At 43.4% G+C, this 72,089-nt stretch overlaps 3 protein-coding genes and 1 long non-coding RNA gene across 5 annotated transcripts; 1 reads left to right on the top strand and 3 right to left on the bottom strand.

Annotated features, from left to right (window-relative positions):
• Window positions 1-9,817: 9,817 nt before the first annotated feature.
• Window positions 9,818-13,305, bottom strand: LOC133728623 (uncharacterized). 2 transcript variants are annotated; one of them, XR_009855927.1, is made up of 7 exons: window positions 13,273-13,305; window positions 12,433-12,535; window positions 12,173-12,335; window positions 11,968-12,075; window positions 11,757-11,881; window positions 10,214-10,324; window positions 9,818-9,978 (listed from the first exon to the last, which is right to left on the bottom strand). It is a non-coding gene; the product is annotated as an uncharacterized LOC133728623 (long non-coding RNA). The 2 variants fall into 2 exon arrangements; XR_009855926.1 differs by lacking the exons at window positions 9,818-9,978; window positions 10,214-10,324 and adding an exon at window positions 10,399-10,857.
• A 12,533-nt stretch (window positions 13,306-25,838) lies between these two features.
• Window positions 25,839-26,807, top strand: LOC133730290 (uncharacterized). Its single transcript, XM_062157912.1, has one exon. It carries the CDS (start codon window positions 25,839-25,841, stop codon window positions 26,805-26,807), a length of 969 nt encoding a protein of 322 aa, XP_062013896.1.
• A 31,516-nt stretch (window positions 26,808-58,323) lies between these two features.
• LOC133731621 (CBL-interacting serine/threonine-protein kinase 11) lies at window positions 58,324-60,171 on the bottom strand. The gene has a single exon (XM_062158997.1). It carries the CDS (start codon window positions 59,940-59,942, stop codon window positions 58,593-58,595), a length of 1,350 nt encoding a protein of 449 aa, XP_062014981.1. The 5' UTR covers window positions 59,943-60,171; the 3' UTR covers window positions 58,324-58,592.
• A 6,176-nt stretch (window positions 60,172-66,347) lies between these two features.
• LOC133730288 (uncharacterized) lies at window positions 66,348-67,537 on the bottom strand. Its single transcript, XM_062157911.1, has 2 exons — window positions 67,100-67,537; window positions 66,348-66,992 (listed from the first exon to the last, which is right to left on the bottom strand). The coding sequence occupies exons 1-2, from the start codon at window positions 67,535-67,537 to the stop codon at window positions 66,348-66,350; spliced, it is 1,083 nt and encodes a 360-aa protein (XP_062013895.1).
• Between the last annotated feature and the right edge of the window lie 4,552 nt (window positions 67,538-72,089).

Here is a 72,089-nt window from a genome sequence, read left to right as displayed (position 1 = left end):
GTGTGTTTGCTAGCTGGAATAATGACATAATGGACTTCACAAGGCTAGGTTGCGTATTTCTTACTTTATTTGTTTTCTTTCTTTGTTGTTTATGGTTCTATGATACTTTTGTATCACTTGAGTGTTTACCTCCTTGTGAGGATACTTTTATTTGCTACCAATTTTCTTTGTTTTTGCACTTCTGATGTAAGAGTCTATTTGATTGCATTTATAATACCTAAATAACAACCAGAGAGTTTGGAACACTAAGTATGGCTCAAGGAAGTACAATTGCATGGCCTATCAAGTACATCAAGTTGGTTTAGCTAGTATTGAAACTTTGAGGTAATTTATTCTCTGATCTCTTTTTCTTCCATATCTGTGTGCAGATATAAGGTGACTTTTGTTCTTTTTGGTTTTCTGGTTCTTACTTCTTAGTTTCATTGCAAATTATCTGAGTTTTCATTTAGCATCAGATTTTTATTGCATTGTTGGATAGTCTGAAAGAGCTGCATTTTTTTGCTAGATTTTGGGCTTATCTACAGGTTCTGTTTTACAGAGTTCATATATCTTCTCCTAAGTTGAGAGCTTGGGTTTTACTTTTGGTGTGATTGGAGGAATGGAAAAGCGCTATGGCCGGATACTTGCACTCTCTTTTAGTGTTTGTTGGTTTATTTTGTGTTTTTATGTCATTGATTGTTTTCAGAAAAGTTGTACTGAAATATTAGGTAATTGAACTTGTTACTGTTAGTGAAAAATTGACATCTTCATTATATGTTTAACTCAGATGGTCATTTGCTATTAGATGGTTTGCTGAGTACTTGCTTCTGTTTATTATTAACTGTGTTTTACATTCATAACAGGGACTTCCAGATTTTGAGGTTTATATTAACATGCCCTACTGATGATAAAGTGCTCAAAGTGATGGTCGATCGAGAGAATCTGCATTTGGATAGTTAGATGTTCAAAAGATGATGCGGTATATTTTGTAATATGCTATATTCTTAACATAAGTTTAAACTCAAGTTGGCTAGAAATTGTACTGAGTCTGTAGTACATTGGATATGACAAGTTTGTTAAAACCGTTTCTATTATCTATGATATATATGTTGATTCACCTGTACTTTGAGATTATTATTCTTGCTTAAGATTTACAAAATGAAATGTTAGTTGACCATTTTTGGATTATGAGCAGCCACGAAACCTCTCTGCCATAAAGACTTTTATGGCAGCCTATGTGCGTCGTAAGCGACATAAAAATTGACAGGAAAGCCTTTTACAGCGTGCAAATTGGGCCGTAAAAAACTGGGCAACTACTTTTTTTACGGCATGCAAAAGTGTGCCATAAAAACAGTCTTTTACGGCATTCGAAGTAGGCCGTAAATAGAGTGCTAGATAGCCTTTTACGGCATGCCCTGTGTGCCGTAATAAGTGGTCTAAAAAGTCATTTACGGCGTGCTTTCTTGACATTCACGGCGTGCAAACATCCCATAAATCAAATTGGATATAGTTGAGAATATATTTACGGCCTGCTTGGATGCACAATTACGGCCCTCTTATGAACGCCGTTAAAGGGTAATGTCTTTTACGGCTCCGGCATTTACAGCCTGCATTTGTGCGCCGTAAAAGGGTATTTACGGCGCACATTGTGGGCGGTAAAAGACTGTTTTTGGTGTAGTGAATACATCCCCACGCTTTGTGCTTGTATGTGGGAGATATCAACATGAACATTTTTTAGGGGAAAATACTTTGCTTAGGGCTGTCAATTCCGATACGACCCGATAACATGACTCGAAACCCGCACGAAATAAAGCGGGTTGCACCCGCACGATTAAAAAGCGGGTCGGCCGTGGGTCAACCCGTCATGACCCATTTAATAAATGGGTCGGCCACGGGTCAACCCGCCAACACAAAGTGAACCCATATAACCCGATTATACTATACTTCTTCTTGAAATTTTGGACATTCGGAGTATTTGATCATAGGATTAGACAATTTGAAATATTTTGCTTTGTTATTATTAGATTTAATTATTTATGAATTATATATAATTATTTATATTATTCGTCTTGTGGAGTTTTTAGTGAATTTAATCAATTTATGCATTTTTTTAGTCAAATGGGTCGCATTATTAGCCCTTAAATATGGTCATTTTGTCTATCACGACATGACCTATTTATTAAATGGGTTAAGCGGGTTAGAAACGGGTAACCCGTTTAATAAATAGGTTGGGTTTGAGTTTTAATTTTTGACACGATTATTAATTGGGTTGGGTTTGGGTTTGTATCTTGCGACACGACAAATACCTTGACCCGACACTAACCCAACCCGACCCGACCCATTGACAGCCCTAACTTCGCTGCCCAGCTATGGCCCTTCCTAACCAAAAGTGGCGTGTCTCACTCTCAGTCCAACATGTGTTTTTTTTTTTTGCATCATTTGTGTCTTCAGTCCTCCTTCTCGTTCTTCCTCTTCTCCACTCTTTATCAGCTCCTCACCCCAACCAACTTGACCATCCCCAAACCTCATTCCTCCTCTTTAATTCTATGAGGACCGACCCAACCCGCGGAGGTGGTGGTCGGGGAGATGAATCAGACGGCGGTGGTCGGAGAGGTAGGTCTTTTCAGGCGAGAATCAATCGTGAGAGTTTGAGCTCCAATGACCGCTTTGGTGAGTCGAATCGGAGACGATTTTTGAGCTCCAATCCGTCTGCATTTACTAGAAATCCAAGGATGGATAGAAGGTTTGATAACAAATTTGGGGATAATGCTATGAAGGAAGATGAGTTTTCGGGGAGGAGAGGTCCAAATTTCAGAGGGAATCGAATGCGAGTTCGAGTTCTTTGAGTAAGAGAGGAGGGAGAGAGGTGGATTCGGGTTTCAGATGAGGTGGCGAGGGGTTAAGAAAAGGTGGGAGAGATTCGAGAAAGGTTGCAGTGGATGATAGGGAGTGGAGAGGAAGAGGAAGAAGGAGAACATAAGACACAAAAAAAAAAAAAAGAGGCACGTGTTGGACCAAGAGTGAGACACGCCACTCTTGGTTAGGAAGGGCTGCCCAGGTAACTGAGGTAAGTATTGTCCTTTTGTAGGGGAGTAGGTATGACTCGACTCTAATTTCCACAGACAATACATGTGTGGCTTTTGCTCACATTTGTTATATAGTGTCCGGCCGTACCACAATAAATGAGTAGTTTCACATGCATTTACCTTGTGCATATTGCAGCCTATTTCTTCCCATTCAAACTATACTTGACCTACTACCAACATACAGAAAACATGCCAAGAAAGCAGAGTCTCACTTTTCCTTCTTACCCGTTCAATGTTTATAGACTCGATAGTATCAAAATATTGTCGATAGTTTCCAACAATATATTTATTTCTCGGCAGCCATACTCCCTACCAGTGGCGGATCCAGAAAAATTTCTCACATAGGGCAAGACTATTAAGTAGTAAGATCATTTTTCTTTTTTGAAGCCAAAAATTCTTAACTTTTAACTGATGTCAATTAAATTATCTCAAACATGTTTGTTCTTGTTTTTTTTTTTCTTCTTTTTGAAATTGAGATTTAGAACCCAACAAGTATAAATAAGTAGGAGCTAAACACTAAAACTGAAAATAGAATAGTGAAACTAGAATTAATACAACTTTAAATTGAATTTCAAAAAAGAAAAATATTTCATGAAATGATTAGAGGAGGCGTACTGTTGATAAGAGAGGCGTGTAGTAGAGTTTGTGCTCTATAGAAACTCTTAAGCTTTTAAATAATAATAAAAAGAATAAAAGATAAACATCTTCTCTCAAATAAAATTTAAAGAAAGACAAGATGAGGTATATGCTAATATGCCACTATCAATACTGTGTCGTTTTGATAAGTTCAATTAAAGAAGGAGACCAGGAATCAAGAGCAGTATCTCGTCATCTTCAACCTCTTGCCTCTCTTTCATAATTTTTTTTCTGTAAAACCTTCAAAGCACAAAAGCTTCCCTGGCTTGGTAAAAGAATCGAGGTTGGGCAGCTGCCAAACCTCGCCACCCCTTGGATCCGCCCCTGCTCCCTACTCATTCTCTATGATTGTGCATAATTAATTGTAGGGTTGTCGCCTTCTTTTCAAGCTGCACCAATCTAGCTATATATAGCTATACCTAGCTCCATAAAATAATAAATGAGTTGTTTCACATGCATTTACCTTGTGCATGTTGCAGTCTATTTCTTTCCGTTCAAACAATACTTCACCTCCTATAGATCGATAGAGAGATCGAGAAAATGAGAAATAGAGCCTTGCATGAGATATGAAAAGGCCATACTATATATGTCCCACGTTCATTCATAGAGAAAGAAGAAAAATACAATCTATTCGAAATTCAATCCGTTTCGTCTAACCAAAAAACGAAAGAGAATGTATAAAATCAATATGTTTTAGAGGAAATTATTCTATGCACCGACGGTGCAAGTGACCCAACCCTTATAAAATAATCTCAACCCTTGATATTTATTATCAACTTTATTTTTAATAAACAAAAAGTGTATTTAATGCAATCTAACCATTCATTTTTATGTTGGTGCAAGTGCACGGCGGTGCTCTGAATAATCTCTCATGTTTTAGATACTAAATAAAAGGACCAACACTTTAAATGTTAATTTTGATATTGATGATAGCAACTCCAATAGTTTCCCTATAATTTCTGTATAATAGAGAAACAAAAGTCAAAGATTTAGGGCCTGTCCGGTAACGTTTTTAAAAATGATTTTTCAAAAACCGATTTTGAAAATAAAAACGAGAAAACAAGATTGGATTTTTGAGATCCGAAAATGTGTTCGGTAGTTTATTCCGAAAACAATTTTCAAAAACGAGAACAACAAAAACGAGTCCGGTACTACCGTATGAAAATGCAAAAAACAATGAAAATGTATACATATATCTCCGTTTTTTCTAAAATATGAGAATGAAAAGGTGAAAACGTCTATTTGTGGTTTTCCTGTTTTACGAGTAAAATAAAAAATCATTTTGAATTTTTATTTTCTGTATTTTTGAAAACAGACCAACGAACGCATTTTCAAGCAATTTTCATTTTATAAAATGAAAAAGATGACTTGAAAACGTTACCGAACGCCACCTTAGCATCTTTTTCTTCTTCAACTCCAACAGATTCCCTATTTTATAGCAATATCTAAAATCTTCATATTCTTCCTTAAAATTTTAGAGATTGCTGTAAATATTGGAAATTTGGTTTTCTCTTTCCTCACTTTCCCTAAAATAGGGATAGTTATAGGGAATCTATTGGAGCAAAAGATTCTCATTTTTCCTAAAGTAGAGAAAAATCAAAATATGGGGAAGCTGTTAGAGTAACTGAAGCTGAAATGCCAACGAAGACATGTCAGTGCTTATGCAACTGTTATGGCTCATTTGGTTCATAAAAATAAAATTAATATTTTGGTATTTCCTACGATAATAAATTAAAATTTCATAAGGTTTTCATTCTTGTGTGGAAATATTGACAAAAAAGAGTGATTAATGCAGGAAAATGAGTAATTGATGCGTGATAAGAAAGAGTACAAATGAATTCCTTGTGTGTGTGTGGAGTGTGGTATTCACTTTCTCCCAGGCATGTTTTTCCTTCTCTTTTATCAAATAGAAAATAGAAAAGAAATGAAACTCCTTTCTCAAATTCTCAAATTTGGAACCAAACAAGGCCTGCTTACAAGTTCCCTCAAAGAGCTGGCCTATAATGATCGAAAACCTAGTCTTCGAGCAATAATGTCATAAATAATTAATGTCGGGAGAAAGTGAGAAACTACTCATAACCAGCCAAAGAACTTTTTCATAGATAATTAATAATATCATAGTTTTTGATTTTGTCAGGGGGAACCCAAAGACTTCTTAGGCCCAAGATAAACCCCTTCGGCGCATGTGAAATACTCCAACTACTCATTGCAGCACAGTGTCTGGCCACTTTGACAACTTCGGGATGCGAACCTAGGTTGGGGAGCACACCCAACTAGGTAAGAATCACTAGGCCACTTGCAGTGGTTAATAATATCATAGTTATGATCCCTTCTAATAAGAGCAACTCCAACAGCTTCCCTAAATTTTAATTTTTCTATATTTTAGGGAAAAACGAGCCTCTTTTGCTCCAACAGATTCCCTATAACTATCCCCATTTTAGAGATAGTGAGGAAAGAGAAAACCAAATTTCCTGTACTTACATAGGCATTTGCAAGCATAATTAGCTATAATGAGCCATGCTCATGCTACCGTCAGCGGTACCGACTCCCGCCAAAGGAGTGACCTACGGGAACACAGCCAAGCAGGCTACCGCCTGAGCCCCGGCTTACCCCCAGATCACTGCTGACGCGTCGCTCCAAGACAGCATCAGAAGCTCCAGAAGCTGGGGACTGAAGTATATCAGTCCCACATCGAAAACATGAAGAAGATCAGCTCCTTCCTCACCTATAAAAGGTTCTCTCTTCTCTCCTCATTAATTACGCATTCAATACTTACCTACTGTTACTTTGTCAACACAAATACATTGACTAACTTAGGCATTGGAGAAGAGAAGACCGCCTAACGCGGTCTCCCTCTGACGCCATTTGTATTTTACTTGACAGGTAGCGGAAGCTCTGAGAATATCACAAGTAGAGGTCCGCCCATCGGACCAGCGTTAACAAAGGTTTACCTACCGCTGAACTTTAAACATTAACATTGGCGCCATCTGTGGGAATCCTTGAACAAAAAACCATCCCACTACAACAACCACCATGACTAACGGTAGCGAGGGAAACGCTGAGGAGCAAGCGGATCAGTCCGCCAACCCCCATCCCACCAACCCAGCGACCAACGTTAACCCAGCGGTTAACATTAACCGTGCACTATTCAACACACCGGTCAACCCCGGCGTGGAACCCCAGGTTGCTTCCCAGATCCCGCCAACCCAAACTACAGCGGAGGCTCAGCCGAGCGGCAGTCGCCCACCGGTGCAGGACCTCGCCACTATGTATAAGCTGGCACTGGCGGACCTTCACAAAGAAAATAGAGAACGCGAGCAAGAGCGCAGAGAAAAGGCCGAGGCCCAAAAGAAGGTGGCCACGCTGATGTCAAGATTTGACGAGCTGAAGAAGGCGCTGGAGGCAAACGCCAACCCAGCGCAAAGAGAGCAATCGCGGAGCACCAGACGCAGTCAACCCAACACCGGCGGATTGGTACCCGGACCAATCATACAGATGCAGGTACCGCTGAACCCACCAGAGCTACGGGGAATGGGACCACCTCCTCCTCCCCGACTAATGTTGGAGCAGGAGGCGGAGTCAGAACCGCACACCAACCGCTTGGCAATCAGGGCTAGAATCGAAGGTAATATACCTGCCCCCAAGCGAGAATTGGTTCAGCGGAACATCTAGGCGGGACCCGATAGAGACACAACCGCCCTAATACTGGAGCGGATGCAACAACTAGAGCAAAGGCTAATTCGGGCGAAGGCAGGCGCCCCAGCACCAATACCAAATCCACTCTTTGCGTCTAGGCCATGACCATTCACAGCTAGGATCCTGCATGCCATCCGCCCGGCGCACGCAAAGACACCAAAGATGTCACATTACAGCGGCATGACTGACCCCTTTGTCCATATGGACACCTTCAAAAAAGTCACCAATAACAAGGGATTCGATGACGCCACCCTCTGCCACTTGTTCAGCGAAACGCTGGATAGTGAGGCGATGAGTTGGTTTTTTGAGTGCCCGCCAGGATCCATTGACTCATTCCATGCCCTATCAAATGCTTCCCTCTCTTGGTTCATCCTATTGGCGGTCGGACACCATAGTACAACTCAGCTATTTAGCCTCAAGGAGGGGGCGGAGGAAACATTAAAGGCATTTGTCACCAGGTGGCGAGCGGCAACGTCCCAGTGCCGCGATCTCGATAAAACAATGGCGTTGGCAGCTTTCAAGCAGGGACTCCTCAAGGGGCCATTTCTCTATCACCTCAATTACAATCATCCAAACGCCGCTTACGACCATGTCATGAGCGAAGCTGTCATCCATGCACAAGCAGAATTCATCACATATAGAGAAACCCCCCCCCACCACCACCCACACCTGTAAAGTCCACCCAACCCTCCACCAGCCATCAGGAAACCGCTAGCAAAACCTCTGCTGCGCCGCCAACTGATAAGAAGAGAGAGTGGCAACAAGGCAACCACCAGAGCAAGCGGTAGAATGACCAACATTACAATAAGGGCAACCGCTCATTTCAGGGGGATAACCGTAATAAACAGATGGAGTCATCCCAGCGGTACGCAGTGTTTACAGTCCTCACAGCCTCATACGAGGAAATATACGACCAGTGCAAGGACCAGATCCCGCCACCACCCCCAAGAAAATACCCAAGGGTGGGAAAGCCTAGAAACACTGGCAAGTGGTGCAAATACCACGAGGACAGCGGGCACAATACCAACAATTGCAACGCCCTCAAAACAGCCATTGAGACCTTATACCGAGACAGTAAGATGGAACAATTCAAGGTGCACCAACCACCACCCGTGATCGCCAACATTGAGCCCATGGGCCGCATCAACACCATCGACGGTGGTGCTCCAATCACCAACATGTCTCACAGGGCAAAAAAGTGCTATGCACGTGCTAACCACCCCAAGGAGGTGTGCAATATCCGCTATGAGAGGTCCGCTAAACTCCCAAAATCTGGTTGGGAGCCCATCACCTTCTCAAAGGAGGCGAAGCGCGGAGTACATCTGCCCCACGACGATCCATTCCTGATCGACGCTATACTCGATAAATGGTCAGTGGGAAGGATCCTTATCGACAGCGGGTCCGCTGTAAATGTCATCTTCAACGGTTGCTACGGCAAACTTCAACAGAATAAAAAACTACTACAGGATCATGAGCCATTGCTTAGCTTCTCCGGTGACGTCACACAGCCATTGGGTTCTGACTACACGCGACTAGTTATGGGTGCCAGTCCATGTACGGCGGAAATCCATACAGAGTTCATCATTGTGGACTGCTTCAGTTCATATAATGCCATCATTGGTCGACCGGCACTTAACAAGCTCAAGTGCATCATCACCGGATACATGCTCCTCATGAAGTTCCCTACTCCCAACGGGACAGGCTGTGTGAAGGGAAGTCAACAACTGGCATGAGAATGTTATTCCACAACCGTGGCACGATCAGCGCGCCGCCATGAAATCCTAACAGTGGGAAACCATGCACCGGCACTAAATATCTTTGAGGACCCCAGGGATGACGAGAATAAATATGTCAAAAAAGAGCCTGTCAACCCAGAAACATTCTTAAGGGTTATCAGCATCTCCAACGAACACCCTGAGCGGACAGTCCGCATCGGCACTCAGCTAGACCCAGAGGTAGCCGCTGAACTCACCCAATTTCTATGTGATAACGCCGCAGTCTTTGCATGGTCCTACGCTGACATGCCAGGCATCTCCCACTACAAAAAAAAATTCAAATTGCCACGGCGCAGTGCTGTCGCGGAAAGTGAAATTGCCGTCGCGAAAGACCAATGGCGACGGCTAGGCGACGGCAATTGCGCCGATGTTGTTGGGGGCGTCGCCATTGATATTAGCGACGGCTAATGCACCGTCGCAAGCTTATTAGCGACTGCAAGACGTTGCCGTCGCAAGGATTTTGCGACTGAAAAATGCCGTCGCAAATACCTATAGCGACGCCACCGACGGCTACCAAAGCTTTGCAACGGTGAAATTGCCGTCGCAAAATTTTATTTATGAATAAAAAAAAATCTGGCATGCAAATATGCAATGCCAGATGTTTTTTTTTTTTTTAATAAAAGCTGTACAAAAAGGAATTAAACATATTGAAAAGGGAATGTTACATTTTGATTTTTCTCATGAATGTTACAAAAGAAATGAAGCTCTTATACAAGAGTTTACAAGATAATACAAGGTACTTTTCTTCCTCTACTTCAAGAAAAGCTTTGCAGGGATCTTCCTCCAGATATGTGTCTGTTTTCTATCTACATAGATAAGTGAAGAGAGGGAGGATGAGCATGAGACTTAGGACTACACTTACTGATATGAAAGTTCAGGCAAATTGATATTGAAATCCTCTGATTAATTACTTTATGAAAGCATAGATCCTAGTGTGGAGAAGTGTACATTTAAGTGAAATTTAGAGTGAAATTTGGAAAAGTGTACATTTGAGTGTAAATTTAGATCAACCAAGTAGATCTACCAAAAGTTTCGACTCACATTTTGGGCAATTTTCAGAATAAACAGCATCCCATATCCTTCTTGCTGATGGACCAGCATAGCCAGTGTAACGTTCAGGGTTCAGTAGAAGGTTCACATATGTTATCTCATCTGCAGATCAGAAGTTAACAGAGTCAATCTCTGAACAACATGATTAAAAATCAGTTATTTACTCCAATAAGAAATTTTTCATTGAGAGAAACGAACACAGAACCACTGAGGCAGTTTTACATTCAGAATTTGTTTGCTACATGTACCATAAACCATGACCTACATTCAATAAATGGGAAGATCCGAAAAAATTTAGCTCTGTCATTTAAAATGCAAGCCTATTGTCTTCATTGGTTTCTGATGTCTCTCATAATATATACTAGATAGATATCCCGCGCGATGCTGCGGGTATATGTATACATTTTCGTTGCACGATGTATATTTACATATTTCAAAATCTGGTGTTCTACCAGTTTCATATATTTATATGTTCCAAAAATCGAAGTTCTAAACAGACCAAGCTTGGCTATTTACAGTTTTTCAAAAAATATTCTAACCAAAGTTGTTTTTGATATTGGTTACAAAAATGGTTAGATATAACAAAAATACATTAGATTCCCTCAATTGGTGACATATATTGCATCTGGCATTCACTGCAGATCGTAACAACATAGGATTGATAGTGAATAAGCACAGAAGATCAACTGATACAGACAAAAAAAAGAATGATACGTACAATTGAGATAAAGGAAAAGCATAGAGAAATTATGACATCCAATGAGTAGTCAGGTTTAAATATCATATCTATATGAACAGAACGATTGATCTGCTAATAGAAATGGCATTCAAGCAATTCACCTCCATATAAGCCAACATAATAAACATATTCCACATACTGCTATGATTCCACTACCAAAACAGTTAACCAAAAAACTGATCTGGTAAATTAGTTGTGAATGAAATAGATATTTAGGGATCATGCTCATGAAACTTATACTACATGCTACAAAGAGCTGTCTGTCAAATTGCACTATACATTAAAATTTACATAACATTAAGAGTCCAAGTAATGAACTTGACAGATAATAATATTTTAAACCAAATAACATGCAGAAGCAGCACACTCCTAGAGCTAAAAACTATGACAAATTCTTTCGACATGGTAAATGAAATATCAGTTTTATGTGAACCCCATGAAACACAAAAAATGGTTAGTCAAATCAGCCTCAATTGTAAATATATTATAGTGTTGTTGATCATCCGTTATTGTTTCTAAAGGTTTCAGTTTGCTCTTAGCATTATTGCTGAGGAAAGAAAGTTTTCTAAACTCATGCAACCAAGCATCATAGTCATAATAAAAATTGAGTATTGCCATGTTGAGTAAAAAAAACGGAAAAAAAAACTTCCACACACCTCTGGTAGGTGTCAAGGCCAAGTCGGAGTTCATCAGATACAATGAATTAACAAACAAATAAACCATCTATAACTCAATGTGATCTAAGAAGTTCAAGTTTATTTCAAAAGAAATGGCCAAAAAATGAATTGAAGGTACCTGTGGCATGTCAACAGCATATCTGATTTTATCAGATGTAACTGAGAGGGATTTAAAAAGAAGAACCATTCCTCGCTAATCAGTAAGATCGACTAACACATTATTTATTCTTTCATTAGCTGCACCTGCATTGATACACCATACCAATTACATATATTTTTGACTCCGTAATGTAGAATGGAAGAATAAATTTTAAAGCATTCTGACTCACCAATATAGCTCTTTCCTGTTGACAATAATTCAAAGACCTCTCTAGTTTCGGTGGCTTGTTTCTTTGCCAAGGCCTCTTTGGAAAGTACTGCATGAGGCTTACCAAGAGCTGCAAAAAGTTATTTGGGTTGTTAGAACGTCTTTTCCATCCAAAGATAGAAAATTGTCTAGGTTGGTATTCGAGTTCAAGATACTTAAGTACTTACGTTGAAGATACTGAAGTGCCAAAATAAAAAGGAAGTTGAATATATAGAAGAATAAATCCAAATAAAGCTACTACACCAATCCAGTACCAACGTGCTTCTGGGAACACTTCTCAAGACTTCAAGAGACCATTACTCCTAAAGGTTCTGTTGAGTTGGTAAGGATCTGTAAAAAAAGATACATATTAGCTAGACAACATATTTCAATTAATTCTCACTTGTTCTACTTATGTTCTGTTCGAGTCATATATAATGATGCTTACATGTCTCCAACTTCTTCCAAGGAATTGATTGCACCGGCTGTCATTCAGTCCATACGACATCGGTGACAGCTAATATCTCCACATCACCAGCTTTTCATATCCTCTGGATCACAGAAAGAAATTCTTTTACCATCAAAGTATATTAGTTAACCAAAGAGAAATTCACCTCATTTCCTTTCTCATCAAAAGGGACAACAGAAATTTCTATCAAATTTGCATCCCTATTTCTGATTTCTAATACCAGCACCACTATTTTGTACAAATTTACATCGCATATAATAAAATTAATCAACCATGTGAAACCTAACATTTAGAGAATCTAGTAAATTGAAGTAATGCTATACTGCATCAGCAGCATAGTCTGACACTAAGATTAGCAATTTATGAAACCAAACTAATTAAGCCAGAGTAAGGGCGTCTTCATGTTCTGCATAAGGAAACTGACAACCCAGAATAAAGAAACAAAGAGACAGTGTTGGTATTTTTCAGGATCCTCAAGAAAAACAAATGGTGCAAGCAGCACCAACAGTTGTTCAACAGTTCACAAATAGATAAATAGGGATTTTAAATAATGACGTGTACTAATTTCTGAATATAAAATCAAGAATTTCATCTAAGCTAAGATGAAAAATCTGAAAAGCCAATTGCTGCTGTGCATCATGTTGAGGTTTCTTGAGTTTTACGGTTTCTCCTGATGAGTTTCATCACTCATTCTCAATTTGAATGACAGAACAAAAAAGTGAAAGCATGCAAGATAACACTCTTTTACAAAGAGCCTATTTATATACAAAATTATATGTACAATGCTTTAACAGTTTAACATATGAAAGATATGCTTACATTCATAGCTGGCAGAAGAATCCATGATGATACTGCACACAATTAGTGCAAAAAAGTTGATAAAAATTTTGATAGCACTAAAATACTGTACATTGAGCAATAATTTGAGGCTTAAATCTAACCAATTAAACACTTGGTGGGGTCTAATGCATGTGGTAATTTATGCTAGAGTTTCTTCTGGATTCAATACCCCTCCTAAACTGATGACTTCTTATGTTAAAATATGGGGGAGGATTATCATGCATAAAGATCAAAACTGGAAAACATTCAAACAGCCAACTATCCAACCTGTCAACAGCTCAATAATACAATTTGATCATAGTAAAACTCGTACATTCATTATTCGAACCAAGAGAAACTGAGAAAGGCAGCGAACAACTTACCAATTAAGCTTGAAGATTTTTGAATCGAACCAAGAGTCCAAGAGCAAGACCAGTTGACCAAAAGCTCGAGACTTCGATTGAAAACCCAGAAATCCATGATAGAGTGAGAACCCAGATAGATCGATTGAAAAAAATAAACCCAGAAATTCAACCTACCAAATTCCAATATCTTCAACCCAGAAATTCATGAGGGAGTGAGTCAGTCAAGGAGAGTGCCCAGCAGACCCGCCCAGAACGCCTGGCTCCGCCTAGCCCGACTAGGCGGCCGATTTTCAGCCTACTGCCTAGCTCCATCGACTACGCCAAAATCCGAACGGAACTCAGCCGCCTAGGCCGATTTTTGGAACCTTACTTTGCACTGAGACTCCTTGCGAGGCCGCGATTTCTTCTCCCGCTACAAGGGATGCATGGTTTTGAGCAAACCCAAGATGTCCTTGACATTCATTCTGATTTTCCCCAAAAATCTAGGGTTTTCTTTTTTCGTTGTGAAATTGGATGCACAGAGAATAATCGTGATAAAGGATTTTGTGTGTGTGTGTGGGGGGGGGGAGATTGGAGGCTTCTCATTTAGCAAACCAGAGTGAAAGGGGAATTCGCAGTGAAACCCAGCCAACGAAATTGAAGCATGTTAGTTGACTAGAGTTCAATAATAATGGAAAAGGAACAATATAGGAGATCGAGAAAATTAATTGAAATACACAAACAAGAATAAGCCCTGGATCTGGATCCAGATCAACCCAATGGCAACCAAGTTCTTCGAAGCTCAATTTGGTGAGTTGGAACAAGAACGGAGAAAAGGATATAAAGGGTTGTGGGAGAGGAGGAGGGTTGAAGAAAATGAGGCTTTTTCGATTCGAAATTAGATTTTCTTAAAAGAATCCCGTAGCATCGTAGCCTTCTTAAGTTCTTACGTGACGGCATGTATGTTGCAGTGGCAAACTTTTCATACCTTGCGACAGCTGATCTTTGCCGAAGCCAAGTTCTAATCTTTAGCTACCCCCATGCGACGACATATCTACTCGGTCGTAAGACGTGCGACGGTGTAGCTTTGCCGAAGCGAAATGCCAGTCTTTGGCGACGGCAAAAGTGTGCCGACGCAAACTTCCGAAGTCAATCTAATTCTTTTTTGTAGTGTCCCCTGAGATCATCACACACAAACTAAGTATCAAGCCATCCGCCTACCCTGTCAAGCAGCGGCGACGAGCCTTTGACGAGGAGAGATATCGTGCAATAGGGGAAGAGGTGGCCAAGCTCCAGAGCATTGGATTCATCCGCCAAGTCAATTACCCTCAGTGGATTTCCAACTTGGTCATGGTCAAAAAACCTAGCGGAAAGTGGCGAATGTGTGTCGACTTCAAGGGCCTCAACAAGGCATGCCCCAAGGACAGCTTCTCGCTACCTCGCATAGACCAACTGGTCGATGCAACCGCTGGGCACGAGCTACTCAGCATGATGGACGCCTTTTCCGGCTACAATCAGATCAAGATGCACCATGGTGACCAGGAGTGCACCTCCTTCACCATCGACAAGGGCCTATACTGCTACAATGTCATGCCTTTCGGTTTGAAGAACGCCGGTGCAACTTACCAGCGGCTGATGAATGCTATGTTCGCTGAACATCTGGGCAAAATCATCGAGGTCTACGTGGACGATATGTTGGTAAAAAGCATAAAGGCCAGCGGACACGTGGCAAACCTCAGAATCATATTCGCCATTCTCCTGGCTTACGGTATGCGCCTCAACCCAGAAAAAATGCTTCTTCGGCGTCACCGCCAGCAAATTTCTAGGTTACATAGTCAGTGAGCGGGGCATAGAGGCCAACCCTGACAAGGTACAAGCCATCCTCAACATGAAGGCTCCAGAGTGGAAGAAGCACGTTCAGAGCCTCCAGGGAAAACTAACCGCCCTTTCTCGGTTTATCTCCAGACTCACTGACAGATGTCTCCCATTTTTCAAAGTCCTGAAGACAACCCACAAGAAGGTCATCGACTGGAACCCAGACTGTGAGGCAGCGTTCCAGAGCTTGAAAGAGTACTTGGCAGCAGTTCTGCTCCTCTCTATTCTTGACTTAGGTATCACAGTCAGCGGTAAGCTGCGCCATTGTCCGGCGGGACGGCCAGGATGAGCTCCCCATATTCTACGCCGGTAGAGGCATGAACAGGGCTGAAACAAGATATTCCCCCTGGAGCAGCTCGCTCACTCATCGTCGCTGCTAGACGCCTCCGCCAGTACTTTCAGGCCCACACAATTCATGTCTTAACAAACCAACCGCTGAGGCAGGTAATGCAGAACCCTGAACACTCGGGGTGCCTCAGCAAGTGGGCCATCGAGCTCAGCGAGTTCGACATCGACTACAAACCAAGAACCGCCATGAAGGGTTAGGCGGTGGCGGACTTCATTGCTGTTAATGCTCAAAGTCTGGCGGTAGCCAAACCTTCGTTTAACGAAGGTCCGGTGGGCGGACTGCGACTCTGTATACTCGGTGATCTTCACTGGCTGCCAAATGAAAGATAGGGCGTCAGAGGGAGACCGCGTTGGGCGATCTTCACTTCTCTGATGCCTAAGTCAGTCAATACATATAGGCAACATAACAATAAATGAGTAGTAACATGCGTCCAAATGAAGAGAGAAGAGAGGACCTATTTATAGGTGAGGAGAGGTCTGATATTCTCTCTGTTTTCGATGTGGGACTGATATGCTTCAGTTCTTAGTTTCAGTAGCTTCTGACGCTTTCTTGGCGCAGCACGTGGCGGTGCGTCGGCGGTGATCTGGGGACGATCCTGTGCTCAGGCCGTAGCCCGCCTGGCTGTCTATCCGTAGGACATTACTTTGGTGGGAGTTGGTACCTCTGGCGGTACAATGAGCGTAGCTCATTATAGCTAATTATGCTTGCAAATGTACATGTAGGTACAAGTCCCCCAAGTCCCCAGTCAAGGAGGGCAATCTTGGTTGGGGAGTTGATCGGCGGTTTGAAGCGTTTCTTCCGCTAGACTTTGCAAAAGCATAATTAGCGTCAGTGCGTTGTCAAGCATGGATTTATAGAGCAAACGCTTTATACCCTTTCGGGTGGGCCCCTGCAAGGCCCCCCAGGGAGTCCCCCACTCCCCGGCTAAGATGGACCTCCGGAAGGTCGGTAAATTGTTTGTTGAGGGGGAGCTACACGGAGCAGAGGGTGTTGGGTAGCGAGCCCAATCTTAGTACCCAAGTGACGGGGGTCAACGTACCTGATCAAGGCCGTCGTAGACTGTTTGACTAGTCCCCGTGTCCCGTAGGGACCATCTGACCGTAACGCCGCGTGGCGGACGTTTTTGGCAGAATGAGGCGTGGCCTCGGGATCCGCCGCTGGCGGATATCCCCCCGCCGGTTAAAGCAGGAAACAGCGTCCAGTAAACGTGCGTGGCGGTATTTCATTGAGCGGTACCGCGCTGAATAAAGTACGCGATATGCCAGATGAAAGAGGGTTCCGCTAGCAGTGTGTGGTGTAGCGGAAGATGCCCCGTTTGCAGGCTGACAAGGGAGAAGCTCCACTGTTGGACTCTGATGGTGACGAGACGGGCGGGGCTTCGCCCAGCGGAGACTTCGTCAAGGGATGAAAAATGAGAAGTTCCGCTGGCGGAGGTTCGCTCAGCGGACACTTCGTCAAGGGATGAAAAATGAGAAGTTCCGCTGGCGGAGTTTCGCTCAGCGGAGACTTCGTCACGAGATGAAAAATGAGAAGTTCCGCTGGCGGAGTTTCGCTCAGCGGAGACTTCAGCACGAGATGAAAAATGAGAAGTTCCGCTGGCGGAGTTTCGCTCAGCGGAGACTTCGTCAAGGGATGAAAAATGAGAAGTTCCGCTGGCGGGGTTTCGCTCAGTGGAGACTTCGTCACTGAAAAGTGAGAAGTTCCACTGGCGGAGTTTTGCTCAGCGGAGACTTCATCACTTGTTGAAGTTGGCCCAAGTGGTTGCTTCCATTAGACGCTTCGTCTGATGTTGGCTGACACGTGGCAAACTGCGAGAGGGTTAGCGTCCAGAGGCTTGGTCTCTTTAGTCCGGCCGTCTTCTCGCCATTAATGAGAGTAATGATGGATTGCGGAACCGAGGCGTCGCTTCGGTTAATCCGGAGAGTTTACTGCAGACGTGGGACACGTGTACGCCCGGTAGGTGATGTCGTTTTTTACTTGACGACCCAGAATCCCCTGAAGGGGACATAAAAGGGGGGGAACGTAGCGAAATTTTGTCAGTTTGGCAAAACTTCAAACCCTACTCGTCCTCAAGCTCTTCGCGTCTGAGATTCAAGAAAGAGGCTGCTGTGTTTTTGTGGAGTTCTCGTGCTCGGAAAGACGAAAGCTTCCGTCGTCGGAGACCAACGCGCACCACGACCTCAGAAAGTTCAGCGCTGAGGTTAGCATTCTGGTTTCTCTGTCCTGTTTCATTTGTTTTGTCGATTTCTGGGTTATTTGCTATTTCTGGGATTGGTGTCTTCTTTGCTGTTCTGGGAGGGTGTAGAGTGTGATTTGGGGGTGGGTTATGGTGTTTGACAGAGAGTTGGTATATAGGGTTTTACTAGATGGTCGAATCTGGGTTGAGTGTGTGTTCGTGTTTTGGTATTTTTCTGGGTAGCTGTTCTTGGTGTTCTTGGCTATAACTGGTGTGGGGATAGGGTAGATCCATTTTTGAGCTAACTGATTTGGGTTTTAGGGTTTGGGATGGCTAACGTCGTAGAGATTTCGAGCAGTGAGGACTCCGGGTCTGACGTGTCGTTCAGCGCGGCGGATAGAATTTTTATTGACTCGTTGCGTCCGTCTGCCCGTGCAGGAACCTCACTGCCAGAACCGCTAGAGGTTCAGCCGCTAGAAACCATTCCTTGGGAAGTAGTCATGGGTCGTGGTTCACGTCCGGAGAGTTCCAGGGCGGGGGAGGCTGCCGCTGCGCAGAATAGACGTGAGGAGCGGCTGGCAAGTAACAGCGCCGCCAGTGGTTCCGCTGAGGGGGAAGAGGTGACGGGTGAGGATACCGAGTCGGCATGGGTTCCCACAGACGGCGCCAATGTTAATGCTCAAAGTCTGGCGGTAGCCAAACCTTCGTTTAACGCAGGTCCGGTGGGCGGACCGCTACTCTGTATACTCGGTGATCTTCGCTGGCTGCCAAATGAAAGATAGGGCGTCAGAGGGAGACCGCGTTGGGCGGCCTTCACTTCTCCGATGCCTAAGTCAGTCAATATATATAGGCAGCATAACAATAAATGAGTAGTAACATGCGTCCAAATGAAGAGAGAAGAGAGGACCTATTTATAGGTGAGGAGAGGTCTGATCTTCTCTCTGTTTTCGATGTGGGACTGATATGCTTCAGTTCTTAGTTTCAGTAGCTTCTGACGCTGTCTTGGCGCAGCGCGTGGTGGTGCGTCGGCGGTGATCTGGGGACGACCCTGTGCTCAGGCCGTAGCCCGCCTGGCTGTCTATCCGTAGGACATTACTTTGGTGGGAGTTGGTACTTCTGGCGGTACAATGAGCGTAGCTCATTATAGCTAATTATGCTTGCAAATGTACATGTAGGTACAATTGCTGAGCTCACCGAGCGTCAGGTTGAACCCAACATAGAGGCAGAGCCTAGCACAGAAATGATAACCGCTGAAGAACCAGCCCCCCAGCAATCAGACTGGATCCTACACGTGGACGGCTCTGCTTGTGCCAAGGCCAGTGGCGCCGGAGTCATCTTGACAGGGCCAGGGGGATTGAATGTGGAATACGCGTTAAAGTTCAATTTCAAAGCCTCAAACAATATGGCGGAGTATTAAGCGCTCATTGCCGGCTTACTCCTCGCCATCGACTCAGGAGCTGACATTGTCAACATATTCAGCGACTCCCAGCTTGTCGTTAACCAGGTCAATGACAGTTTCAAGGCCAAGGACCAACAGTTAGCGGCATACTTGGGGTACGTCAAGACGCTCCTCAAAAAATTCAAATTTCACACCATCACTCAGATACCCAGGGAAAAGAACGCCAAGGCTGATTCACTGGCAAGACTAGCAACAACCCAGCCACACCAAAGTCCAGCGGACACAAGGGTGGAATGTCTTGACAAGCCAAGCATCACAAAAACCCTAGCGGAGATCTTCAACGTTGAGGTCAATCCTAGTTGGATGGACGAAATCATCGAATACAAGCGCAATGGGACATTGCCAGAGGACAAAGTCGAAGCACGACAGCTCAAGCGGAGAGCAACCCGCTACAACATCCAGAATGGCAAGCTTTACCGCCAGGGGTTCACCCACCCCAACCTCCTGTGTCTAACCCCAGAGGAGGGAAAGGTCGTTCTGGCAATGATACACGGCGAGGAATGTGGAAACCACTCGGGCGCCAGATTCTTAGCCAATCGCACAATGCCACAAGGCTACTTTTGGCCTACGCTCGGTGACGACGCCAGGAGGGTATCAAGATCTTGCCACAAATGTCAACAATATGCTGATCTCCCACATGCCCCGGCGGAACCATTGTCGATCATCATTGGTCCATGGATTCACTCCACGTGGGGCCTGGACTTGATGGGAAAATTCCAAACCGCCAAAGGCCAGTTCAAGTACATCATTGTTGTCATCGACTACAACAGTAAGTGGATAGAGGCGGAGCCACTGACGGCAATAACTACCGCCAAGGTAACTCACTTCCTCTGGAAGAACATCTATTGCCGCTATGGTGTCCTCCACATAATCATCACAGACAACGGTACACAGTTGAACAATAAGGAACTCATATCTTTCACTGCTAACTTGGGCACCAAGATGAGTTTCGCATCTGTCGCTCACCCCCAAACCAACAGCCAGGTCGAAGCAGCAAACAAGATAATCAAGAAGCTGCTAAAAAAGAAGCTTGACGATGCCAAAGGTTTATGGGCGGAGAAGCTTCCGGAAGTTCTGTGGGCCATCAGGACCACCCCAACTTCCGCCACTGGTGAAACACCATTTTGTATGATGTTCGGAACTGAAGCCGTCCTACCTATTGAGGTAACTCAACCTACCGCTAGAGTCGAAGGCTACTGCCCCGAGACCCAGGCTGACTCAACCGCTTCCCCGCCAGTCTCTCTCACCCCATCAGCGGAGCCTCTAGCGGCGCTATTGCTCGCCAGCCTCTCCTCCCGCCTTTTGCTAGTAGCGGCATCTTCTCTGGCCCTAGAACTCTCAGGACGACCAGCACGACCCATGACAACTTCCCAGGGTATGGTCTGTAGCGGCAAAATGTCTAGCGGTTCGGACAGTGAGGTTCCTGCAGGGGCAGACGGACGCAACGAGTCAATAAACACCCTATCTGCCACGTTGAGCGACTCGTCAAACCCGGAAACCTCACCGCTCGAGATCTCTACGACGCTAGCCATCCCAAAACCCTAAAACCCAAACCAGTCAGTTCGCACAAGATCTAAGCTAGCCCTTTATCAGTTGCATCCAAGAACATCAAGAACAATTGCCCAGAAAATGCCAAAACAAGAACAAAACGCACCCATACACTCAACCCAGATTCGACCATCTGGCAAATCCCTAAACCCCAACTCTCTATCAAACACCAAAACCCACCCCCAAAACTCGCTTTACACCCTCGGAGCACGCCGGGGAGGAACATATAGCACCCCAAATCTAAAACCCAGAAACTGACAGAAGCAAACACACAGAAATCCAATAAAACAGGGATGGGATTCAAGATACCAACCTCAAGGATGAAAGCTTTGGTGCGACCGAAGGCGCTTGTCTTCACTGCAGGAGATCTTTGTGCTTCAAAGATCGATAACTTCAAGGAATCGTAGCAATCTTCTTCTCGGAACGCAAAGCGAAGCTTGAAGACGACGATACTAGTTCAAAGCACAAAGTGCCAAACCACCAGGTTTCCCTCTCTTTTATGTCAACATCAACCCAATCTTGACCGTCCGCTAAAAAACGACATCGCATGATAACCGTACACGTGCCCCATGCTTACATTTACTCTCCGGATTAACCGAGATGACGCCTCGGTTACAAAATTAATAATTACCCGCATTTATGGCGAGCCGACTGGCGTGCTGCACAGACATAAATCCACACCCTAACCCAATACATGTTGGCCACTTGTCGAACGCCGTCACACGAAGCGTCTGTACAAGGTAACCATCGAAAAGGAAAATCATCAATCATCGGGAGACTCAGCGAGATAGTCTCCGCTAAGCGCAACTCCGCTAGCGGAACTTCTCCCCTTTCATCTTACAGGCGAGATAGTCTCCGCTAAGCACAACTCCGCTAGCGGAACTTCTCCCCTTTCATCTTACAGGCGAGATAGTCTCCGCTAAGCGCAACTCCGCTAGCGGAACTTCTCCCCTTTCATCTTACAGGCGAGATAGTCTCCGCTAAGCGCAACTCCGCTAGCGGAACTTCTCCCCTTTCATCTTGCAAGCGAGATAGTCTCCGCTAAGCGCAACTACGCTAGCGGAACTTCTCTCATTTCATCTTACAGGCGAGATAGTCTCCGCTAAGCGCAACTCTGCTAGCGGAACTTCTCCCCTTTCATCTTGCAAGAGAGATAGTCTCCGCTAAGCGCAACTCCGCTAGCGGAACTTCTCCCCTTTCATCTTGCAAGCAAGATAGTCTCCGCTAATCGCAACTTCGCTAGCGGAACTTCTCCCCTTTCATCTTGCAAGAGAGATAGTCTCCGCTAAGCGCAACTCCGCTAGCGGAACTTCTCCCCTTTCATCTTGCAAGCGAGATAGTCTCCGCTAATCGCAACTTCGCTAGCGGAACTTCTCCCCTTTCATCTTGCAAGCCAGATAGTTTCCGCTAAGCGCAATACCGCTAGCGAGACTTCTCCCTCGGCACCTTAGGAGGTAAGACCGTCACCGCTGACCACAAAGCCATTCACTAGGCTACCACCAGGAAGGTCCTCGCAACATGGCCGGCCACTTATCATTAGCGGAGGGACTTCCGCCAACGGCGATTCCCGAGGCAATGCCTCACTTTGACAACGACCGCAACGCGACGTTGCAGTCAAAACATGGTCCTCCGGGACAAGTAAGGGGACGTGTCAACACAGTCTTCGACGGCCCTGATCAGGCATGTTGACCCCCGCCACTTGGGTATCAAAGATTGAGTTCGCTACCCAACACCCTCTGCTCAGCGCAGCTCCCCTCAACAAACAATACGCTGGCCAAACGGAGGTCTATCTTAGCTGGGGAGTGGGGGACTCCTTATGGGGCCTAGCAGGGGCCCACCGGAAAGGGTATAAAGCGTTTGTTCAGTAAGTCCATGGTTGAAAACGCACTGACGCTAATTATGCTTCTGCAAGACTGGCGGAAGCAACGCTTCGAACCGCTAGGCAACTCCCCAACCAAGATTGCCCTCCTTGACTGGGGACTTGAGGGACATGTACTTACTTACATAGGCATTTGCAAGCATAATTAGCTATAATGAGCCATGCTCATGCTACCGTCAGCGGTACCGACTCCCGCCAAAGGAGTGATTTATGGGAACACAGCCAAGCAGGCTACCGCCTGAGCCCCGGCTTACCCCCAGATCACCGCTGACGCGCCGCTCCAAGACAGCATCAGAAGCTCCAGAAGCTGGGGACTGAAGTATATCAGTCCCACATCGAAAACATGAAGAAGATCAGCTCCTTCCTCACCTATAAAAGGTTCTCTCTTCTCTCCTCATTAATTACGCATTCAATACTTACCTACTGTTACTTTGTCAACACAAATACATTGACTAACTTAGGCATTGGAGAAGAGAAGACCGCCCAACGCGGTCTCCCTCTGACGCCATTTGTATTTTACTTGACAGGTAGCGGAAGCTCTGAGAATATCACAAGTAGAGGTCCGCCCATCGGACCAGCGTTAACAAAGGTTTAGCTACCGCTGAACTTTAAAAATTAACATTTCCTAAATTTACAGCAGTCTCTAAAATTTTAAGGAATAATTATAGAGATTTTAGAGATTGCTGTAAAATAGAGAATTTGTTGGAGTTGAAAAAGAAAAAAAGACTCAAGCTTTGACTTTTACTACTCTATAATACAAAAATAGTTTTTCTATTAGAACCTCCAAATTTACTCTCTTGACCTCCTATACTTTTTACAACTCCTATTAAATTTTCAAGTACTACATTTACTCATTAAACCTCACTAAAATTCTTCAAATACCCTCATTCATATAATTTGCAAACAAACTATTATCTTTAAAATAAAAAACTTAGTCATTTATTCAAAAAAAAAAAAAAACTTAGTCATTTCAATGCATGATTTAATTACTATATAAAGCTTTACATATTCATTCCTTAATCAGACAACATAAATCTCTTTTTCAATAAAAGAAAATCAAACACAAGGTATTGAGTTTCAAAAATTAATTTCTAATCAACAAGAAAATAACATTAACTATTATGTGGCACTTTTTTTTTTCATGTTTTAGTTGTGCAAAAAAAGAAAAGATTAATCATTTTTTCTTAATGTTTATTGCATTTTCTCTATTTTCTGTATCTTATGATTAATTATTTAAATATTTATTATTATTTTTAATTTCTATCTTATTTTTTGTTTTTTTTTTGCAAAGATAAGGGATAGACTTAGATTTACATTATATTATGATTTATTTTATTTTCCCTCACCAATATGCGTTCAACATGTATATCATATATTTTTATGTTACATGATCTTAATCGATTCCGAGTAAAGCGAAAAGATTTGAACAACAACTCAGTAAACAAACTCAAATGCAATCATAGTAGCTCAAAATTTTTGGCTGAATTGGATCAATTTGCAAGTGAAGACCTGAGGGGGAAATTGCAGAGCCTCGGACTTGGGGAAGCACATGTCGTCCAAGGACTCGTTGCGGCACCACTGGCACTTGGGGTTCTGAGAGCACTGCGCTTCCGATGACATGTCGCAGCAGCTGGGGATCTGATTCTTAACCAACCAGATCCGATTCGCTGATCCACCGGAGATGGTTGATAAGACGAGGATGAGGAGGAGCAGGAGGACTGGGGCGAAGCTCTTGTTTGGGAGTTGAAGCCGAAGTCTTGGCGGTGGTGGTTGCTGCCATTGGAGGCTGTGTTTAAGTTCGTCTCCTCCTCAAAAATAATATATATAGCTGTATAATTGTTTTAAAAACAATTATACAGCTTATATATATTATTTTTGTTTGCAATATACCGATACCATGCAAGTGGTCCGGTGATTGGGGCTTTCATTTGCATGTGTGTTGGGAGGGGTTCGAGTCTCCTCAAAATCTGAAATTTATTTTCGATTTTTCCATATTTGGTTGGCCAGGGTCAGTTTGGGAACTTCACTTCCGTGTGGGCCCCACTTTTGATGAGTTGGAAATGTCATGTCAGCACTTAACGTCTAAAATTGACGAAATTGAGTCGGAGGGACCTATTGGACGAGAAGATGATAGTGCGGGAGTGTTTTTGATGAAATTGAAAGTCGAGGGACTGAATTGATGTTCGACCAAAACCACAGGGTACTAAACAGTATTTAGCCTAAAAAGAAAACTGAACATATAGTGTTCAACTAGTCGTCATGCGACCAAGAATTTTATGCTCACGTATCATTACATTTAAATTCAAATTGTTGAGATTAAAATACTTTCATTTAATCTCAACTTTTGAATTCAAATCTAATTAGAGGTGATCACCTGTGACCAACAAACTCATGATAAAAATTGGGGAAGAATAAGAAGAACAAAAAAAAACATAGAAATGTAAACCTTTTTTTATTTTTATTACAACAGAAACCTTTTAATACAACCAATACCCAAACTATCAAAATGAAAGGCTTAACTTGCTGACAAAGATAAAAGAGTTGCTCCAGGATTGGACTTCAAGGTGGTGACCAGTTTGAGTTAAAGAATCCGGCCGAAATATGTTTCACGTTTGATGTGTTCGAAAGAGACATTTCCAATTTTATTCATAGAAATGTAAACGTTTATTTTCAGCTTGAAATCAACGTTTGCATGGATGCAATAATGCATGCCCTACTTCAATAATTAATCAAGTTCTTTTGTACCTATCGACCTAGCTCGGTTGTGGTACCTAATAAGCTGCTTTTGACTATAAATACCATAGCAGGTTGGAAGCTATGGAAAGCAAAAACAAAAGAATCTCGATCGATCAGTATCACTAATCTGAGAGAGAAAAGAAGAGATCAGAGAGAGAGGAAAAGTGCTTATTAGCTAAGCCAGAGAGAAAATAACAGAAATGTCGATTCTATTACCTCCCACCATTGCGATCAAAACAGGCTGGGGTACTGCCAACGTCTACATGAACTACAACGATGATTCTGATTCTCAGACTAGGGGCTTCCTCAAATTCAATGGAGGGAATGTTTTCAGCCCCCTAGCAAAGTTCGAAGTGGTGGCCGCAAATACTGGAATAGGAATGGTGCATATAAGATGCTCTCACAATAAGAAGTTCTTGCGAGTGAGGGCCCAGGGCAGTGGGTACATTTCTCCAGACGCTGATGAACCAGAAGAAGACCAATCAAAATGGTCATGTACGTTATTCCAGCCCAGACCTGTAGATGGCAATCCAGACAGCGTTCGGTTGTTCCATGTCCAACTACAGAAATATCCGGTGTTCAGTAACTCTTATTACTTTTGGGTGGGCTATAATAATCCAGCCCAGCAGGATATCCTGGAAATCATTGACCTTGAATCGTTAGTGATACTGCCGAGGCATGTGGCCTTCAAAGGCCATAATGGAAAATATCTCGGAACAGTAGAGCTGAACAACCAACGGTATCTGGCATTCGATTACGCTGCCAAGGGTCGCCCTGAAACCTGGTTCGAGGTATCCACCGATGGTCATGGAAGGGCACAGATCATGTCAAACCACACAAAGACATTTTGGAGGAACGCGGGTGCTACTAATTGGATTTGGTCTGATGTAGAAAGCGCCAACGACCTCACAACCCACAGCAACTTTTGGCCTGTGAAGGTCAACAATAATACCATCGCTCTCAACAGCTCCACCAACAACAATTTTTGCTCATTGATCGCCCTTAATAGCACAACAGACTGTCTCAACGCTGCCTACTCTAGCATTGCCCCCGAGTCACACCTGGTGATGGAAGAACTCGTGCTCTCCAGAAGCATCTACAATGCCGATTTCGACCTCGCCAATGCCATAATCTATGGCGAGACCCCGGTGACGATGGCCACTGTTTGAGCCCAAAAGTAATTTTGGCAATATCCTTTAGTGGATCTAGCACAGCGGGCCGATATCTGCGGCCCAAAAATAAGCCTACTGGGGTTTGGGTTACAGCTTCGCCCATTCCGGAATCTATGAGGAAAACGAAACCTTATTGGAGTCAGGTAGCAGAGATTGACTAGGAAACTTCAATCAATAATCCTTCTACAACAAGGAGCAGTCAAAACCCTAGGTATATATACCAGGTTTCAAGGACGAATTAAGGACCTCTCTCATATCAATCAATCCTAGCGATTACAAAGCCTCCCCGGAGCAAACCTTCAACCTTGTTGAAACCCGGTGACCGTGCGCCAGTCCTAGTCTCTCCAAGAGCCGACTGTCAGCATCACCAGACCAACCCGGCGACCGTACTTCCAGTCCCAGTCTCCCAGCGAGCCGACTGCGAGCGCAACCGCCACCGTTACTACCAGCGAAGCAAGGGTAACGCCCTCGCAACCCAGCGAAGCTAAAGTCACGCTTTAGCGCAACCCGTGCTTTCTCCAAACTTCCCAGTGATTGCTCTGCTTAGTCTGCAATACTAAGTATCGATTCGGTGACGCGAAGAGATCACACCCAAAGTCCTTATCTGTAAGGCAGAAAGTCCTTATCCGTAAGGCTAGAGAAGAACCTTGTGGCGAGGTTGGTGCTCTCCTCGTCCACAAACGCTTGAAGAAGAAGTCAGGTCAAGGGACTACCCCGACTACCGCACCCCACGGTGCTGGCACGCCTGCGCACACGCTCAAAAGAGACAGTTTGCAAGCCAACTGGTTTTGGAGCCAAACATTTTGGCACGCCCAGTGGGACCAACTAAGTGTCTCTTCGTGAACGTTAGCCATTGGGAAGTCAAGCGAAAACCCTTACAAAAAGGGCTACGCTAACTGCTCAAAACACAAGACCTCCAGTTACAAACCGCATCCTCGCACGGATTGTCGTGGTCTGTCAGAAGAACAAGTGATTCAAAGATTCTCCCTTCATCCCCAATTCTCCGATATGTCAACTGAACAGGGAGAGAGTCACTCGACCGCTACTGAGGGTCAAACTGTCATTACTAATCAGGCCAGTGAGCCTGTCGTTACCCCTGTCTCCAATACGGTGGGGAGTGAAGAATCAGAGGATTTCGTTGAGAAGCCTATTCCAGAGGGAGCGACCGTCGAGGTTGCATGCGCGATCATCTCAGAAAACATTGAAAACCATCGTAAGAAGATGGCTGCTGATCTGAAAAGGGAGAACGCGAAAACAGATAGAATCTTACGCGAAATAAACCAGCGTATTTCCCAACAAGCTATGGAAACTGAGCAACTGATGTCGCAAACTGAGAGTGCATTAAAAACTCAAGCTATAAGCATCGCAGATGCCCAGAGTCAGCAGCAGAAAAAGATCATTGATGCTCTTGCGAATCATACCAAGCAAACAGCATCAGATATGGCAGGTCTTCACAAAGATGGAGCAACTCTCGCAACCGAGATGGCCATGCAAAGAGCTGAGTTGAACCAAGCTAAAGAAGTGTTGAATAAGACGTTAGGAGATCCTAACGCTATCCTTGGTTCCCTGGGCCAACCATCTGGTTCAGGTAAATATGTGCCGCCAAATCAGCGGGAAAAGGGTAGCAGCAGTACCGCTACACCTGCCGCGACCGTTGCTACCACGCAATTGAGAGATAAGGAACGAGCCCTGGTTATTGGCGGCAGCAAGGAAAAAACCACACTGTCAGGTGGACAGACCACCAGACAGAAGCAGCAGGCATCGAAAGGTGTTGAAACTTCGTCCGACTCCGCTGTGTTCATTCAGTACGACAGCGATGGGGCAGAGAATGTATACCAAGAGCTGCCAGGAAGCTATTATGGGATTGACCAGGCTAGTAACCCGATCAAGATAATAGCTTTGGCAAAAGAGATGCCTATGCCAGCAGTGACTCTTCAACAGCTAGCTACAACCCGCGTTGTGCAGATAGGAGAAGGGACATCGACTGTAAACCAAGCAATACCTGTGCAGCCTGTTCGCCATACAGTGGCAATACCACCTCCTCCTCCTCCGGGTCCAGAATATGTGAGACGAGATGAGGTAGGGGAGATGATCAGACAGGCTAACCCTAGGGCCCAGATGGATGGGGTCTATGAGGGACCTTTCCCACCGCACATAATGCTCGCGCCCTTCCCCAGGGGTTATAAAAACATCATATTTGCTACCTTTTCAGGGGAGGATACCGAGAATGCGGCAACTCATCTGGCCAGGTTCAGGGTACAATGCGGCCAGTACCAGAATGATAACATCCTCAAGTGCAGGATCTTTGGCACTTCTCTATCAGGGGCTGCCTTTAGGTGGTTCTCCAAACTGCGACCAAGAACTGTGGCAGATTGGCCTGCAATGGAAAAGCTCTTCCGAGAGACTTTTGGGGCCACAGAGCCTGAGGTAGACTTGGCTTCTCTCACCCAGATGGCCCAACAGCCCACGGAGTCCGCTGTGGCCTACCTTCAGCGCTTCCAGATTCAGAAGGCCAAACTGAATGTGATCCTGCCGGAGAAAGAGTTGATCAAGTTGGCGATCAAAGGCTTAGAGCCGCGCCAGCGAAAGAAGCAGCATGGAAGCATGATTCAGTCAATGGGAGAGCTCATCACAGAGGTGGGAAGCTTCGAACATCTCCTCAGAGAAACTGATGCCAGGAAGAATGCGTCCAGAGGGACATATGTACCAGGGAAAAATCGCACCATAGCGGCCCTGAGCTACCAGCCGGCTACGTATGATCCTTACTATAACTATCATAGTGAGGATTTGGTTCAGGATGACGATGAGGAAGATGAGAGCGACATCGCCGCTTATGAACTGACAGGGAGAAAGAACCCAGCCTTGAAGCAACTGAAAATCTCCAAGGAACCTGTCAAGCTCAAATCGATGGCCTTCACTAAACCTGAGTTCGCGGCGTATACATATGATGCCAACAAGGCACACGAGATTCTAGATGAGATGATCGCCGCGAAGATGGTGAAGACCGACTTTGGACCTTTCCCTCGACCAGATCAGCTGAAAGGAAAGAAGTATTGTAAATTCCATAACTTGTGGAACCATAATACAGCTGACTGTGTGAAGGTCAAGGACCAGATTCAGGTATGGCTCAATAACGGTAGTCTTCAAGTGGAGGCTCCAGTAACTGCAGCAGCGCTTGTTGACCTAAACCCTTTTCCTGATACTGGGATCAACATGGTCGATGTGAACTGGACCAAGCAGAACCAGAGGAAACCAACCCTGGATTTGAACACAAAGGGGCAAGAAGGAGAGCTTAACGAGGCCCCTGCCCAGAAGAAGGCTAAACCATTTGGCCAAGCCTCACCCGTAGTGTTATGCTCGCGGTGCAAGGAAGAGTGTGGCATCCAGGTGTCGCATGAAGAGGTCGAGCAGACATTTTGTTTTGGCTCTCTCCCGCCCATCAAGTGGGCCTCGCCATCGCGAAACTATCAACGTTCCAGCCCGAGAAAAAGGGAGGAATTGGGGTCACCTACAAAGGACTCTAATCTGTTTAAGAAGCTGAGGGCAGCTACGGTTGATCAGCAGACAGAGGAGAAGGTTGCAAACAAGCACAAAGACATTCTGACAAAACCCTACATACCACCTGCTTCAACCGCTACCATCAAGGAAGGGAAGTGGTACACCAGGGAGAAGGGGAAGGCAGTGGAGATAAGTCCTTCCAAAAAGTGAAAACTGCAGCGCAGGTTTGGGGAAGCCAAGCGCACGCTCGAGGCTTTAGACCAGGGCCTGATCAAACCTTCACAATTGGTCAAATCGCCTGAGCAGTATCAGAAGGAGATGGAAGCACTTGCTACCAAGCCATTAGTGGCCCCTCGCAGTTTGCGAAAGCAAGCGAGCTCAGCAATAGGGGTTTCTGAGCCCAGTGTTTTTTGCAGAATTACCAAGGAGAGAACACTTCCGCCAGCCAGAAAGGAGAGCTCGCCGTCCAGGCGACCGCACGTCAAGCGCCGTGTGTTTCGCGATGAACCAGAAGCCAAATCCTCAGTTTTCGAGAGACTGGGGGGCAAGGATAGGACTACCGACACTTTACAGTGGAGACCTAAAAAAGTCCAGAGTGTAGTAGTTGCTCCCCTAGAGGCAGATTCTGCTAGGGAACCAAAATCAGTTTCCCCTGAAAAAGCTCCTGTGGTTCAGGAGCATGAGCAGTGTGAGGTAAAAGGCCTCACTGAGGAATCCTTAGTAGACAGGTTGGCTAAACAGTTCAACACGGTTATCCCTGTCAACGAACCCAAGCTCAACCTGGAGGACGACATAGGTGAATTAGATACGTCCTGCAATATGGTTTATGTGCTCCCAGCGCGGTATGCAATACCGGTCGCGGCTCAGGAATGCGTAGAAGCTGAGGAATGTAATACACAGCCCCTGCAGATCACGTCAGCGGTCACAACACCGGTAGAAGAGATTGTCTGTCTGGAAACAGAGGACGCCGACAGTAAAGAATTCTTCATGAGCTTCACTAGGCCAACACCTGCTATGGTCCAGCACATGAGACCTTTATACATCACGGCGGACGTTGGCGGTACCAAAGTTAGCAAGATCATGGTTAATACTGGAGCTGCTGTTAATGTCATTACTACTAGGACCATGCACTTGCTTGGAATCAAGAAGGAGAAAATCCAGTCAACGTCTCTCACTCTCAAGAACTTCGCGGGGACTGTAACAAAGACCTTGGGATTACTTTTCTTGCGTATCAAGGTAGGTCCAGCAGAGGGAGTTTATGCTTTCTTTGTGACAGATTGCTATGCGGCCTACAGCGCTATCCTGGGAAGGGACTGGATTCACCGGAGCTACTGTGTTCCGTCAACCCTCCATCAGGAACTTATTATGTGGAACAGGGAGACAGATAAAGCTGAGGTGATCAAAGCGGATCCTCGTCCATTCCCAGTTTCTGCAAACTATGTAGATGCCAGGTACTATTTGGAGCCTATCGCTCCATTGCAAGTCAGTGGCCTCGATAACAAAGGCCGCCCTACAGGGGTGACGGCCTCTGAACTGGCACAGTGGGGGCTTACGCTCGCAAAAGAAGGCTTGGAAAGGCCTGGCCACGCTGTGCCTAAACCCTTAAACGATTAATAGATTACGACCTTCCAGAGGAAGGGATAGAGGCCCTCCACTCGCTGTACGAAAAATTATCATCATATCTAGTGGAAAAGGAGGCCTATGAGCGAATCGCGACTTTGGAAATCGTTGAAGAAGAACTCTCTGATCAGGAACAAGAGGATGAGGTGGAGATTCAGCTCGCTCCGGCAGCGTTGGACGACACGCCTCCCAAAGTCAGAGACCCTACCGAGAAAGTCAATCTCGGGACAGCAGATGAGCCCATGGAAGTGGCTATCAGCGCTTACCTAGAGCCTAGCGAGAAACAGAGGCTTATCGACTTATTGCTAGAATTCAAAGACTGCTTTGCGGAAAAGTACGAGGATATGCCCGGCCTGTCACCAGACTTGGTTTGCCACCAGCTACCAACACTCCCTGACAAGAGGCCTGTGAAACAAGAACCGCGAAGAATGAATTCAGAAACTCAAATTCTCGTCAAATAGGAGGTTGAAAAAATGCATAAATCAGGCATTATCAGGGTGGCCAAATACAATCAGTGGCTATCTAACATAGTGCCTGTCCGCAAGAAGAATGGCAAGATGAGGGTCTGCGTAGACTATAGAGACCTTAATACTGCTACACCTAAGGATGTCTACCCCATGCCGGTCGAGGATATGTTGGTAGACGCTGTTGCGCGACATGAATTGTTGTCCTTCATGGACGGCACTGCAGGATATCACCAGATTCCGGTCGCAGAAGAAGACAGACACAAAACCGCGTTCCGTTGCCCTGGGTTCGCGGGCGTTTTTGAATATGTGGTTATGCCTTTTGGACTGAAGAACGCTGGTGCGACTTATCAAAGAGCCATGAACCTAATCTTCCATGACATCCTTGGAAAGATTTTGGAGGTTTACATTGATGACGTGGTTGTCAAATCTCAGAAAAGAGGGGATCACATCACAGATCTCAGGAAAGTATTCGAGCGCATGCGACAGCACAAGCTTGAAATGAATCCCGCTAAGTGCGTTTTTGGGGTTCAAGCAGGAGACTTTCTTGGGTTCATTGTCCATCAGAGGGGAATTGAGGTCCCTGAAGACAAAGCGAGCGCAGTCATCAACGCATCTCCGCCACGCACAAAGAAAGAGCTGCAGCGTTTGCTCGGTAAAATCAATTTTTTGAGACGCTTTATCTCTAACTCTGCAGGTAAGATCCAGCCTTTCTCTCCTTTGTTGAAGCTACAGGGCCAGAGCGAGTTCGTCTGGGAGCATAAACACCAAGAGGCTTTTGATAAAATCAAGGCCTACCTGGCGAGCCCACCAGTGCTCGTTCCTCCTAGGGCTGGATTCCCATTAAAACTATATATTTCTGCAGCTGAGGCCTCCATTGGCAGCCTGCTCGCCCAAGACGATGAGGATGGTGTCGAACATGCCATATTCTATCTTAGTAGGACACTCACAGACTGCGAGACAAGGTACACTCCGATGGAAAAGCTGTGTCTCACATTGTACTTCTCAGCATGCAAGCTGCGCCACTACATGTTATCCTTTACCACTTGCATCATCGCTCAGACTGACTTGGTCAAGTACATGCTGTCGCGGCCTATTCTGAGAGGCCGCATTGGCAAATGGGTATTAGCTTTATCTGAATTCTCGCTACAGTACGTGCCACAAAAGGCAGTAAAGGGACAGGCTATCGTAGATTTCCTGGCACACCACCCCACCTTGGACATCCCCGTAGTGAATGAGTTAGAGATAGCAGCTGTAACCATAACTCGGCCAGATTTAGCGCGCATCCCAGAATACGCTATTCGGTATCAAGCCACAGTCTCCTTGCAGCCCTGGATACTGTACTTTGATGGTTCAAGAACGGAAACGTTAGCAGGGGCAGGGATTGTTCTGGAGAATCCAGTGGGCGATCGTTTTTCTTATTCTTTCCAGTTGGAGTTCAAATGTACAAATAATCAAGCAGAGTATGAGGCCCTGATCATTGGCCTAGAGGTTCTGCTAGAGTTGGGAGTAAGGGACGTTCAGGTACACGGCGACTCTTTTCTTATAATCAACCAGCTCCAAGGAAAGTACAAGTGTGAAAGCTTTTTGCTTATACCCTATTTGCATCGCGCCATTGAGCTTCTGGATCAATTCGATGATGCGGATTTGGAGCACATACCCCGTGAGCGCAACTTTGCGGCCAATGAGCTCGCTCAATTGGCTACGGGCATTACATTGAAGTATGGCGTTCGCGAGCGCATCCTGAAGGTCGAACGCCGCACACTGCCTTCGTGGCTCGCGCGGCCTGACCCACCGGATGATCCAGTTGTCGCGGTTCTCGAGCCTATTGACGTCGATTGGCGCATTCCGCTGATTGACTACCTCAAGCAACCAGACCCTACAGCAGACAGGAAGACTCGTTTTCTTTCCTTGAATTATTTCCTCAGAGGTGACGAGCTGCGACGACGTGGGAAAGATGGCGTAGGCTTTCGCTGTGTCTATGGCCGCGAAGCCAAGAGGTTGATGCGCGAAGCGCACACGGGAGTATGTGGAGCCCATCAAGCAGGCCCCAAGATGCGTTGGCTTATCAGAAGACATGGGTATTATTGGCCCAGCATTTTGAAGGACTGTATCGCGTTCGCGAAAGGTTGCCAAGACTGTCAGGCGCATGGTCCAGTGCAGCACATTCCCAATATTCCCATGCAACCCATTATTAAACCTTGGCCTGCCCGAGGCTGGGCTTTGGATTTGATTGGGATGATTCACCCTCATTCCTCGCTTCAGCATAAGTTCATCATTGTAGCCACTGATTTCTTCACGAAATGGGTTGAGGCTGAACCTTTGAAGGAAGCTTCCGGCGCTACCATTCGCCAGTTTATCTTTCAGAATATTATTTGCAGGTTTGGCATTCCAGAAGTGTTGGTCTCAGACAGGGGGGCAGCATTTATGGGCGGCGAGGTAGAGAAACTTGTCAAGGACTTGGGCATCCAGTTCGTCCACAGCACACCATATTATGCTCAATCCAATGGTCAAGCAGAGGCCAGTAACAAAATTATTATCACCTTGCTCAAGAAGATGCTTGTTGAAAACCCTAGACAGTGGCACGATACGTTGTATGAGACCTTATGGGCTTATCGTACCTCCAAGAGGAATCCCACTGCTACGACCCCCTATGCACTAATGTTCGGTCATGATGCCATCTTACCTTTGGAAATCAACGTCCAGTCTCTGCGCGTCCAAGATCAGCATCACTTGATCGGGGAAGATTATGTTTAGGCGATGTGGCAAGAACACGAAGATCTCACCGAGCAACGTTTGGCAGCTTTGGACAACTTGGTTTTGGAAAAGCAACGGATTGCTCGCGCCTATGACAAGAGGACGCGTGGCCGTAGTTACAAAGAGGGTCACTTGGTTTGGAAGGCTGTTTTGCCTTTTGGCGAGAAGTTGACCGGTCGCGGTAAATGGACTCCGCGATGGGAAGGACCCTTCGTTGTTCATCGCATTCTGGAGCGCGGGGCCTTTCACCTCAAAGATTTGGATGGCGACCTCCACCGCAATCCCATTAACGGGCGTTTCCTGAAGAAATATTACCCTAGTGTTTGGGAGTTTGAAGATCCACCAGATCCACCTTCTTCTCAGACAGGGGGGCAACCTTAGTCTCCCCAGGTTCGCTTCATCCATATTCAGGCCTTTTCTGTGGCCTTAGTATCCTGTACTTGCTTCACCTACGAATACTAGGGGGGCAACACTCTGTACATCCAGGTTTTATTTGAGGCTTTATTTTCGAGGCTTTATTTTCGGTCAACAATTTCAAATTTCTTGTTATTGTTGTCAATTTTTCTTTTCTTTGACATTATGGTGTTAAGAATGCATGTAATGGCCTATACCTGAGGCCTTATTTTATACGTTGATTTGCAAAAAGTATTAAAAACTTTCATTCATAAAGTGGCTTTGCGGCCAAAGAGCAGTACAAAGTGCAAATCAAAATAATTACGTTTGCGGTTTACAAGGCCGGAAGTGGCTTAGAGTAAAAACCATAAAGTTACAGATCTACTAAGAGTTTCTGGATCTTGTGGCAGCGAAGGGGCTGTGCTCGGGCATTCATACTCTCCCTCTCTTCACCCACATGCCTCCTCTGATCTGAGTTGCAGCCTTTACCGTCTGTACCGGAGAAAAAGGAAGGAAATAATCCATCGCAACCCTTTTGGTTGGATTACCCTCCGGGATGGAGATGGTCTTCACGGAGAGTGCGACTCACAACCACATCTACCTCCAAGGGAAAAACATAAGTCACGCAGTCAGACCCTGGAGGTAGGCTACGGAGCAAGAACAGGCGACCCATATTGGTCTTCAGCCCTTCTTCCTCCTGCTCCACGCGGGCAATCTGAGAGAGGGGACCCCTCAGAATCGGGTTCCGCCGCGGCGGGAGCAGCACATGTTCTTCAGTCTAAATGAAACCGGTGGATTTCACCGCGACTTCCAGAGACCAAAGACATGTGGTTGGACCTGAGGTTAGGCCATAAGACCTACCCAGGTATTGAGGTTAAGCCATAAGGCCTAGGAATTTGAGGCTAAGGCTAATATCGTGAGGAGAAGATTGTAGAAACTGGAGGAAGAGAAGTAGAGATTGTGATACTATCTCTGGGAAGCCCATATTCATTTGTGTATATCATCTCCCCAGAGTGCAGGTATTTATAGTGCCAGTCTCAGTGGCCTTGACCGTACGATGGGTGGTTGTGATATTCTCACTGCCATCAATGAGCGTATCAATTGGTGTTAAATGCTAAGATCTCGGAAATGAAGATAATTGAAAGCGCGTGGGAGGCGGGGCAGTCTCCAAGGAGGTAACCGCTTCATTTCGAGATTATCTTTTCAATCTTTTCAAACAGATTTAAAAGCATTCAAACAAATTAATGCGCTGAACAGTTTGAGGAGTTAAGTTGATATGTATTTGGGCCAAGCAATGTGGGCTAAATATTAGGCTAATAACAATATTATTGTTCATACGAAACATGGGCTTAATTCTAGAGGCCCAAAAGTCTGCGGCCTGCATAGGTCAGGCGAAGGAAAAGTTCATCTAAACGAAAACTAGCATCCGCAGCAGCTTGTGCGGCTTGCTGGGCTGCCACGCGAGCTTGAGCCAGTTCCTGGGATAGCGTCTCGAAGGCAGCGAGGGGTTGTTCTAACTGAGGCTCCGCATGAGTAAGCCTGGTAGTAACGTCAGTTAACCGGGCTTGAAGAGCCTGAATCTGGGACCTCAAGTGGTTCCTTTCGAGCGTCAGTTCCCTGATGAGGTTAGCTTGGTCACCCAAGAAATCGCGCGCGGTCTCTGTTTGTTGAGTGAGGTTCTGATAGTGCGTCTCGGTCTGCCTAGCCTGCGCGTTCCCGACTGCACGCTCATTGAGCCCTTGAGGGAGATTTTGCAGCAGTTGATCGACCTCTTGGAACTGATCTTCAGTGATGGCTCCCTCGCGGAGAAGTACCCTCAAATATTCTAAGACTCTCACGGGCGCACCAGGAATCAAGATATCAGGGCCCAGGAAGCGACGAAGGCCTTCTCTAGCTTCATCTACGACCCCAGGAGGGGTCACTTCGAGTACACGAGCTAACCTTTCCAGAGTGGAGGGAGTTGGTTGCTCAGCGACAGGGACCTCAGGAGGTTCAGCGACAGGTGCTGCCTCTGGCATTGGTTCAGGAAGGTCTCCCAATTCTCCGGCTTCAGTGACTTGGGGGGCAGGGGGAAGAAGTTCCTGACCAACCATATTAAGAGCGGGTTCAGCAGCTTCTGCCTCTACAGCTTCAGCTACAGCGTCCTCAGTGTTGAAAGCATTTGGATTCTGGAAGAAGGTATTGTCAGAATAGAATATTTAAGCCAGGAAGTAATAATGAATTAGTTGGTTAAAGGAAATACCTCCTCGGCTGGGGGCTCACGCACAACGACCGCTGGCATTGCCTCTGGGTTAGCTTCGCTGGGAATAGGAATTGAGTCAGGCGCTATCTGTTCCAGGACAGGTATATCGCTTGATTCCTTGCGAGTTGCATCCGGTAGCGGTACTCTATCTTCGGCCTCAGATGAGCTATCATCTATGATTTGCACTGGGATCAAGGCCAACTGTGCATTACTGGCAGCGCCCGCAGGAGGTGGATAGTTGTTCACAATAGTTGGCGCTTGGGCTTGGGAAGCAGATGTGCCTTCACCAGCAGCTGAAGATCCTTCTTCAGTGTGTCTCAAGGACCTATGGCGAACCTGCGAATGAGGATTGTTACATGGTCGCATAGAATGGAAAGAAATTGCTAACAAGTACTGAGTATGCTTGTGTTTTACCAGTCGGTCAGCGATTGGTTCATCTCCTGCCCATAGGTCAGTTCGAGGATCAGAGCGACTGCGTTTCCGAGCTGAGAGGGCGGCGATCTGTTGGGGTCAGAAGATTAGGTTTGATTCGCGGAGGAAGTATGATTTACTCAAACAAAAAGTTCTTACCGTCTGCGAGTCATCATCATCAGAGGAGGATTCTTTGTCTTCAGGCTCTGTCATTACTGCCTTTTGTTTCCCAGACTGGCCAGTGGCTTGGGAAATGTTGGCTGCGCGACTGCCAGAAGATGGCGCGTTTCCCTGGAATAGCAAATTTTGAATTAAAAGGGAAGAGCAAATGAACAAAGGACAAAACACGAGTCAGGATATTTACCTCTTGAGGGGGTTCGCGGATTACGATACCAGCCTGGGCCTGACGTGGGGCTCGCGCGGGTAGCGGAGCCGGCTCGGCAGCAGGAGGAGGAACTTGTGCAGCGTCTTCAGGGACGCGAGCAAGTAGATCGACGTCGGCAGCGTAGGGGTATCGCAGTTCCCCGAAAATGGCAGCGAATAGCTCATCATGCTGTTGCCTCCAGCAGTTAACAGAAACTTCTTCCCACCATGCCTCGTATCCATCCTCAGTCCCATCCACAGAGTCAATCTCTTTAGCCCAGTCAGGGAGGTCAACCAATGCGAGTGTGCTTTGTGCTGGCGGAGGCCCAGAAAGAGGCCCAAATCTACGCCAAGAGGTGTTATAGTTCCAAGCATCATACAATGGGAATGGCACTAATTGAACAAGGCCGAGTTGGCGAGCGAAGTGGTTGGGAGCATAGAGTTCCTAACTGAGTTCGTCAGCGGCAATCCTGATGTCGGAACAGGAGATTGCGCGGCGAAAGGCCAAGCGCGCGCGATCACTGTAGCGAGAGGCGCCAGGGAGAAATCCGTGTTCAAGCGGAGCCGGGAATCTTCTACTCAGCACTAAGTCACAGTATGGCATCTCGTGCAGAAGGTACAAGTATGTGAAGCACTCAGAATAAGGAGGGGATGTGTACCTTTCATCGCGACTGAGCCATCGTCCCAGGAGTTGATCAGTAGGTGGAAGCAATGGGATGTCGTCGCGACGAAAATATGGGAAGTAAATTTGAATCCAGAAGTCAAGAATCCAAAAAGGGCCAGAAATGCCAGTCTCGAAGGGATGCATTGTGGCTTGGTACAAAGTGCGATAGAGGGCACCCAGCACTAGTTGTCCTAATCCCACGCGGCAACCGTTGTAGAGGGCCGTTGCCAGAAAGGTCCAGGCACCAGTGGGCTTACAGGAGGAAGTACAGAAGATAAACTTACAGAGCCAGTACTCCAAGAAAGCAATCCCGCCAGTCGCATTGTGCTCCTGGCGGTAATAAGCCAACCACCGCGGATAGGAGCCGCTATGAGCGCTGCGACCATTTTGGGCCATGGTGAAAGTAAAGGTATCAGATTCGAATTGGCCATGCAGATAAGGCTCGCTGTCGATGGGTAGGCCAGTGATGGTGAGAATGTCCAATAAAGTGATACTCATTTGGCCAAATCGAAAATCAAAGGTGTTGGTGGCGGTGTTCCAAAAACAGAGAAAGGCAGCGAGTGGCGAACGATTGCCACCGCGCGGAAGACGAAAACAAAGATCGATAGTATGGGTGATACCTGCTGCGTTCCAGCGAGCCAGATCTCGAGCTCGCGCTTCACGATACCAGGAAAGCTCCGCCGCACTGATAAAAGATGGCCAATGCCCTATTTTTGATCGATGATTAGGGGCACTCCAACTGGTAAAATCCCCAGGAGTCCTTCGGAGCACTGGGATGGGGCGGCAAACAGGTAAGCCATAGAAGGCGTTGGCGTTGGCGTCGGCCGGGAAAGAATCTCGCGGCGTTGGACCCAGTCCGGCATGGTTGTTCGAGAGTCTGAGGAGCAGGGGTCTCTGGATAATGGTCTGGAGGATCAGGCTGGCACCGATGTTGGCTCCCCAAGAATGGGCGGCTTGTTCATTCAGTTCTTCTTCTTGATCGATAACTATCTTTTTTGGGGGAGCCATTTCTGGGTTTCGAAGAGGAAATGTGTGCAAAAGAGGGTTTCTGGGTTTAGGAGACTAAAAGAGTTTCTGATGTGACAGGTCTGAAGTGGCTGCGGATTTAAATAAGAGATTTTGTGAGGGAAACGATACGACAGAAAGGCGTTTCGCGAGTGAAAGGACGCAACCCTCATTAATGACATCGTTTCAAGCATTGAACGCGTCGTTTTAGTCCCCTTCAATCAGTTACATTTTCATGAGCCTGATTTCGAGGTCTGGGGGGGCAATGTTTGAGCCCAAAAGTAATTTTGGCAATATCCTTTAGTGGATCTAGCACAGCGGGCCGATACCTGCGGCCCAAAAATAAGCCTACTGGGGTTTGGGTTACAGCTTCGCCCATTCCGGAATCCATGAGGAAAACGAAACCTTATTGGAGTCAAGTAGCAGAGATTGACTAGGAAACTTCAATCAATAATCCTTCTACAACAAGGAGCAGTCAAAACCCTAGGTATATATACCAGGTTTCAAGGACGAATTAAGGACCTCTCTCATATCAATCAATCCTAGCGATTACAAAGCCTCCCCGGAGCAAACCTTCAACCTTGTTGAAACCCGGTGACCGTGCGCCAGTCCTAGTCTCTCCAAGAGCCGACTGTCAGCATCACCAGACCAACCCGGCGACCGTACTTCCAGTCCCAGTCTCCCAGCGAGCTGACTGCGAGCGCAACCGCCACCGTTACTACCAGCGAAGCAAGGGTAACGCCCTCGCAACCCAGCGAAGCTAAAGTCACGCTTTAGCGCAACCCGTGCTTTCTCCAAACTTCCCAGTGATTGCTCTGCTTAGTCTGCAATACTAAGTATCGATTCGGTGACGCGAAGAGATCACACCCAAAGTCCTTATCCGTAAGGCAGAAAGTCCTTATCCGTAAGGCTAGAGAAGAACCTTGTGGCAAGGTTGGTGCTCTCCTCGTCCACAAACGCTTGAAGAAGAAGTCAGGTCAAGGGACTACCCCGATGACTGCACCCCACGGTGCTGGCACGCCTGCGCACACGCTCAAAAGAGACAGTTTGCAAGCCAACTGGTTTTGGAGCCAAACAGCCACAGCAAACGCCAGCAACAACACCGATGCAGAAAACACTGTAGAATTCAAGTTCGCCTATGTCGAGAGTAAGAGCAGCACATGGAGTACTAGTCATTCATGGATGGCGGGAGTGAGTGTAACGGCCTCGTTCAAAATTCCATTCATTGGAGGCACCGAGGTCACTGCTACTGCTGAGTATTCCGGATCCTATGAGTGGGGAGAAACTATCACAACCGAAAATACATTGGAGACCACCTACTCGGTTGTCGTGCTGCCAAGAACTTCTATATCTGTGAGCCTCGTAGCCACCAAGGGTTCTTGTGACGTTCCTTATTCCTACTATCAGAGGGATGTGCTCTACAATGGAAAGACCGTCGTGTACAAGAAGGATGACGGTCTGTACACGGGGATCAACTCGTACAATTTCCGTTACGAGGCAACGACCTTAACTCAGGCCAGATCTGATACTCCTGCCACGCTGGTGTAGAAGCTTCCCGACCCATTGACTGACCCGTCCATAGAACAAAAGGTACCGCTGCCATTCCCATCGGCAGAAGCACAGATCTCGCAGCTGTTCTCATCATCAGAGGAGATCGCTCAAGAACCTAACCTGCCAGATGTGGCCCAGCAGTTGGAGGAGACCACAGAGATACATAAGTTATCTCTGTCACCAAGAGTTTGATTTCTCCAGGAACTGATGGATGTTTGTGGGTAGCATCGCTGGAAACCCTCACGAGACTACACTCGTCCCATAGGGTGGTAACCTATGGGATTAAAAGGCTTATTGCATGTGCTAAATGCAACCGCATTTCCTTCTGGTTTCGTGTTTAAGTTTCTTGAATCTTACTTTTTGTAATAATATTCTTGTACCCTTACCCAGTAAGAATCTGTACAGGAATAAAACTGTTGTGTTTCCTTTTACCTCCAGGATGAACTTTTAGATGCTTGCAATTGTATTTTGCATGATTTGAAGGTGCCTGAGTTTTATTATTCATGCTTGTGTCAGTAATAGACTTAACTCTAGGCATGCACATCGTTAGGATTTATTGAAATAAAAAATGGTAAAACAAGATTGATTGAATAAGATGTCGGAAGCATGTCATGGTAGAAACATGATTTCGTGAAGCGTCAAAATCAAATAAAACAAGCTAAAAAGAAACAAGAGAGAAACTTTTCTAATTTAGGAGTTTTTTTTATTCAATATCTCAAAGCTTTTTAAAATTAACTACAATCTAACAAGGTGCTTACATAAAGCAAAATTCCTAAATCTAATAGAATATAAAAGGTAAATAACAATTTCTTATAAACTAAAGGACTAATTTCAGCTCCATCCCGTGGTGTGGTGTGTTGGTCGAATGGCCTAGTCTGTAACCCCCAGGTCTAGTGTTCGAATCCCAGCTCCATCCCATGGCCAGCAGATTTGAGGGACCCTTTGGGTTCGTGCGTCTGCGGTGCAGTGGATTAGTCTGGCTTTACCAGGCTTTCGCCGCAATGTCGGTGCAGGTGTCCTGGCGCTGGGATATCACTGCATGGGTGTGTGAGTTACTAACAACTAACCCGATCAAAAAAAAAAAAAAAATACCCCCCTGAGGTTAGGGGTCGTCATCATGTTAGTCCCTCTAGTTTCAATTTAATCATGTTAGTCCCTGTACTCTCAAATTTCATCATCCGTGTCCAATTTCTACTATTCCGTCCAATTTGGACCGTTAAGTCTGACTTTTGAGGGCTAAAATGGTCATTTCAAGACAAAAAAAAAACTATAAAAAAAAAAAGATTTTTTTTTTTTTTTGCATTTTTTTTATTTTCTTGTATTTTTTTTATTTTTCTTCGCTTATTATTATTATTATTTTTTTATAATTTTGTCTTCAACCTATACACCACAAGTTATAATAGGTTTATAAAAACAAACAAAAAATACTCTAGGTAGTTAAAAAGCCGCTCGCTGGTCTACGATATTTGTGATATATCTCCGATAAAGCGAAGAATTTTAGGATATATCTGTAAAATATAATAGGTTTATAAAGTGAAGAATTTTAAGATATCCTCAATAAAGTGAAGAAATATCTATAAAATATGATTAAAAAAATAAATACAGATATTTCTTCACTTTATTGGGGATATATCCTAAAATTCTTCGCTTTATCGGAGATGTTCCACAAATATCGTAGACCAGCGAGCGAAGAATTTTAGGATATATCCCTAATAAAGTGAAGAAATATCTGTATTTATTTTTTAATCATATTTTACAAATATTTCTTCACTTTATTGGGGATATATCCTATTATTCTTCACTTTATAAACCTATTATATTTTATAGATATATTTTACAAATATATCCTAAAATTTTTCACTGTATCAAAGATATATCACAAATATCGTAGACCAGCGAGCGACTTTTTAACCACCTAGAGTATTTTTTTTTTTTTTTATAAACCTATTATAACTTGTGGTGTATAGGTTGAAGAAAAAATTTAAAAAAATAAAAAATAAAAAAGAAACACCTAGAGTATTTTTTGTTTTTGTTTTTATAAACCTATTATAACTTGTGATATATCTCCGATAAAACGAAGAATTTTAGGATATATCCCCAATAAAGTGAAGAAATATCTGTATTTATTTTTTTAATCATATTTTACAGATATTTCTTCACTTTGTTGGGGATATATCCTATTATTCTTCACTTTATAGTATAGGTTGAAGACAAAATTATAAAAAAAAATAAGCAAAGAAACAGAAGAAAAAAAATAAGCAAAGAAAAAAAAAACGAAGAAACAGAAAAAAAAAAAAAAAAAAAAAAAAAAAAAAAAAAGGAAACAGAATTAAAAAAAAAAAATTTAATATAATTTGGAGCTCAAAATGACCATTTTACCCCCAAAAGGGGGCCCACTGGACTGATTTAACGTCCAATTTGGACGGAAGTCTAAAAATTGGACACGGATGATGAAATTTGAGAGTACAGGGACTAACATGATTAAATTGAAACTAGAGGGACTAACATGATGATCACGACCCCTAACCTCAGGGGGTAAACTGAAATTAGTCCTAAACTAAAACAAGGAAACCTAATTTAACTAAAACTAGTAATAAAATCCTAGAATCTTTTTTTTTTTTTTGACTTTGTCAAGGGGAACCTAAAGGCTTCCTAGGCCCAAAATAAACCCCTTCGACGCATGTAAAATTAACTTTTTTTTTTTTTGAAGGGAATGACGACAAAATATATTAAGTGAAAACTGATGAGTACATGTAGCGATGTAAAAGCATCGAAAGAAAAACAAAAAACATAGCAAGATGCACAAACGCATCTAAAATGTAGGAAAACAATAAATGATAACAAGATGCACAAACACATCTAGAATGAAAAGTAATCGGGATGTGACTTGATGCCGAACGACATTGCTGCATTGCATATGTCACAAGAGCAGTGTAAATATGATAGTAACTGTAACCGGTGATATGAACACCTAGAAGAGGTGATTCGCTCACCAGGAGTTCGAAAGTAACCGAGGGTGTCAGAAACTCGAAAATTAGCAAACGAACTCCCAAGAACCAGAACCAATACCAGATCGATATGAGCAGCTGTCTCGGATCCAAAATCTGAAAAGGAATACCACCGGGTTCCCAAATACGGCTCCAAATCCGGCCCGAATCCAAAATCAAATCTGCCGAGGCAAACTTGACAAAGGTCCAAGCCCAACATAATCTCATTTGGGCACCCAACCACTTGGGCACCCTGGCTGCAGCCCAATTCTGGACACCCAAACATCTGAGCATCCTTCCAGATCCGCATCGCCGCTCCCCGGAGCTGCACCGTTGCACCTCTGACAACGCCAGGCGTACACCAGATCGAGGATCCCTTAGCCACCTGGAGGCCGAAGCGCAAATCCTCCAACCCTCAGAGTCCAAAGAGCCCAACCGCAAAACCAAATGCATCCAGAACCGCCGCCGGAGAGGATCTGCACATGGGGTCACCAACCACCATCGAAGCAACAGATCAGCACCAAGACGCCGAATCGCCACCATCGGAGAGGACCCCAACTCAGTGCCTCTTTCCATGATAGGACCAGGATCCCATGTCTGGTTCGGGTCCACCAGACCACAGCACCGCCGTCCATCACCATCACTGATGCAGAGAGCATCAACGACATGGGTAACGCCCGTAGAGGGTGAATTCCATCGCCAACGCGCAGAGATGAGAGTGCAACAACCCGATGGTTGAAGATGAGGGATTCTCGAATCCAAAGGACTCGACAGCCAAGGACCACTAACGCCATCGACGCAGGCCAAGGAAATCAGACGGCGAAACCCTAGGTTAAGCCGCCGCAAAGGGGAGAGCGCAAGAGCTCTCATATTTTTTTCTTTCTAACAAATATGTATTGAATGAGGATACCATTAAAATTAACTTATAAGTTATAACATTTATAAATATTAGTTAATGTGGTTATATTTAATTAACTATCTTTCTAAAACTCTAAATTAATTTTTATTTAACAAAGGAAACAAGAATTAAAGAAAATAAAGTTGAGGAAATCAATTACCAAAAAAGAGATAAGTTGTATGCTATAGAAAAAAAAGAAATTTATTTTTAAAATAGAAAAAATAGAAAATTATTAGGGCTAGGCCATTACATTGGGTCCTTCCAATACCAAACCCACAGTTTGGATGAAGTTCCTAACAATCTACCCATACCAAATATTCTCAATATCACAATAAGAAATCATCATCAATACCTCAGACAACTCATGGGCACAGCAGGAATTAAAAAATGAAGCATCTTTATATATCAGTTTGAGCTGAAATTCTCACAAAACATATTCTTTTTCATTAAAACACAGTCCTTTGCAATCAAGCAAAGTCCTTTCAATGCCGAATTCACAGTTTAGATGAAGCTAATGGCATTTCGTTCCATACCAAATGTACCCAATATCTCATATCGCTATGAGCTTATCTTAAAAGAAATTTCAACTGAGAACAGATTCGTTTGGTACTTACCGGACTCCTTTGAACCTCAACGGCGACCACCCAAAGCACGAAGCCTTTAAAACCAGACCCAACTGTAAACCGCGAATTGGATCACTGCTCCAGTTCAGTTCTTGCATAACCAAATCTTAAACTCTAAACCCTGACAATAAAATGGAAATGTCTCTACCCCTAAAATTTATTCATATATGTGATGAAAAATAATTTATATTTAACAGTCAGAACAACCAAATTGGCTCATTTAAATTTTTCATGGACTGGATATCATTTTTAAATGACTGGGCTTCTTCACAGCCCTTTTCTAGAGGAATTTGGTTAGCCCATTTAATTTATCTAATTGACTGAACATCCTTTTAAATGACTAGGCTTCTTGCACAGCCATTTTCATAAGGGAAAATTTTGCAAACAGTACACCAATTAAAGGCCACTAATAATTTCCATACATGAAGTTTCAAACCGAACATTTTGGTACATGGACTTTTGAGCCCGACCCACTATGTAGACACGACGTCAATGACGCCGTTAACTCTTATGTCATTGTTCATTTGTTAAAGGGTAATTTAGTACTCTCATACTCTGATTCATTTTTTTGGTAAAAAAAAAAACAAAAGAAGAAAAAACAGATCTCCCCAGAGCCACTCTCCCCACACCCAAACCTAGAAAGCTCAATCCCGGCGACCACCGCATGTCCTCCTCCTTCCAAATCCACACCCACCAAGCTCAATCCCAGCCATCTCTTTTCTTTTCCTCAGAAGCCAAAAGAGTAATATATGTGAGCCCCAGAAAATTTTGTTTAATTTTTAGAAGGTAATTTCTCGCCAATAAGATTTTTCGCAAGGTAATTTAAGTGAAGAAATCGATTTCGGAGATTGTTTTGGTATCGAGACCACCTATTGGGCCTTATGATTTAAGGTTTGGGCCGAGATTCTTTCATCTGGGCCTAGAAGGTTACAGAAGTTTAGTGAGGCGACCGTTTGTTGAATTTTCGAATATGATAAATTGAGTTGTAACAAAGTTTTGGATTTTTAATTTTTACAAAATTGAGTTTTGGGCCTAGGACGAAGTCGAGAAGTGATTTAGGAAATTTCCGACGAAAAACGAGTAAAAGAAAAGCTACGAACCCAAAACCGAAAGCAATTAGCTAGAAGAGTTTCGTAATTCGTTGCAAGGGCAAAATGGACATTTCACATACGAGTATAAATAGGAATTTAGGAACCCAAAAACCTAAACTCTCCCTTTCTCTCTTCTCAGCCGCGCGTCCTTCTCTCTCTCCCCCGAGCTCTCGCTCCCTCTCTCTTCTTCTTCCCTCTGTAACCACCGAAGAACACCATCTCCGGCCACCATTTCATCACGCGCGCCACCTTCAATCGATCCAGCACCCAAATCCGACCCAAGCCCAAGCCTCACCATCGACATGCACCGCCTCCGGCCTCCACCCGCGACCACCCAAGGCTGCGACGCTGCTGCCCCTCAACCTCCATCGATTTCAGACCAGCACCTCGCCATATCGACACCACCGTCAGACTCAGCAAGCCCTAGTGAGCAAAACCCAGAAACCCCTCTGCCCGCCGATGCCTGACGACGTCGTTCGAGCATCACCGGAGCTCTCGGCTCTGCATGCCTTCGATTTCTAGTCTCCAGCTCGAATTGAGGTTCAACACCTCCATAAATGAAGTCGGAGCTACACTATCTTTCGAAACCCCAAACTCCCGACCTCCGATTTCGACCAGAGCCGCCGCACGCGCTGCCGCTGGTACGTGGGAGAAGCTAGCTCCGCTGCTCATGGCTGCTGGAGCTTCAGACCGCCTCTATTAGGTAATCTTTGTGTTTTTCCTTTGATTGGAGCTTCTGGGTTGACGAGAAATGGAGTCCCTAATTATGTTGTTTGATTTTGGATTGTGAAAGGGCTATGGATCTCTGCGTTTTTGGAAGTTTTAAGGGAGGAGGAGACTGCTGGGTCAGTTACGTTGATGTTAAGGAATGGTAAGAAACTCGAGACTTTGTTTTGGATATGGATTGGTTTAGAATGGATTATTGATCCTATTTTTGCGTACTAGGGAATCTGAAGGATTAATGGTGGTAGAGTGCAGCTTCGACGATTCGGCTTCTAATTTGGAAAAGAAGAATGGTAAGGGGTATTTGGATTTGTTTTTGCCGTATATTGTGCGTACTCGGTGAAATCATGGTTATGTGAAATATTAGAAACGAAAGTGGTACTTGTTGTTTGAGTTATGTTGGAAACCTTGCGTGATAGAGGAAAAGGATGAAATCAGTTTAGTATTGAGGAAATTGGTCTTGTGAATTAGCAAAAATCCGTTATCAACGTTGAAGTGTAAAATAAGAATGTCTATAACTATCATTCCGGATACCACGGTTGTAAGAAAAGAAGTGAGTTGGTTATTGTTAACGAAAATGTAAATTGCTCAAGTTCATAAGGAATTGGTATCCGAAATGAAGTTATATTGGCTAATGATTATTGGGCCGAACTTAAAAAGAAGTTCGTTTAGTAAATATTCTGACGATTTCAAGGGAAAATTAAGGAAGCTAAGGTATACCAAGAAAATAGAAAGGTCCAACGAGTTGACATAAAATTTAATTTCGAATCATAGCTTTGTTAATTTCTCCATATCCCGAGAAATTGAAAGAAATTTATTTAGTAGAACGTTCGGGAATGGAAATTGCCATTTGTTTTCTTAAAGTAAAAAGGGTAAAGAAATGAAGGTGAAAGTGCCAAATATAATTGCCATATCTCAAATGATTCAAATGCTACATTAGTCATTTGGATTATTTGGGAATGGGTAATAGAATTTATCTATTAAAGGAAGATCTCTACAAACACAAGTTCTAGATCATTGTTCGATTAAAGGATAATCCGATGGACTATAAGGAAATTAAGTAAATGCTTTGGTTGCTCAGTTAGTTGAGTTATAATGAAGTCAAGTTACTTATTGGTTTAATTTTATTATAAAGGACTCGAGCGTGTGCACTTGGATTTGGACAAATGATCGAAACTCGGGAACGAACCTGAATGTGGACGAGCACTCCAATTCCAGGTAGGGTGAGCTGTCCCTTCCCTGTTAGAGGCTTTTCTATATGTGGAATGCTCTAGTATAATAATATGTTGCCTGCAAGTATGCTTTTGGTTGTTCATTAGTCGATGCCTCGTGATATCCGTGTTTCCATAACTGATAATTGCTTATTACGAAAACCGAGGCTAGACTTGCATGTTGAGATACTGTACCCATCGTATGTTTGTACTTGTGACCTGAAAGTGAATGGGACCTAGACGCGTAGATTCCTAGGGATCCCACGGTGTCGATAACTGTGAACCTCCGGAGGGGGCCGTGCTCCTATGTTTGTCGAGGAAGGGTGAGTACAGACAGTGAACCAGTCATAGGAGACTCAGGGCCAGGAAATGGACACTTTCGCTACTTGTAGTCACAAGTACTACAGAGTAGTTGGCCGGTTCTCGAAGGATGACGAACCAGGTCGGTCACCGATTTGTTTGAGTTTAGCCGGCAGGTAAGTATCTCGGAGCTCCAAGTTGTGTGAAGCATGCTGCATATGTTTTATAAAAGAGAACACATGTTTGTGGTTGCCTCTTTTTAAAATATTTTCGATAAACGTGCACAATATTATGTAGTAAATATTTTCAAGTATATTATCTTTCAAACCTAGCATGGTTGGGTCGGCTCCTATTAGGCAAGCGAGGACGAAAGCTCACCCCTACAACAGTGTGCAGGTTTCGAGTATGTGGTCGGGGAGCATACGGAGGAGGCACATGACCCGACTTGGCGCATTTCTCTTTGACTTTATTAAAAGAAGGTTTTGGTTCCTTATTGGATTTTCAAGCAACTTATTTACTTACTTTTCTTTTATTTATTTGTTTTCTACTCACTTATTTACAAAGTTTCGGGAGACCCGTAACCCTGCGGCGCGTCTCTCATACTTGTATTTACTTGGTGATTTGTTATTTTCCAAATTGGGCTCCTATTGTAAGCCCAAATCCTTTAGCCCACTTTAAATTCCGCTTTTAAAAATATGTTGTTCGGTTGCTAGAATGATTTGTCCAAGAAAATGTTTTGTAAACCAATAACCTAAACCCAAAAGGTCTTACGGTTTCGGGTTGATGAGTATCGGGATGTCATTCGTGACATGTCGGTTTCTCATTGGCTCGGAGTCGCGGCGTTGTAGGACCCCTCCCTCGGGTCACCACAATATAAGATAATTAGATTATTGACTAAGCTAGATCAGGTGTTCGATTTTCTTCCAATTATTACCTCAGGGTCGTAGAGGGTTCTGAGATCATCGGCAGCTAATTAATAATCTTGTTCCTTCATGGTTGTTGGATCATGCAGCCAACACATGAATGTGGACTTTGGGTAAGATTCCACCTAATTGTTTGTAAGATTCTCACTTTCACTTGGGTCAACCTGGCTAAAAGCTCAATCCGTCGACCACCGCATGTCCTCCACCATCCAAATCCACACCCACCAAACCCACCGCATGTTTGGGTCAATCTTACCGATCACCACCACAATCCCTACGCCCATCTCTTCTCTTCAACACCAATTCGCTCCGGTGAAGCCTTCCGATCGCCTCCCTGAGCCTACAACGCATTGTTGATGGACGCCAGAGGTACTCTCTTGCAGCTAGCCAACCTTGTCGAAGAGGTGCGTTTCGATACCACAATACTTCAATTCCCGATTGAAAATCCCATCACATAATCTAATTTTGATTCTTGTTATAGGTGTGACTGCAACTCCAGCTGAAATCAAGCAGGGTTTCTCAAAAATCGATATTCATTTCTATATTTAGTTCACGTAATATTGTAGAGACTCATTGTTCTATGTATGGATGATTAGGGAGATGGGATGCCATTTTGAAAACTAGTTGTTTCTGAAGCCACTGGTTGTTCTGATCTTGATTATTTCGAACACGTCTATCAGGTAATTAGTTTGATGATATATCCAAAGGTTAAGAGCTCACATGGCTGGGTTTGGATCTCTGCTTGTTGTGCTTTTTCTCGGTGACTAACCAGTCGCAAATGGCAGCCAGCTGCTGCTTCTGAATGTTGGCGCCGCCGCTGCTACTACTTGTGGTTGTGGTGGTGGTGTTGTTTCAGCCGCCCGTGAAATACTGATCGGATATAGCTGTGAGAGGGATAAATGGGTGGCCAAAGTAAGAGAGATAGAGTTGGGTGGTCAGAGTAAGAAAGAGGTAGAGACCAATTTACCCCTAAAAGTATGCCAGCTGGCAGAGATCTCACGACGTCAATTGACGTCGTGTACGGAAAGCAGGTCGGTCTTCAAATTCCGTGTACCAAAATGTTTGGTTTGGAACTTTATGTATAGAAATTATTAGTGGCCTTTACTTGGTGTACTGTTTGCAAAATTTTCCCTTTTCATAAATTTCTGATTTGGGTCTCAAATTGGATTAAAACTAAGTTTGTTAAGTTTAAGGGAAAATCGTCCGTATAATATTTGATGTTTCAGCCATTATGAACTTTTGTACCTCAAGTAGTCAAGTTTGAAAAACTTCATAACACTACCGAAGGTTCTCATCCCGACCGAAGATTGGTACTTGGAGATGTTAGCTCCGTTACGGAGGATGCCAGCTGGAATATTTTGAAGCATGTCTTAATTCATTTTTTTTTTATCTAAGAATCTTTCCTATTTTTTTCCTTTCTCCCTACTGTTCTTCTCTTATGTCACTGCTCAATCTACTCTCTCTCTCTCTCTCTCTTCTGAATCTCCCTAGCACTGACCAATTAGTTTAGTCTCAACTATGTTCTAAGCTCTCAATTATATGGCATAACTATGTAATCTTTCCCTTTCTATAACCCCAATTTTCAAACTTTCTCTCATCTTCACACAATCTCCAATCTTCTCTCTACTTCTCTCACCCCTAATGGAGTCACCCACTCCAGGAACCCTACTCCAGAATTTTAAAAATTTATTCACTTTGAATCAATTGGAGTGTTTTCTCCTTGTGGATATTTATATAAATAATATAAATTTGATATACCCACTTTGCCGTTTATTTTGCTACACGTATCCATGGCAATCAAACAAATAAAACGGAAATAAAACAGTGCCATCTATATCAATAAAGGACACTCTTATTAAACTGTGCGCAGTAGGGGCGTGGCCTATGGCCATTTTTCTAGTAGTGAGATTTGAGACAGATTCCTCTCAATTAGCTGCTTCTATTGATCTACCTTCAAACTCTCATCCCAATCTTCGGCTGCTGTATTTGGATCTAAAGCTTTTCCTTGCTAATTCACTAGGTTGTTATTTTAAACACATTTATACGGAAAAGAATGAAGTTGCTCACCTAGCCATTTAGCTGGTTGGGTGCTTCATTCTAAAGTTTTTTTGCTTTTATATCTCCACCTAATTTCTTGGTGTATTTGTTAATCTCTGATTGTACCGAAGCCCGATTCAATAAAGTGTTTATGTTTCTTCTGAAAAAAAAAAAATATATATATATATATATATATATATATATATATATATATATATATATATATATATATAATTAATAATGCAGCAAATCCTATTAAAACTGCACAGACACCATTTGCATTTGCAAGATAATACATAATCAGTACTCTACATTTCGCATTCAATATATTTTTTTGGACTAAATACTCGTTACTCCTCATACTTTTGCATGAAAAACAGTTTAGTCCAAAATTTTAAAATTAAACAGTTTGGTCTTCATTCTTTCTAATTCTCACACAACAGGTCCTAAAATGACTATTATACCCCTCACTTTTTATTTTTTTATTTTTCTCTCTTTTTATTTTTTCTTTTTTCTGCCTCTCTCTCTCTCTCTATACACACACACACATATATATAAGTCTACAAAGCTTATATAAGAAATCCTGCATAAAAATCCAAACTACTTATGTAAACCAAAGCAAACCATTAAGGATTTCTGGGACGCTCACAATTAAGCGAGCCTATACAAGAATAGAACCAACCTCGCCTCCTAAGGAAATGAAATCATTCAACTAGCCCTCACTTGTCAATCACGCAATTGTGATACAAGCAAGGTACTAGAAACGCCATAGAAGAAACATGGAAGCTCGTTCATACTCACATAGGCTCATAACCCTAAATAAATAAAATTAACAAATAGCTAGCTCCTTCCCTTTCGAGTTGGAGCTTGTACTAGTAGCAGGCACCTTCAAAGTGTCCTTCTTGGAGATCTTCTTCTTGTCACCAGCCTCAGAGGACGATGAAGCCTTCTTCTTCTCCTCGTACAGTAGTTTATACTTACTGCCAGCATGTCTACCTCTCTTCCTCTTTCCACTACCAGAGCTGGCCTCCTCCTGCATCACTGGAACCAAACCAAGGCACTCAGGTTCAAGGTTCAAATTCCGCTTACACACTGCCAAACTCAGTTTCAATTTCTCTGGCGAAATAGTCACCCCATCTTCTGACCGGTTCGGATGTTTGTAAGTGATTTGTTCCGGTGTCATTGCCATTTCTTACAGCTCACGGATCACCACTTGCAGGCGAGGCTTGTTCAAAAAGGAACTCAGAGGCGGCTCCAACATCTGATTAGGGATGGGAGTTTGAAATACTAGGGTTTGGCCATTGACCAAAACCCTAGCTCTCATGGCAGCGTTAACTTCATCAATAACGCTAGAGCTCGAGGCCGTCGAACCTGCATTCAATTGCAGCCCTCCATGTTGATCTACAGGTGTTGCAGTCTGTGATCCCAGCACAGTCTGCGTTGCCTATTCATCGTCCTCCTCCAACACCGCCCCAACGCCGAGCCAGAACACGGCAAACCGACGTGAGACACCAAGCCACAGATGGAGTAGTGCCCAAAAAGCTTGTCATACCGGAATTTTCATTGAAACTCCACCTCATACTAGCGCTTAAATGGCAGAGGCCGATTCAAGGAAATCTCGACCCAGATTCTGAGTTTGCCGACCTTTTTCCCGGTCTTGTCAATCTCCTGGAAATCTCCGAGAGTGTACCCGATCATAGTCATCACTCTTTTAGATTGAAAAGTAGGAGGAATCCCCTGAAGAGTGATCCAGTAGGACACCATGAGAATAGGGACTTTTTCGACCGACATCACACCATCATAGCAAGCCAGAGCCATCGGGGAGTGATTGTATCCGCACGGTGCACCTCGCCAGATCTGAACCTGATCTGTAGGGTCCAACAGAGTGAATAAAACCCGCTGACCCTCCGCTTCCTCCACCTGCAGAGAGCCATTGATTCGCCATGCATTGTGGAACATCCCCAAAAACGATCTGATCTTGTAGTCATGGGTAGTAAGAAGTTTCCCCACCATGAAAACCTCCAATTGCCTCAAATCTTATCTTTGTGTAGGTCGGAGATCGACCTGTCTCTTTCCCTCGGCGATGGCAAGAGATGAGGCTAGCCTAGCAGCCATGGCATCAACGGAACTCATGGTTGCGTTGAAGAAAAGCAAAGAAAACCCCAACTGTAACCCTAACCCTAGGTGAGAGAGAGGGAGAACGGCTTCTAACTTTAAGAGAGGAACTTTATTTCAACACTCTAAATGCAAGCTAAATCAGACACAATCGCGAAAAATAAATGACAAACAAATATAATTGGATATATTCATTTGACTAGTATTAGTGAAAGCTTCATATATCATCTTTATATATATATATATATATATATATATACACAGTCTGTCTCAGGTGCGTACGTCCGTACCGAGCGGACGGAACGGATTTCCTATTTTTGACCACTTTCCGGCCACATTTTTACATCTTAACCGTTTAGTTTTTAGGTCATAGTGTATAGATCACCTTTGCAAAATTTCAGCCAATTAAGGCATCCAAAACTGCAATTTACCATTATAAATACGAACGGTTCCGGTTCGACAGATTCGGTCCGTTCGTGTAAAATGCAGTTTTGGATGCCTTAACAATCACCAAATTGGCTGAAATTTTGTAGAGGTGATCTATACACTAGGACCTAAAAACTACACGGTTAAGATGTAAAAATGTGGCCGGAAAGTGGTCGAAAACAGGAAATCCGTACCGAAAATTCGGTACGGACGTTCGCACCTGAGAAAATTCCTATATATATATATATTGACATCATGGCCAGTTGGTTATTGTAGTTTTCAAATTTTAACCAACTTGCTATCTAAGTTTTCAAGGTTTTTTTTTTTTTGAATCGAAAGATGTCAGCCCGATTTTATAATTTAGCAAGCAGTATCAAACGACACACCCCTATGGGGTCCACAGTAAAGAGCCGTCCTTTAGGACTTACAATGATCATATTCTAGACAAATAGAACTCTGCAATCCAGAGTACATCCACCTTTTAGGAAGTTCACGCACCATTATTCTAACAAAAACTCATATGCTCAGAAGCTCGTAAAATAAAAGGTACAACCGAGCACCCGGTCTTTGCGATCTCCCCAAATTCAAAAAAACAAAAAATTAGACATCACTTCCTTCAAAAATGAAGCTAGGAAGAGTGACTAAAATCAACATACAAAATAAAATAAAGAAAGCCCAAACCAGACTAGACCAGGTTAGTCCCAAAGCCCAACTAAAGGCCCAATAACCTGAAACCCTAGCATTCAGCTGCTCCAGCCCGCAAGCGCCACCGACGATTGTATTGTCGATATCGGGCCAGTCATCATCGTCGTCCCAGCTTTGTATGGCACCGTCATCCACAATCCAGTAACAGTTCGCAAGTTTCGGGCCACTGTCATTGACAACTCGCGCCGCCGCCAAAGAAAGCTGACACCATCTGAAGATCAAAGCTTCCCAACCAAGACTCCTTCGATCCTCCTCCCCCACCAAGTTCCGACCACCGCCGCATGGCGCATCTCGTCCCCCAGAAGCAGCGTCAAAATCCAGCCGAAACCCACGCTGCATCACCACATCTGTAGTAGACCTTCGATCCCGGCTTCCAACACACATCCCAGCCCAGCCAACCACCATCTGACGATCTCGACGATTGCACCATCAGCATCGACCACCGCCAATCTCTCCTCCATCCAATAAGCGAGGAGAAAACATAAAGCAAAAAGCAGAAAGGCCCGCCGGAGAAAGTCCCCGTCGCTTGCCTCAATCCCACCAGAAAAAGGAAGAGGATAAACTCCTTGCCTCCTAGTCGGAGGTTCACCATTACCGGCCATGTTTGAGAATTTTGTCGAAAGCCTCTGCCTTCGAGTAAATCCTAGCAGAGCTAGGTCAATTTTTTGTAAAATTTCTTTCAAGTGCGCTATATCTAAGTTTTCAAGATTAACAAATTGACTATTCCACGGTTATTGTTTAAACAGATAAATGGACAAAAACAAATTACTTTTACAATGTAATCTTGACAACCTAACGTAGTAGATTGGCTAAAAGAAAATCTGAAGTAGCAAGTTAATTGTTAAGCCTTTTTTACAGCTACAACCGAACTCAAGAGTGTCTCAGTTCTTTACTTGAACTAATCTTTCATTATTCATGCCTATAATGTTGTTTTGGTGCTTCTTTGTATCATTGCCAGTAATTGGAGTTTGAATGATTCAAATCATTAAATATTCTGGTTTGGATGAATAATGAAGTCATGATACTACATTTGAAAATATTACGGCAAAAACACCCATGTTCTGCGATTTGCCGATCCAACATTCCTACCAGCCTGGACCAAAATAATTGTTTCCATCTTAATCATTGACCATCCTCAACATGACCTACTGTAATATTTGGGAGTACAAATGCATGTTTATTTTAATCATTTTGCTCCTAAATAAAGGTCGATTAACAATCAATCCCAATCATATGTATTTATTATATTATGAACATGTTTAACGCAGCTTCTTTTTTTTGGTCAAAGATGTTTAACGCAGCTTAGACCATTCAATAAAAATTAGGTAGACAGCTCACAACTGGTCCATAATTCATCATTCAATCCCTGCCAACCCTAAAAGCAAGTTCACCCGTAGTCAAGAAAAGGCAAAGTCGAGAAGTCAAGAATTCGACTGGTCAAGTTACTATTCACTGCCACTGGACATGGGTTTGCACCCGTTGTTTTTCTTGCCCGGTCAACACTGTTCCGTTGTTTTTCTTGCCCGGTCAACACTGTTCACCTTTTTCACTGTTCACCAAAAAACACTGTTCATATATAGTTATTAATTAGTTACCGTTGGATCCTCTTCTTAATTGAAATGGACGGATCAGATTTCTTGACCGTTAGGCAGCCATTTCAAAATGACCCAACAGCTCTGCAGCACGTGGCACATGCTGGCCTAAAGCAGATCCACTACACGACAAGAGTGTGGAGTCACTCGCCCGGGATTTGCAGCGCCACGCGTCGTCCGTTCGTGACCCAGTCGCTGCCTTCAGCGCGTTGCAGTGGACGGCCTGCTGGTCCTGTCGCTTCACGTCAATCCTCGGGCCGAGCTGGCAGCCCTTCTTCCCCCTTCTTCCCCAGTCATGAAAAAAGTCACTGTGTTGCCTTTTTTCTTCCCCTCAGTCAAGAAAAGCCAATAAATGGCTGGGCAAACTTTCACCGGTGGAGGACCAACTTTGCTCTTGCCCGGTCACCACGTCGGTTTTCCTTGCTTTTGCCCGGGCAAAGTGCAACCGCTGCACTTGCTCTAAACAGCAACAAACCCTTTGTTTCACATTTGACAAGTCTTTTGGGAGATCTTTGGGTCTCTAGAGTTCTACTGACAAGCAAGCTAAAAAGAGTTTACAGTTGTCGATGTCGATCTCCGTGTGAAGACCGGCAATGTCTGATCAACTATGGCTCATTCATTGCTTTTTCTACACAAAAAAGTGTAAAACACTCAAGTTTGACAATAAGAGTAAGAGTAACGTGTTCGATAAATTGATTCAAAGAAAGTGAATCAACAACAATTGAAACATAAAGAAAACTGGCATGAAGTTCTCTTTCTGTTATAAGATGAGAGTAATATGTTTGACAAATTATCTCGATAAGGTGTAGGCAATCAAAGATTTGAACTAAGAAGATCGCAGACCAACCCTCAATACATCGTTGAGAAGAAATATCAAAGATCAAGAACAATTGAACAGAGATGAACATACCCAATAATCAAGTGAAATACGATCAGTTATTAAAGATCAAAAACAACGAATACAAATAGTTAGGCAATGCAAAAAAACAAGAGTCAGAGTTGAGAGCTCTAGTCCCAACCCTTCATTCTCTGTTAATTAAGCCCTCACTTACACAAAAGCTCTGTACATTGTAGTCTCTAGACTATCTTCTGCTAATTTATTTCAAGCACAACCAAATTCCCATCACAAAAGTACCACATTCTTCTTATTAATCGTCATGTACCCAGAACCATTTTCCCAAAATCACTCGATCAACAGTACAGCTGAAGAAGAAGCAGAAGAAGATGTAGAAGAAGAAGCAATTGAAGATTGGTCTTCGACTACTTCTTCGCGGCCCAAAATCAGGCGGGACCTGAGCTTCTTCCACGTGTCGTGGAAAGGCCCAGAATCCCCGCCTGTTCTCTTGGCCTCCACAACCACCAGACTCTCCGTCAACCGGAACACCTCGACTCCAACCACCAAATTACCATTCTGCCCTTCCATCTCCATTCCCCAATTCTTCTTCTTCCTCACTCTTAATTTCTCTTGTTTAGCGAACTCCTCGACTCTCCCCACCATCGTCTCCACCGACTCCGACGACACGATCCGCTCCAAGTCCTGAACCGGGTTACTCGATTCGAACAACCCGGAAAGATCCAGACCCACCGAGAACGAAATGATATCGAAAGCGTTCAAGCTCGTAATGGCCTTCTGCTCCTCCTCGCCTTTATCGTAATCTTCGTCGTAGAAACTGATCTCCTTGTACTCGCCGCCTCCTCTGAACCACGGGTCGTTCAGGATCTCATCGACGGTGATCCGGGTCATCGGGTTGGTATCCAAAATCCGACCCAAGAACCGCTTCAGATCCGGCGACATCCACTTTGGGCACCGGAACTCCCCCTTGTAAATCTTCTTGTACATGGCCATCAGGTTCGGGTCGTTAAACGGCAGATACCCGGCGTTCAATACATAAAGAATAATACCGCAGGACCAAATGTCCACCTTGGCTCCGTCGTAGCCTTTCTTGGTCAGAATCTCCGGCGCAACGTAAGCCGGGGTCCCACAAAGCGTGTGGAGGAGCCCGTCGGGTTGGATCTGACCCGTGACCGCGCTGAGTCCAAAGTCCGAAACTTTCAAATTCCCGTTCTCGTCTACCAGTAAATTCTCCGGCTTCAGATCGCGGTGGTAGACTCCTCTAGAGTGGCAGTACCCGACGGCGGTGATCAGCTGCTGGAAGTATTTGCGGCTGAGATTCTCCGAGAACCGCCCTTTTGAAACTTTAGCAAAAAGCTCGCCGCCCTTGACGAACTCCAAGATGAAGTAGATCTTGCTCTTGGAAGCCATGACCTCATAGAGCTTGACGATATTGGGGTGGCGGAGCCGCCGCATGATCGAAATCTCGCGCTTCACGTTCGACATGAGGCTGGTTCCGTTCAGCTTCTTCTTGTTGATCACCTTCACGGCCACGCTCTGCCCGGTGAACACATTTCGCGCGTGGTAAACCTTCGCGAACGCGCCGCAGCCGAGAAGCTTGCCGAGCTCGTATTTCCCGAAGAGGGCATTGTCGGGGATTCGGAGCACTACTTGCTGCTGCTGCTGTTCGGTCTCTGACATAGTTCCAGAGACCGAACCGGAGGCTGCGCCGACCAGATTTGATGAAATTAAAGAGTTTGTAATTAGATTGAGAGCTAGCGAAAAATAGAGAGAGAGAGAGAGAGAGAGGTTTTGGAGGGTTTGAGAGGAGGGAGGGGGAGATTTAGAAGATGGGGATTGGAGAGAATTGCGGTTTGAAGGAAGCTTCGTTGTTGAGAGGGTTGCGTTGTCTGTTTGTTTGGTTTTAAACCGAGGAAGAAGAAAGCCAGACTATGACAATTTTGGCGAGTTTCTATACGCGGGAGAGAGAATATGCTAAATATAATTATAAGATTTAAAAATCCTTTAAAAATTACGAAGAGGCGGTTTTTGATTGGGTTCGGAAAATTAATAATGATTTTTCCTTTTTGACTAATGATCTTATGTGATTTGAGCCGATTGCTTCCACATGTTTTGAAACGCTGATGGAGACGGGGGTTGAAAATTTGGTGACACCAGCGACAGGGTGACACGTGGTGGAGGGAGGACTGGCACGGCGGTGCCGTCACGGTTTTTGCGGTGGTCTACGGCGGGAACTGGTGAGAGTTTATGATGCACACTCTTTTAGGTGTACAGTAATGTCCGTCACGTTTTATTTGCCGAATTTGACATTTAGGTGGAGTTTCCCTTCAGGTGAAGTTACCTAAACAGGAGCTACCAACGGTACGCTTCTTCTATGAAAGTACAATGATATCTTTATTTGAAATTTTTCTATAATTGGTTTACCACGATTATATAGAAAACTTTGATGATTCGGTCGTACTTATCAAATTAGAGTCGTTCAGTGAATTTATCAAATCAAATTTAGTAAATTTAATAATTATAAAAATAAATTATCAGTCACAAAAGATATAATTATATTATTATGTATGAGGGCTACATATCGAGTTAATCTCATACTTAAATTTTGTTCTATCTGCATTTGCAAAAAAATATATATTTAGACCCTCTCCAATAAAGATGTCAAATGACAGATGGACAATAAAACGGTAAGAAATGGTTGATTAAATCATTTCCGACGCATTGGTCAAATCCACATGGATCCCACGTGGTTGACAATTCTCAAATTTACTGTCAAATTTTACAGGTCCAATTCAATATGTCTTTCTTTCTTTATCATTATTTCTCTTTCTTCCTTCTCTCTCTCTTCTTCCCCTACAAAGCTTTCTTTCTCTTTCGTTTTCTGGTACTGCATCTTCTCAAGCAACACTCAGGGATCGAATGATCTCCAGAATCTCATCCATCAATTGAAGTGGAATATCAATGTCCTAGAAAATGCACTAATTCTATCAGGAAACCCATAACTCAAATATCGAAAAACTGAGCCAAAAATCTAGAACTCAGATCTGCTGCATAGCTATTCAATTTCGCTGCCAAATGTGACCTCTCAAGTTCATATTCAGGCGACTTCCCTTACGGAAGCCAATCTAGACTCTTCATTTCCATTGTAAATCTGTATTGGTCTCCCACATCAGGACCTTGCCCAAATACCTGTCTATAATCATGACTAGACCAGAAAACCTCCAAAGGTTGCCTGAAGCTAATTGAAGTTTGTATCTTTTGGATATTGAAGTAATGGAAATTTTGGTATTCTAGCTTTTGTTGTCAAAGAAAGAAAAAAAGAAAAACAAAGAAGAAGAAGAGCGAAGATCAGAAGAGATAAAGAAGAAAGTAAGAAACTCAACAAAGAGAGAAATAGTTTTCTTTCTATTAAAATATTTTTTTTTAAAATAATAAAATAATATTTAAATATAACATATTTATTGGAGCAAAATTTGTCAGAATTGACAATTGACACGTCAGCCTTCAAATTTAAATTTGACTCAAGTATTTTGATATCACCATTGGAGATGTTCTTAGATACCATCAATCGAGGCTTTGGTCTTTTTTTGTAGATGCCATGGATGGTGGTTTTTTGGGTGTTGGCCATTTGTGTTAAATAGTCACCACAATAATGATTAATTTGAAAAGACTTTCCTTTTATTTGAACTGGTGGTAAGGAGAAACAAATGCCCTATATATTGTGTGCAAATTTGTGTACCCTATGCCACAAACATAATCCATGGTCGTGAGTCTTGTATGATCATATGATTGAGATTGGTAAACACATAGTGGGATTGGAAACTATATATACCTACGGATTATTATCTGGGATTTGAAACATTTGAATAGATGTTTTTGTTTCTCGTTTTTGGTTTATCTTGATAGTGGTTTTTGTGGTGTTGGCCATTAGTGTTGGATGGTCCCCAAATAATGATTAAGGACTCTTGGTTCTAATTTGGTATGATTGTATGACAGGACCCGCCCCAGATTTCACCATGAAATCCGAAGTGACCCTGCGGGGCCCACCTTAGAAGAAATTCTACCAAAAATTTGGCGGCACTTCCCCTAAAATGGGCTACCCAAACCTGTAGAAAACATTTACACTTCTCAATCAATTCATCCTTATACTCCTGGAGCCACCCTGCTCCCCAAATCAACATCAGCCGCCAATTCAAAAAACACACATCTCAACTCGAATAGCATAAATCCCATAGGTAATCAGAGCAATTCTAACAGAAAGGTATAAGAGGAAAACCTAATTCAAAGGCAGATGCGGAAGCCATGCTGTTGACTATGCCTCAACTCCGTGTACGCCCGACCTCAACCAATTCGCCTGCAAACTGGGCATTTGAAACCGAAGGGCCTAGGGGAAAGTACATAAAATACGTTAGCGTGAGTGGACAAAAATAAACAATTTTTAAACCAAATGGATTTTATACTTTCCCACATTTATTTCCTTAAAAACTCTCGATGCATGCAACGATTTAGAAAACAAATCACGAGAAGCTCCGCTCAAGAAAAAAAACCGACTAGCCCCGCTAGTCACAAACAACTGAGAGGAAAGATCGAAACTCCGATACTCAATAGGATAAGACCAGCTCCGCTGGTTACATGGAAATCAGACTAGGCCCCGCTAGTCAAGAAATGATAGGATATGGGAAAGAGATATCACCATACGGGAAATGGAGCCTCTCAGGCTCTACCTACCCTCAACTGCCACTCACACATAGATTGTGCGAGGAGGAGAACTAATAACCTCAACTGCCACCCACGTGAGGAGGAGAATAAATCACCTCTACTGCCACTCACCAACACAAAGTAGGTGAGGAGGAGAACAAGCTACCTCAACTGCCACTCACCAACACAAAGTCAGTGAGGAGGAGACCTAATCACATAACCCGCGTATGGTGAGGAAAAATCATCGAAAACCAGTAAATCCATGTAGCTTCCCCACATTTCTCATGAGATAGAAACCATGTATTCAATTACGTGACCCCGCACGCCAAGATTACTCTCAATCTCAAAATGGATAAGTGAGAAATAGGAATAAATCGACGGCGTGTCCCACACGCCCAAATATTCTCAAATCCGTAACCAAAACCGGAAATTAGTATAAGCAAATCTCAATTCCAAAAAATCTCTCAAAAACTCCAAGAAACAAACCAAATCCAAAAAGAATCATTAATTAGGCATTCCCAATGCCAAAACCGAAAGTCAATAAATAAATGAGAAATCCAACTCCATCGAAAACTCATCTTGAAAATCTTCCAGGAGCTTAACTCGATGATTAGGGATATACTTAATTCCGGAAATTTACCTCGGAAATAAGGAATTCATCAAATAATATTATAAATCAAAACCATGATATAATTCAAAATCAATTTCCGAAAATTAATTCATTTCCTCAAAAAGTAATATGAATAATCACTAGAGCATTATTTTAAGATAATAAATGCATGCATCGATATTTAAAACAAAAGTCCACTCACAGTACTATTCCGACGATCATGCATTCGTGTTCCGTCATCGAGCAATAGCTCGGTATGTCGTCCTGTACACAATTATATTCCGTGAATAATTCTTCAATAATATTCATTCATCGGTAAATAAATTCTAAAGTGAATTCGAAAGAAATTCGGCGATCGAATTCAAGTAAATCACCAACCGATAATTTATATTCAATTCATAACTCCTCAAATTTTCAATCAAACTTCATGTATAAACATTCTACAACCAATGTACGATTTATTGGGCCAAAGCATTAATTAAAACTCATCCCTACGCGCTACCACGCGCCACCCACAGTGGCGGCGCGTGGGGCCCACGCGCCGGTGACCACCACCTCCGATGGCCACCAAATTTTGACAACAGCAACTTCAAAACAGGCCCAACCATTTCTTCAACTACAACACATTCCAATTTTACCTTGAAACAGTCGAAACCGGCTGGAGAAGTTTTTCCAGAAAAACTCAAGAACCCTAGAATTTGAAATCGTCGATTCGACCTCCACACTGCATATCGTGACTCAAGGCTAGGGGCAAAACAATCCTGGGCAAAAACCGAACCTTCGATGGTGATTTGGTGGTCGGGGACGGCCGGAAACGGTGGAATCGCCGGAAAGCTCAAACTGCCCCCGTGGACTTCCTTGCTTTGATTCGAGGTTTCTCAGCCAAATCGCCACAACCTAAGGCTACTAGGGTGCAGAGGGGAGGGAGGAGCTCTTGTGGTGGCCGGCTGCACGCCGGTTGGTGGCCGGAATGCGCGGAATCGAAGGGAGGAAGAAGGACCCGAAAGGGAAAGAAGAGAGTTCGGGGGAGAGGAGAGAGAAGGTAGATTTCCGGAAATGGAAATCTACCACAGTAACTTTCTATATATATAGAAAGTTACCATGAATAGTAACGTTCACATTTTCGCTTATAACTTTCGTATGAGAACTCCGATTTTTACGAACCACATATGCACGCGCTCGGTTTAACATCCTCTACAACTTTCGTGAAGAAAATTTTCTCAGATTTTGACCCGAACAAAAAGTCATATTCTAACCCCCCCCCCCCCCCCCCTAAATTCTAAATTGATAACTGCGAACGGTAAAACGTACCGTAATTCATATACACATAGTAAAAGAGGTTAAATCGGATATGGAGTGTAACATTGTATGTGTGTGAAAGTAAGGAGAACGATATCCAATAACCCGTGTGTCTAAACTTTAGACGATGATGTATTGATGTGAGAGTACTGTGTTTTGTGTCCATGCCCTATTTTCTGCAAATATGTGTACCCTATTCCATAATGTGAGTCTTGGAATTATCATGAATTGATAAGTAATTAACTAGAATTTTCACCTGAGTGATATAATTACCATAGAAAAAAAACATGATTTACCAACGGCACGCTTCTTCTATGAAAGTACAATGACATCTTTATTTGAAAATTTTCTATAATTGGTTTACCACGATTATATAGAAAACTTTGATGATTCGGTCGTGCTTATCAAATTAGAGTGGTTAAGTGAATTTATCAAATCAGAGTGATTTAGTAAATTTAATAGTTATAAAAATAAATTATGAGCCACAAAAAATATAATTATATTATTATGGATGAGAGCTACATATCGAGTTAATCTCATATTTAAATTTTGTCCTATCTGAATTTGCAAACAAATATATACTTGGTAGATACAATGAATCGAAGTTTTGGTCTTTTTTGGTAGATGTCATGGATGGTGGTTTTTGGGTGTTGGCCATTTGTGTTAAATAGTCACCACAATAATGATTAATTTGAAAAGACTTTCCTTTTATTTGAACTGGTGGTAAGGAGAAACAAATGCCCTATATATTGTGTGCAAATTTGTGTACCCTATGCCACAAACGTAATCCATGGTCGTGAGTCTTGTATGATCATATGATTGAGATTGGTAAACACAGTGGGATTTGAAACTATATATACCTACGAAAGTACGGATTATTATTTGGGATTTGAAACATTTGAACAGATGTTTTTGTTTCTCGTTTTTGGTTTAATTATCTTGATAGTGGTTTTTGTGGTGTTGGCCATTAGTGTTGGATGGTCACCAAATAATGATCAAGGACTCTTGGTTCTTATTTGTAATGATTATTGGATAACGATATCCAATAACCCGTGTGTTTAGACTTTAGACGATGATGTATTGATGTGAGTGTACTGTGTTTTGTGTCCATGCCCTATTTTCTGCAAATATGTGTACCCTATTCCAGTGGCGGAACCAGGATCTAAAAATGGGTTAGGCTAATTTTTAGTACATAAAAAATTTTACGAACTTCTATATTTTTGAGGTTTGGAACCCAGTGGGAGGCTCATCCTCACGCCTTTATTTTTTCATTCAAAACATACAATGGGGGGGACATAAAACCAAAACCCCGTAAATTAAAAGTTACAAGCATAAATCCACAATTAACTGAATCATACTCTCCGAGGCCCACTCACTTCAAACTCAGCAATCACAGAATCATTATCAATACTATCGGCGTACTCCTTTTCAATGTAAAGAACCATCAAGTCATCAAGAAACTCATCTTAAATCTTATTTCAAAGTTTGCTTTTTATGATATTCATAGATGAAAATGCTCTCTCTGTTGTTGCTGTAGAAACTGGCAGAGTCAACACAAGACAAATCAACCTATAAATCATAGGAAAGAATGATGACTTTCTAGATTCAACTAACCGCCTACATAAATCAGACACAGAAGTTGTCTTGGCAAATCTTGGATCCCTATGAATATCTGTTACAAAAAACCCACACTCCATATCTAGAGCAAGCATATCATATGATGTAAAATCTTGAGGATAAAACTTCAAAGCAAAATTGCAAACATCTTCAGATTTGAATGATCGAAAATTATCACGTGGATCGAATGTAGCACTAAGAACAAGGAGCTCCAATGAATTATCTGTAAATCTACTATCCAGCTCTGCCAACTGAAAGTCTATCACAGCATTTAGTATATTGACCCGATAATAATGCTCATTTGTAATACCTTGTTCACAAGCCCTTGTAGCTTTCTTGTAAGGAGCAGACATATCCGGCATAATAATATCATGCTCACAACAAAATGATTCAACCTTCATAATCAAATCATCCCAACCATCTTCTCTTATATCTTGAAGTTTTGATTTTGTTATTGAAAGAAAATTTAGAGCATTCAAGATGTCTATGGCTTTTTTTTGCAATGCCTGACAAAGAAAGTCAGTAATCCTCATGACATCATGCATCAAAATCAAGCAAAACACAAAATCAAAACGCTTCATAGCCTTACCTACACTCTTGCTTCTCCTTGTACTTTATTTGGTCCATTACCAACCAAATCTGCAAGAGTTGTTTTGGTAGCTCCAAATAATTTAATCAAACTTGAAATAGAGCGAAGATGTGAACCCCAACGAGTAGCCCCTGCCCGTTGCAAAGTGCAAGTCTGATTAGCCCCTCTACCTGTCTGAAGTGCACCTGCAGCTACTAAATCTGCAATTTCTTCTTCTCTTATAGCTCTTAATACTGAATGTCGTTTTGCAGAAGAATCAACAAAATTTACAATCAAATTTAGAGTTGAAAAGAACTCCCAAATATCATGCACCCCTTTAGCTGCAGCATTTAAAGTCAATTGTAACCGATGAGCAAAGCAATGCACATAATATGCATATGGACACTCTTGATGAAACAAAGCTTGTAAACCATTAAATTCACCCTGCATATTACTAGCACCATCATATCCTTGGCCACGCATATTTTATACTTGAAGATCATATTGAGCAAGGACTTTGGAAATCTCATCTTTTAGAGTTTGAGAACAAGTGTCCGCAACACTAATAACTTTGAAAAACCGTTCTCTAATAAACCCATCACAATCAACAAATCGAAGAATGATAGCCATTTGTTCCCTATTAGATACATCGACCGCTTCATCAACAAGGATGCAAAACTTGGCATCTCCCACTTCCTCCCGAATCTTAGTTCTAACTTTGTTACCAAGAATATTTGCAATTTGCTTTTGAATAAGTGGAGAAGTATACTTGGCATTCCCAGGAGCATTTTGTAAGACTTTGTGAACTTCTATATTCATTCTTCCAAAGGAATTCACAACTGCAGTGAAATTGCCAGCATTGTATGATACGGCCGATTCATCATGACCTCTAAAAGCATATCCTTGGTGTGCCAACAACCTCACACTCTCTATAGAAGTAATAAGCCGGAGTCGGTTATCTGCTAGTTCTTGTGCTGGTTGTGTGCTAATCACTCTTTCAATATGCTTAGATGGGTTTCTTAGTGACTCCCACTTGTGCATGGAAATACTATGTGGAGAATTTATGGCTCCCATGTGATTAACTAGACCAGATTGTTTTGACATAACATTCTTCCAACCTTGAAACCCAGACTCAGTGAATGTCGGATGGTGGGAAGGATAACTATCAAACAAAAAACAAGGGAAGCAATATGCTCTGTCCAACTCTATGGAATACTCAAGCCAAGGCCACTCTTTGAACCATTTGTAATTAAATTTTCGACCTTGACCTCCATCAAAAGAAGATGGATAACTACTTAAGTGAGGTTGATATGGCCCTAAGACCACATAAGCTCTTCGAATACTGTCACGATCATTCAAAGGATACTTGCATATTGGACGTCGTAATCCTGGATCACGCTCAAGAGAAGTAACATCAAAATTTTCTTCTCTCTCAATTCTTTCATTATGACATTCTTCTAGAATAGATGGAGAAGAGTTTAGAGGTACATTCTTTCATTATGACATTCTTCTATAACATCTATTCTTCTAGAATAGATGGAGAAGAGTTTAGAGGTACATCGTTCACAGAATTCGACGTCACATTTCTACTCCCACTCTCACTCCTAATCTCACTCCCACTACCACTTGATGGACTATCATTTGTAAACCATGACAAAAGATTTTTGTATCGCTTGGGTTTTCGGTAATCCGTCATTTAAATCAATACCTATAATATTTTATATGTATCAATATTAGAATAATATGCAAAACAATAGAATAATATGTATAATGTATGAATGATAATTAAGTCACGATTATTACTCACAAATCACCAATTTTATGGTTTAAAACACTTGAAGCATCAAGCATGCATCATGAGTTAGAAGCACTTCAGTTTTAAAATCCCATACAAATCATATGCTGCGGTATTAGTTTTTCATGAGTATATATATATATATATATATATATATATATATATATATATATATATATATATATATATATATATATATATATTATGTATCAATTCCCTTTGACAGTTCGACATTTCTATCTTTTGAGTTTTGACTCTTTCAAACAATTAAGACTCAAAACAACTCAACAAGCCACATAAATTACATAATCAAACAGCAAAGAAATTTCATATTTTCATTCCAATTTCCAAAGGAAGACTCACAGTCACAGATGCAGTCAAAGACTCACAGAAGCAGTCTGAAATCTGAAAGCAGTCACCATTCCAAGACACCGACTCACCGAGTAACCCCGTCGACCTCCGAAGTCCGGACTCCGAGTCTCCGATAGTCCGATCTGCTTGTCTTCTTGAGCAGCTGCCGGCTGAGCTCCTCAATTTCAAGCCAAAACACAGAGGTAAGATACTAAGATACTCAATTTCAAGCAAAACCCATCAATTTTAATATGAAATTCATGAAATTTGACTGCTTGTTTGAAGAATTCTTACCTGTACAATGGCTGTACTGAGTTGAACGAAGTGGATTTGCGAAATTTCAGATGAGACTTGAGAGAGAGAGAGACTGTGTGATGCCCCGGAAATTCGTATTTATTTTCCGAGGATTTTCCGGAATTTAGATTGTGGTTATTGGACGGTTTCGTGGCTCGTGGATGGAGCGGAAGTGTTTCGGGCGAATAATTATTCGAAAAGTATGACTTTAGGGGGGTTGCTAAGGTTGACTTTTGATACGTTGGGATTCTCCGAAAACTTCCTTCACGAAAGTTGTAGAGCGCGTCGATACGAGTTCGTGGACATGTGGAACGTGAGAATCGGAGTTCGTATGAGAAAGTTATGGCCATTGGAAGGAATTTCCATCTTGGTATAAATAGAAGTTTCCAAAGTGGAAACTTACTATTTTCATTTGTTTCCTTTTCCGGAAACCATCTCCTCTCTCTCTCTCTCTTCTCTCTCGGCTGCACCTTCAGAGTCGAAGTATTTCGACTGACCCGACCCGGATCCGGCCGACCCGACCCGGCTTTTCCGGCGAGTTCCGGCGGTCTCCGACGACGAAACTTTCCAGATTGGTTCGTCGTTGCTGTCCGCTCCTCCCTGTGGTGTCCTCTAGCGGCGATTTGCGGCGGTGACGGCGATAGAAGGCGGTGCAGATTGGAGTTTTCGGACCCGGTCGGAAATCCTTGTTCCGACGTCGGCAAGGCTTCGAGTTTTCTTGGTTGAGCTCAGAGCAGCCTCGCCGATCGATCCTTGGTGTTTGTTTGGATCGATTCACGTGAAACTTCGATCAACCCAGTTGGGATTACTGTTCACGGCTTGTGAGGTAGTTTTCGATCCCTTAAGCTTGTTTTCTGACTTCGAGCTAGTTATGTGATGGCACAAGCATGCTTAGATGAAGCTTTTTGATGTTGGGAGTTTTGTGAAATATTGAGTTTTGGCCGGCGGCGGTGCGCCTCCGTCTGTGGCGGCGTTCCGGCGGTGTTCCGGCCATGTATGAGACAGTTTCTGGTATTATATGTCTTCTACTCGTTGATACGAGCGTTTCGATATATAATATGCAAGTTTTGGAGTTCGAATGAATTTGTTATGATTTTTATCGTTTCATATCGATGAATTTATTCGATCCGTGAGGATTTGAGTATCCGATCGACTTGTGGTTTGGACACATCGATCATGGAAGTGTTCTGGTGACCTTGGGAGGTCTCGGATGTGGTTTTGCCTCGATTGGCGCCACTTTGGGGATTTTAGTCCAAAACAGGGGTTTCGGATTTAAATCAAATGTGAATCGTTACTAAGTGGATACCGTTGTGATTAGGTACTTGACGAAGTATTTGGACGGTTAATTGGCGGATTGACCGTTTTGTTCTTGGTTGAAGACGCAGCGGGAATTCAAGGTGAGTAATCTCACAAGGTTCATTATGAACGGAATTACCATTATTGTTTTGGCGTTAATTATTTAACTGCAAACTATAGTTGGTATTAGTAGGCATTCCTGAGCGAATGACTACGTATATATATATTTACGTGAAATATATATATTCTTGTGGATGATGTGTGATGAATAATATGCATGATGGGTTCATATTATTGTTGAATGCGACTTTTCATCGAAACAATATTGTGGAAAAAGATGTTTTCTATTGTTTGAAAAGTATTGAGTTTGATGTTACATTTTGGAGTCAAGCGTGACTCATTTTAAATGTATTGGTCCTTGTACCAAGAGTCACAGATGGTGAGCAGGGATGGGGAAAGCCGGAATTAGATGGTCGTAACGTTTTTAGGTCAGGTATGACTTACTTAACGTTGACTTGAGACCAGATGGGGTCTGAAAAGCATGGGTCGTAGATGGTGACCAACGGTTGGTTCTAAGACCAGATGGGGTCTGAAGACCAAGTGTCACAGATGGTGATAGGTCGCAGATGGTGACCAAAGGTTGATTCCGAGAGCAGACGGGGTCTGAATGATTATAGGTCACAGATAGTGACCAAGGCATGAAATAGGGAATCACGCAGTTGGCCGGGTAAGTGGGTACGATCAGCTAGGGTGCTAGTCTGTCTACCATGGTACTTCATGGATCTAAGTAGGTTACTTATGACTCCTGGGTACGTACTTTGTCCAGGTTGGACTAAGAATCATATTCTATTTGTTAGGTTAACGATAGGTATGATTGAGGGTGTGTTAATGTGCTGTTGTGTCCAGGTTGGACTAAGAATCATATGCTATTTGTTAGGTTAACGATAGGTATGATTGATGTGCGTATGTGTTTTATCCAGGTTGGATCGTTTAATCATATTTGAATTGTTAGGTTAACGATTTATATGATTTTGTCACGGTGTGACTTTCGTGGTTTTCTTTCGGAAAAAGAGTATTGTTTTGGGAGGCATGGTATGTTTTCCTTATTCTCGAGTCGAAAGATGTTCCTCGTGTTGGCGTGAGTTGTGCGGGCTTTTATCCCGTAATTTGGTGTGAGTTGTTTTGAGTTACTCATACGGGCTTGCAAAAGCTTACCGGGTTTGTTGTGTGACAACCCGGTGCACTATTCAAACGGTGTAGGGGTTAACCTTGCAGGTCAGGGTGATCGTGGCTGAAGCT

This window comes from Rosa rugosa, chromosome 2 (assembly GCF_958449725.1).
Source record: "Rosa rugosa chromosome 2, drRosRugo1.1, whole genome shotgun sequence".
Classification (NCBI taxonomy): Eukaryota; Viridiplantae; Streptophyta; class Magnoliopsida; order Rosales; family Rosaceae; genus Rosa; species Rosa rugosa.
This window is presented reverse-complemented; position numbering and strand designations above follow the sequence as displayed.

Excerpts from the sequence above, each read along its gene's own strand:
- LOC133730288 (XM_062157911.1), bottom strand. The coding sequence starts at position 67,537 with ATGCGTGGCCAAGGATATGATGGTGCTAGTAATATGCAGGGTGAATTT. Across the intron at positions 66,993-67,099 it reads TTGGTAATGGACCAAATAAA|GCATTGCAAAAAAAAGCCAT; the intron begins GTACAAGGAGAA and ends TTTCTTTGTCAG.
- LOC133731621 (XM_062158997.1), bottom strand. The coding sequence starts at position 59,942 with ATGTCAGAGACCGAACAGCAGCAGCAGCAAGTAGTGCTCCGAATCCCC.
- LOC133730290 (XM_062157912.1), top strand. The coding sequence starts at position 25,839 with ATGTCGATTCTATTACCTCCCACCATTGCGATCAAAACAGGCTGGGGT.